This window comes from Mesocricetus auratus, unplaced genomic scaffold (assembly GCF_017639785.1).
Source record: "Mesocricetus auratus isolate SY011 unplaced genomic scaffold, BCM_Maur_2.0 Super-Scaffold_100046, whole genome shotgun sequence".
NCBI classification, from domain to species: domain Eukaryota; kingdom Metazoa; phylum Chordata; class Mammalia; order Rodentia; family Cricetidae; genus Mesocricetus; species Mesocricetus auratus.
In genome coordinates this window covers 4841679-4913767 of record NW_024429223.1, presented here as the reverse complement: position 1 = coordinate 4913767, position 72089 = coordinate 4841679, and the positions used below count along the sequence as shown (strand labels likewise).

Genomic DNA, 72089 nt, shown 5'->3' with positions numbered 1-72089 from the left:
ACATTTGTTTGAGTACCTTTTCAGATCTTTTAGATATACACGTGCGAGCAGAGTGGGCTGGGTCACGTGGGAAATGCCGTTCTTCCGGCGTAGAAAGGGCATGCGAGATGGCGTAGGGGCTGTGGAAAGGGGGAGTTCCGGCGTCCAGAATAGCCGCGGGGGAGTCTTTCCTAGCTCGAGACCTGTCCCCTTGTGGATCCTTCCGCCTGCGCCTCCTGATTAGATGGTGGCTGCCCGCTGGGTTTAGACTCTTCCGGAAAACCCCTCCCTCCTTCCATTTAGCTTTGGCACCCGAAGTTTCACAGTCACGAAATGCTGTCGTAAGCGTCTCATTTTCAACACCAACAGAAATGAGTAAGAAACGGTAAAGGATGAAGTGTGGGAAGGAAAAAACAGGAGTTATCAACGCAAACAGACATCGAGGGGGACCAGATGTTGGGCTACTGTTTCTCAGGCAGCAACTTCCAAGTGGTTGTTCTACACATGATCAGAGAGTGAATAAAAGAGCACGTCGTTAAAGGAATTAAAGGGAAATCATGCTTCGCACCATACTCAAAACTAACCCAAAGTGGATAAACCGGTTACCTTGTAGTTATAAGAGCCAAAAACCACAAAACTCTTAGAAGAAATCACAGCACTTAGTCCCAGTAATCTGGGATTTAGCAACTGACACCTAGGTGGAATACCAACAGCTTGAGCAACAAAAAGAAAGAAATAGACAAATAAGATAGACCTCATCACAATTAAAAATGCACATACGCCAAGGGAGAATGGCACACACACACACACACACACGTAAGACAGCCAGCAAAATGGGAGAAAGTGTTTGAAAATCCTTCATCTAATAAGAGCTTAGTATGTAAAGAACTCACAGCCAAAGCAAGCACCCATTTGAAAAGTAGTCAAAGTATTTGAATAGTTCCTTCCCTAAATAATACACACGAAATGGCCAGCAAACACATAATTGAAGCCAAGAAAGCTACCTCAAACTGGCAAGTCTGTGGAAACCACGAAGCCCAGTGACATACTTCCTCTAGCAAGGCCACATTTCCTGCCCCGCCCCCCGCAAAATGTCACCATCAACTGGGGACCTCATATTCAAGTGCCTCCATCAAACACCACAGGGCGTTTTGTTGTCGCTACTGATTAGTAACCTGATTAGTAACCGGGAAGGAACAGTGGCTGTTCGGAACCTATATGCTTTAGTTTGCGCATTTTACTATGGGTCTCCTACTTCAAAGCATTAGATAAGAAGTGTTCAGCAACTCAGAGGATAGCTGGCTTTTACCAATCAGACGGTCAAATGGAAAAAAAAAAAATCAGTGGGATCTGGAGAGATGGCCCCGGGTTAAAAGTGCTCATTGCTCTTGCCAACAGCCAGAGTTCAGTTCCAAGAGCTCACAACCACCTATAACTCAGCTCTAGCAGAGACCACACCCTCTTCTTATCTGTTTGGGCACTCACACGCATGTGCTTATACACACACACACACACACACACAAATAAAAATAAATTTTAAAACAGAGACAGAAACCAAAGAATTCAGCAACTAGAATCCTAAGTATTCTATAGCTACTCTTACAAATTCAACCTCAGAAATCAAAGGAAGTTTATTTAATTATGCACCACCAGAACTTTTCAACACTAAGGGATTTCCACGGAAACTGTTAACCACTCAGAGTCGCAGTAATATTTGTGGTGGGGAGTCATAGCTGTGACGTAAATGAACCACGCAGCTATAAACTGTTTGGATACTGGGGGAAAGCAAGCTCTTGATAACCGTGTTACTAAGTTAGACATAATTCATTACCCATTTTTGTTTTATCGTGTGTTGATACTGAGGTTGGAAGTCAGGACCTTACACAATGCCAGCCAAGAACTCACTGACCCAGCTACTATATCCCCAGCCCTGGCAATCCATTTCAAAAGGAAAATGATATGTGAATGTGTATATGTGAGTATGTATGTGTATATGTGTGTGTATACACACACATACAAACAAAAAAAATGTATTAGTAGCAAGATATACTTGAAAGGTTGTGTTAAGACAAGGGGGAGCTCTTGAACCCCAGACTGATGGCTGAGAGGCCAACAGGGGACTGATCCAGACTCCATGAATGTAGTGTCAGTGAGGAGGCCACAGAAATCTCTGAGGCCTTGGGTAGTAGATCAGTGTTTACCATGGCATACGAATGGACGTTGGGAGCCCATTCCCCATGGAGGGATGCTCTCTCAGCCTGGACACATAGGGAAGGGCCTAGGCCCTGCCCTGGATGAAATGACAGACTCTGGAGATCCTCCATGGAGGGCCTCACCCTCCCTGGGGAATGATGTGGGGATGGGGTGGGGGGTTGGGGTGGATGGTGGAGGGGTGGGACAAGGGAGGAGGGGTGGGAGAGGGAGCTGGGATTGACATGTGAAGCATGCATATTTCTAAGTTAAACAAAAACATATATTGAAGAAAAAGAAAAAAGAAAAGGTGTATTATTACTTTCTCTACTGAGATTCCAGGTGATTTTGCCTTTATAAACCTTCGTGAATGCTCTGAACTTTTATAGTGTTCATGTGTTAGTTAGTGGGGGAGAAGAACATTAAGAAGGAACCGAGAATCACGTAATATAGTCACGGTGGCTCACAATAGTAATCTTAGCTACTGGAAGGCCCCAGGCCAATCTGGGAGACAGAATGAGAGACACTGTCTGAAAATAAATCAATAAATAAAAACCTGACTAGTTCCTACCATGGGGAGGAATGTCTTTGTTGCTTTGAAGTGTCAAATTTGGTTTCCCTGTCAGGTTCCTGGCCTTAAGGAGACTCCATTCTGGAAACACCAGTGACTGGCCAAAGGTTTAAGTCTCTTTTTTTATTAATGTTCCATAGAGTGGGGTTTGGAAGATAAGAGATTAGCCAACAAACAGGGTACTGGTCGGTTAAGAGAAACAGGGTTCTGTCACATCCCATGGTCCTTCGGGGGTAACCTAGAGACTTACATTTGTCAAAAATGCCCATGACCACACCCCGTGGGAAAGCCCTTTTCCTAGAAAGCTGGTCCCTCCAGCCTTTTGGGTAAGCGATCATGGACCCTGGCAGCCCCGGTAGAGCACCCCCAGGCACAGCACCCCCATGTCATGGAAGCACATGTAAAAGGAAGTACTCACCTGCTGGAAGGAAGTCCCAAAGGCGGGCAGCTTTTGGTGCTGCTGTCGGTTGCCTTTTATTTTTCTAGGTGAAGGACCCAAGCTTTTACAAAGATTTATTTTTAAAAAGTATTTATATGTGGGGGCTGGGGGCTGGGCAAGTGAGCATAGGTGCCCAGGTCCGGCTCCAAGGCCTGCATTCTTCCGAGGTGGTTTTGAGCCTTTTGTTGTGGCTGCAGGGAACGGAACTCGGTGCTCTACCGGAGAAGAATGTGCCTTTCACCACCGAGCCTTCGTTCCAGCCTCCAAACCCACACGTTTTGAAAACAATTTGGGATCCATTCGTTTAATCTACGTGTATCGTATGTGCCTTAAGAGTGCCGGATGCCAGCAGAGGTCAGAAGAAGGCACTGGGTACCCAGAAACCGGTATTGCGAAACGTCGTAGGCAGCCGTGGGGATGCTGGTAACTGGATCTGGGTCCCCTGCAGGAGCAACACGCGCTCTCCCGCGCTCTTAGCCACTGAGCCATCTCTGCAAACCCCCAAACACACACTTTTAAAAAGTCTTTTTCCAGACTAAATGCTAAGACTCACTCAGTCAGAGCATGAGCCGCTAGGGGGGAAGAGGATTGGGACTCGGAAGGGGTCGCCCGGGGGAGAAGGATGCTCAGGGCTGTGACCCTGCTGTAAACGAGGCATCCGGCCATCGCCGCATCACTAAGCACATGGCCTTCCAAAGCACATGGCCTGGAGTGAGTCACAGAGATGCCTGCAGCCGGCCTCACCCAGTGTAGACACAGCCGGGGTCTGACAGTCATCCTTTTAACTCATCTGCAGTGAAGGGCGCTTGCAGCCCTGACAGTGTTCTCTTGTGAGCCAAAGGAAGTGAATAATAATTAAAGGGCCCTTTGGACAATGTCCTTCTATCTGAGGAATCATACACTTGAATAATCTAATTTGTAAAACCTCTTCACTACCTTACTGCCTGGCTTCCATTTTCTTTTGCATATATTTCCAGCACTCAACTAATGATGGATAGAGGGAATTAAGACATGGTTGATTGCATCTTATAAAGGCACTTGGAGGCATTTAAGATGGCTAGCATCTTTTTTTTTTTCCCTCCCTAGCACCTTCTAATGTAATGTGTTCTCGGAACACATGTGTGAGACACACACTGATATTAAAAGCTGCATTCTATACTGCCCCATAAAAAGCATGCCGCAGCATAAGCAAGTGCTGGCATAAAGCAGAGACGGTAATCATTTAAGAGGTGAGAATAAGGGAATGCGTGGGGTAGGTGTCACTAAAGTACCTTCTCTAGCTCCCGCCATCCATGAGGGAGAAGCTAAACGGCCACCAGGAGAGGCAGGGCTGCAGTGCCAGTGAGGATGAGCACACCTGTATCACGCACATCCTCAGCTATTTCCAAAGAACCGTGAGGTGCACGCAGGACTGAATTCCTGCAGCATCTCTTGTATGAAGCTAGAAGCAAAAAAAAAATCCCCCACCAACAGCATGCTGCAATGCATTTCCTAAGTCAGTCAATTCTATGACCCAAGCTTGGTAAACAGAATTTACATTGGGGAATTTACTATAAAATCCAGCAAGGGTCTGGGGAAATGGTTTGGCCGAAAACGTGCTTGTAATCCAAGTGTGAGGAGCAGGGGTTCAGGTCCCTAGAACCCATGTAAAATCTGGGTGGCTAGGGTGTCTGTGATGCCAGCAGCACTCAGGGCAAAGGCAAGGTGTCCCCAGAGCAAGCTGGCTCACTGGAGTAGCCAAATCAGCAAGCTCTGGACTCAAAAGAAAGATCCTGCCTCAATGTGTAAAGCAGAGAATGATCAAGGAAGACATGGATCCTCAGTCTCTGGCTTCCATACACACATATGCATGCATAACCCCACGCATGTGTACCCACAAACATGCATACTACATAGACGCACGCACATGCCTAAAAGGAAAAGTGAGCCAATACTGCCCAGCTGTTGGAAGAAGAGTTGTGGTTCCGTGTTGGGACTCTGCCATAGGTTTCCTGAGAACAAACGCTGGCTTTCTGATATTCTTACTGTGTGATCTTGAGCAACATTGCACAGCCTGTCTGAACATCGCTTTCCTCATTGTGACACAGGGATCTAAAGACACCCCCTACCTTCTAGGATTTATAGGAAGCTGGCTTATGCAAATTAGAACAATACCTGTGAAAGTAAATGGGAGGCCTAGGGATGTACATAGGTGATAAAGCTCCTGCCTAGAATCTACCAGTGTAAACAGGGGCATGGCTCACTTATAGAAAGCCTTCCTAGATAGTGGAGATATGGCTCACTGATGGAGCCCCTGCCTAGAATCCCCCAGTGAGGGTCTGGGATGTGGCTCAGTAGTAGAGTCCCTGCCTAGAATACCCCAGCGAGGGGCTGGGGGCATGGCTTAGTGGTAGAGGACTTGCAAAGCAGATACAAGGGCCTGGGTTCCATTCATAGTATCACAACAAGTAAATAACAAAAAGCAAATTATGAGCTAACACTATTAGGGCAAAGAATGACTTCTGTGCAGATTTAGCTCTCATTACCAAAACTATGTCCTACTGGGCAACCCAAATGTCAGTAGATTCCCCCCAACAATGGATAAAATATTATCTGGTGTTTTGGAGAAGGGAGGACATGGGGATAAATAAAGTGGTCCAGTCTCTTTCCTTCTCTGTGTGTTTAACAGCTTAAGGAGTTAGTGTTTTATCCCTGACTAGGGCTCATTGGAAACAATGAGCTAGAGAAACCCACAAAATAAAACCCCCAGAACCTTCTAGAAGCTTCTGAGGATGGATGTTTGCAGATATTGTAGGCCTGTAGGCCAAAGATGGATTCCCTAATGCTGCAGAGGGACCTTGGGTCACTGTTCAGGCAGCCAGGTGTCTCTGTCATTTCTACAACTTTGGAATTTCCTTACTCTGCACTTCCTGTTTACTCGGCTAATATTATCTCTTCCTCAGATCGCTGATGGAGTTGAAGACAAAAAGAAACTTACATAACAGACCCAAGGTTTATAAGGTTGAGAAACATAAAAGCCTAAATGGTTTATCTAAGAAAATGTTCTGAGGTCTAAAATGATAATTCGGGGTTGGCAATACAATTTTAGGATAGAAAGTAAATTAGATACACAACTTTGGACTCGCCAAGATAGGATGGAAAGTGGATTGCTTTCTCCAAATTTGTCAAATGCAAACAGACTGGATGTTGTAAATGTGACTCTTACTTGGTAATTGTCCTTACTGCATGTAGTCTTGCCATGCCAAAGCTAAAACACTTCTTCTTATTTAGACAAAAGGGTGGGGAGGGGATGTTCCAGAACATTTGTCTAACTATGCAAAAGTGTGCTGCATTTGTTTATCTGTGTAAAGAGGTGTTGCTGTTTTCACCTTGCCTGCCTAAGGCACCTGATTGGTCTAAGAAAAGGCTGAAAGGGCAGTAGCAAGGGAGGAGATATAAGTGGACTTCTGGGCAGGAAGAGTAAGTAAAAGGCAAAACTTAGGCTTGGAGGAAGAAAGAGTAAAAGAGACGCCGGGGAGATGCCAGGGGCCGGACAGACAGACAGCCACGGAGGAAACAGGAAAGTAGGACAGACAGAATGAAAGGAAGGCAAAAAACCCTGAGTTAAAATGTAGATGAATAGAAATAGGTTACATTAAGTTAAAAGAACTAGTGAGACAAACCTAAGATAAGGTGGAGTACTCACAATTAATAAGTCTCTGTGCCTTTGTTCAGGAGCTGGTTAGTGGCCCAAAGAAAATTCCAGCCATACACGGCTTTAATAGAAATTGTGGCTGGTAGTGTTGATTTTATTTTCTCCTAAAGTTTGCCCTTCAGGCTGTGGCTCTAAAACTAAGCCCCGCACTCTAGGTCAAGGCTCCATAACCACACTGGATGCAAAACCCATAAGCGGCGATCTCAGGGGCTGGGCGTTGAGCTCAGTGACGGGCTCGCCTCCTCCGGGGCTGCTCCATCCACAGTCAGGCTCTTCCTTTCTCTAGGAAGCAGCTTCTCATCACTAAGGACAGGATCCACTTGATATGGACTGGAACGTGGTCCACGGCAAAGCAAATTGACCACGGCACAGCCAAAGAGAGATCACCGGCCGCGTGCACCTGCTGACACTTTTCATCTTGAGGCAGGAGCTTGCTGTGTTCTCCTTAAACTGTAGCTCCTCTTGTTTAAGCCTCCCAGTTGTTGGGTTTATGAGCATATTGCCACCACATCTGGCCCAAATTGACACGTTCTTTAAAAACAAAACACTTTACTGTAAAGAACTTGGAAATTAAAAAAAAAAAAAGATACAATGAGATTAGCCAGACCCAATGTCTATACGTCTCACTGACCTTCTATATAGTTAGGGTAGCCATTCTAAACTATGGCACTTCAATATTAGATCTGACACTTTCACTATCAATTATGTTAGCGCCCAAAGTCACCCTCTTTGGGATATTGAGAGAGGGAACAGTAAAGAGTACTGGCTGTCTTGCAGAGGTCCTGGGGCCAATTCTCAGTACCCACATGGTGGCCCACGGGTGTCTGTAATCCCAGTTCCAGGGGACCCGGCCTCCATGAACACCAGGTATGCATTTGGTGCAAACACATACATTTAGGCAAAATACTCATACACATAAAACACAAAGTCTTTTAAAATGGTAGAAAGCAATGACCTTGTTTTCGTTTTCTTAAAATGTGTGTGTGCATGTGAGTGCACTTAAGTGACCGTGGGTCTTGGGAAGGGTGTTGGATTCCCTGGAGCTGAAGCTACAGGCAATTACGAACCGTCTGACGTGGGTGCTGAAGACCAAACCCAGATCCTCTGCTAAAGTCACACGTGTTCTTAACCCAGAAGTCCCCTCTCCAGCCCCAGCAAGCAGTTTGGTAATGGCAGAACCCAAGGGATCAGTCTAAAAGGCTTTGGAAGATAATAGCTTCATCTTAGTAAGTCTATAGAGGCGATGACTATTTGAGTGGGGAGAGGCAGATCCCATTGACTGGTTTCCGTGTGTTGGTCTTGTCGTGACACAACATGCAATGCACCTCGCTCTCATTAATCGTATCAAACAGCACCCATTTCCTTTAAATGTAACACTGTCACGGGTGAATCGGTGTAAAGAAGTGTCCTTCTGATGTGAGCATTCTGGGTCATTCTCTGTGCCGCCCTCCAGTTCACCCAAATTGGAGCAGAAGACACTCCGGGGGATGAGCTCATATTACACACAGCCCTTTGCCCCGTGAGAAGTTAAGACAATTGTATAACATTGGTGTTTTGAATCATGAGAACAGCAGATCCTGACAAGCAGAAACAGCCCCCCCTCTCTCTCTTTCTCTCTCTCTCACACACACACACACACACACAGGCACACCCTCCTCTATTTCCAGTGTTTCCTCAGATGAAGCTAGCAAGACTCTGTGGGGGGGGTCTTTACTTTCTAAAGAAACACATCTTCCTAAAGGAAGAATCGTGCGGCCGATTAAGACATTTCCCAAGCACTCGCTACCATCGTTGCAGGCATCATTGGTCCCTCGGGTCTTGGGACCCCTCCACCTTCCTGAATGGAGTAGCTGACTAGGTAAATGGGTTATATCAGGCCAGGAAATCAATGTGTGTACTGTTCTCAGCCACAGATGAGCATGTCGAAGGCATTTTATTATAGCTCTAGGAGCCGTATTGATCCAGCTGTAACTACTCGGAGGTGGCCGGCAATCCAATGAGGACACATCCCTCTGTCCATCCAGCTGCTGCTTCCACCCAGCTCTGCGTTTGCAGATTGGATTAATTTAATGTTTGCTTAATCAAAACTGACTACCCAGGAACTTAAGTGCTATTAATTACTACAAGAATCCAGAACTAATCCTCTGACACTCTGAGGCTGGTGAGGACCAGGGGGACGGGAGGGGGGGAATGGGGGGAGGCGCTCTTCCAGAGTGAGTCCTTCTTTCCAGATGTTCAGTTTGTTTCTGTCTCTGACTCCATCACCACCCACTTTTCCCTTCTTAAAAGAAAGCGATCCTTGCTGCTTTTGATTTTGCTCAGGAAGGCAGGGCTGTGTCCCGCATTAGAATTTTCTGACTGGATAAACAGAGCCAAAGACCCCAGCGTCCCAGCAGTCAGCACAACTCTTTCTCTCGTCCACACCGGTTGGGCTACACTGTTTATAATCTAGTTAATGGCATGGGTGGCTCTTTTCCAGGACACTATGGATTCCCAAAGACACAGCCCTCTGGGACACACCGGCACCCAGAGCAGGCCTGTCAGTCTTCACTGAATTGAATCTTAAGAGGAGACAATGGACCTTGCAGAACTGTAATGTTTAAAAAGGTCTCTACCATACTGGGCCCTTCTCCAGAGACAGAATCTCTCAGGCTTCAGTTCAATTGGCTTTTGGTGATGGTCTGGTCCATCCCTTTCTTTGTCCTTGAACAGACAACAGACCAAAAAAAAAAGAACTCAAAGTGTATCTGCCTCCAAATTTTGTCTGTTACTTTGCAAAAGGGTCACTCGAGACCTAAAATAAATAAGTCACGCAGATCAGTCAAAGAGCCACCATAAGCCGGGAGGGACAATACTAATGCCTGCATGCCACTGGCTTCCGGTCGATTTGTCAGGCATCTGCAGTCCATCTGAGGGCGTGCATAGAATCGCCTTGGACTCTTCCCTGGCTGCAGTCAAGGCCCCAGTGCCCAGCACATCTGTGAGATGTACTGCCATCAGCTCTCCACGAGGAATCCTCTGCTGGGTAGCTGGCCCCCATGACAACCCCTCCCCCCCCAAAGCAGATACAGCCTGCAGTGGTCTCAGGTCCCATTCCACACCTCCAGATGCCACTGGGGACCTAAAGCTTCTGTTGCAGGTATTCCCAACTCCAGTGCCTACAGGGACCAGGGGATGGTCAGAGTAACTAGGGTATACGTCAAGATGGAGTGGCCAGGGCCACAGCAGACTGGAGACTTGGCTCTCCCCCGCAAGGGTCTGCGCTGTGCAGCTCTTGCAGACACTCGCCTGCAGAAAACACACTCGCGATGGTAGATCTTACCTCTGTGAGACGTCACCCAAATGGGAGACACTTGCAACCAACCCATCGGTTAGAACACACTCATGGCACTCAGCTGAGCATCTGTGGCTCAGCCAACGATACTGTGCCAGTATGGATTTAGGTTTGGTTATGTGCGGGGGAAACACACAGCGCTGTCATCATTCAGGAAGAAAGAACGGGAACTCTAGGTGGTATGTGTGCAACTGTTTTGAGTCTCAAATGACTTCAGATTCATGTATGTACACACATGGACAAGTGTATGCACCACACACATACACACACACACACACACACATACACACACGGTGCGGACCAAGCTACATATCCTCAACAGGCAATGGCTTTCCTTTCCCATTGACATGCACTCATCCAATCTGGTTGGTGAATACTGTCTTCACAGGCCAACAGGGACAAAGACTTCAAGATCCAAGACCTAACCCCAAGACTCTCCACACCTGTTGACTTTTCTGTGGAAACAGTGCCCCGGAGATGAAACTCCTGCCTTCTCCAGACCTCTGCGATCAAATCACCATAGCCCCCATGCAACATTTACTAATTCAAATGTGTCTTGCACCCATAATTCTTTCTTGACGAATGGGGCACCAGCCTTACAATTCAGCCTGGGTGTGGTAAATTACTCTGGCCAGATTAACTGTATAAAGAACACGTCTCAAAACAATGATTTCGCTTCGAGCTAAGGAGGAACAAGTGCCCTCTCTTTCATTTCTAAATTGCATTTTCCATCATAAATATTGAAAATTATGTTTCTGATCACCGCTGTCACCTTATGAATAGTGGCACATGAGCCCCACAGACACGTGCTTTTTTTTTTTTTTTTTTTACAGAGGGAAAACAAGGGCCATTGGAACACCCAAACCACTTTGAGTTTTAAAGGGTCTGTTCTCCCAGCCTACAGATTATCTTAAAAAGGCAGGATCCTCTGGAGCCTAGAGAGAGACAGGGGGGTGTGGGAAGTCAAGTGTGCACACGGCTCATTAAACATAGGGAATGATTGCTTCGGGGGTGCGTTACAGTACTCTTTATGTACGGGCTGTTCCGAATGTTTACAGGTAGGCCTGGCATAGCCACAGCCCCCAAAGATGCTGTTGTGGAAACAGGGTGTTCCGGAACATGTGTGGTTGACTCTATGCAAGACAAAACGGTTCAGGTCACAAGCAGACTGGCAGTCTCCTTCCCCTCAGACAACGGCAAAAGTCAAAATGCCAAGGATGGCTCTGCAGAGGGCAGAAGAGTCAGGTGGTTCCGGTTCCGGACTCAAGCACTGCAGGAAGGAAAACCAGCCCAAAGACAAACCAAGGGAAAGAGAAGGATGGACAGAGACGCTTTCTGACACAGGAGCACCCCTGTGAAGGGATCAGACGGCGGAATCTCACATTCTTATTTACCGCGGCACTGCCCACAATAGTGGACAGGTGTACCGGGTGGGTTTTGTTGACTTGACACAAGAGAGAGAGGCCTTTGGGAAGCGGGAACCTCAGCGGAGAAAACACCTCCGTCTTATTGGCCTGTACACAAGCCCGTGGAGGGCATTTCCATGACTAATGACTGATGGTTGTGGGAGGGTTCGGGGCCATCCCTGGCTAGGCGGTTCCTGGTTGTGTGAAAAATAAATAAATAAATAAATAAATAAATAAATAAATAAATAAATAATAGTGTAGCAATCTATAAAGAACAAGCCAGCAGGCTGTGTCCATTCATGGTTACACCTTGGTTCCTGCCTTGAGTTTCCTGCACTGGTTTCCCTAAATGATACAATGTGACCTAAAAGCCAGACAAACCTTTTTCTTTACCATGTTGCCTTTGGTCAGTATTTCTTTTTTCACAGTAGCAGAAATCAAACTAAGACAGCGAGCTGAAGAGTCAGCATAGGTGCCCATTGACAGATGAGCAGATAAAGAAAATGGCCATAGGAACACACACACACACACACACACACACACACACACACACACACACACGAGACTTTGTTCAGCCACAAAGAAAAATAAAACCACCACATTTGAATGGAATTGGAACTCTGGCAAAGAAAAGCTCAGGAAGATAGGTGTGGAGTGTTTTTATAGTGTGTGACGTAAATGCTGTACACGTCTGTATGTGTGTGTATTCTGTGTATCTGTGTGTGTTTTGGTATGCATGTCTTCTCTCTGTGTTTGTGTGTGTTGTGTTTCTGTATATGTGTCTCTGTGTGTGTCTATATGCATATGTATATCTGTATCTGTGTGTCTGCATGTGTCTGTGTGTATCTTTTTGTGAATGTATATATACACATGTAGGTGTTGTGTTTCTGTATATGTATCTCTGTGTATATGTGTGCATGTGTATCTGTGTGTCTGCATGTGTCTATGTGGATCTATATACATATGTGTGTGTGCTATGTTTCTGTATATGTATCTCTGTATCTGTGTGTATATGTGCATCTGTGTGTCTCCATGTGTCTGTGTGGACCTATGCAATGCATGTCTGTATTTACACATATGCGTATTGTGCTTCTGTATTTGTATCTCTGTGTCAGTGTGTATATGTGTGCGTGCATGCATCTGCATGTCTGCATGTGTCTATGTGTATATATGTGTGTAAGTATATATACATATGTATTGAATTTCTGTACATGTATTTCTGTGTCTGTGTGTAAATGTGTGCATGCATCTGCGTGTCTACACGTGTCTATGTGTATCTATGTGTGCAAGTATATATACATATGTATTGCATTTCTGTACATGTATCTCTGTCAGTGTGTATGTATGTGCATGCATCTGTGTGTCTGCATGTGTCTATGTGTATCTATGTGTGCAAGTATTGCATACATATGTATTGCATTTCTGTACATGTATCTCTGTGTCGGTGTATATATGTATGTATGTGTGCATCTGCATGTCTGCACCTGTCTATGTGTGCAAGCATATATACATATGCATTGCGTTTCTGTACATGTATCTCTGTGTCAGTGTGTATATGTGTGTGTATCTGCATGTCTGCGTGCATCTATGTGTATATGTATATATACATACTGTGTGTCTGTGCATGTGAGAATGCACAAGCGTATGATGTGTTACATTACACAGAAGTGGATAGTTATTTGTGAGGATGAGGGAACCGGTGGGAGAGAAGACAGGCCGAGGTAACAGGTATTATGACCAAACTACACGATTTACCTGAATAAAAGCATCATTATGAAACTCGTCATTTTGCACAATGCAAGGTGCTAATAAAAGGCACTTAAATGAGGAAATATGTGATTAGAAGACAGAGTCAGTCCAAAAGACTTAGCCTCGGTCATTTTGAAATTGGAACGAAAACAAAGAGTTTGTTCGTGAAGGGGGAGGAGAGTGTCTACCTCGCCAAGCAATGAATTGCGTCCTCCAAAGCATGCATGCCTTGGAGCCTCGGGTGCCCCTCGGTTGCTTGCATTTCAGTGCATGTTGCAAAGGAATTGTCCTGCAAGCATGCACCAGAGAGTTTACAGACAGAAGCAGCCTTCTACCGTTGGCAGATGGGAGTCAGAGTCGGTGGGTATCAAAGCAACACGCTCCTTGTGTGGAATGATTCGCACTCTGCTCCCGGAGTCCCCAGCTGCCCAAGAAAGAAACTTCCATTAATTTCCTTCTCTCCCCAAGTTAGATGACACTAGGTCCTAATAACTGCCTGGATTAATCAGGGGCCAGGCTCTCCAGTGAAATAGAACCAGTATAAAATATACACTTAATACATGTCTGTGGACTGTTCCACCACAAATGGGACCTCTATATCATATCACGCACACATACACACACACACACACACAAGAGAGAGAGAGAGAGAGAGAGAGAGAGAGAGAGAGAGAGAGAGAGAGAGAGAGAGAGAGAACTCAGGAACCATTGTGGAAGAGAAGGTAGGAAGACTGCTGTAACACCCTGAGGTCTGGGAAGACAGGTCAAGAACAGTGTCTTTTGGACATGGCAGGACCACTACATGCCTGAATTCATAGAAACCATGATTGCCTACAATTGACCCGTGCAAGATTGAGTCAGCCAACATTCCCAGCATGAATCCCTAATGGATTCTGGAGGCCCCACTCTTAGATGGGGAGCTTTTGAGAACTGGTACCATCCCAGGTGTCATCATTCCAAGAAAGAACTTTCTACTATGCTCTTGTAACGATCTGTTCCTGGGTCACCTGACCTAAAGACACTGTGCTTTTGGAAAACAAGTTCAAAGATGTAATTCTCGGTCTTTTCTCAAAAACACAATGGCCCACAAAAGAGTTTCTCCCACAGTTTTGGGTCCCCTGTACTGCATGGGGGCTGGAGTTTAAGGCCTGGGACAGCCTACTTAGACAGATGTTCAAAAAGCCATCCATCGTGATTTTAGAAAGACTGAAACATTCCTAAAGTGGCATGGATACAAAGTCCATCTTGCCACAGAAATCCCTTTCCATTCCTTCTGACACCCTCCCCGTGACTTAAAGCCATCCACACCCTGGATAGACACTCCCCTAACTCCATCCTGATGCCAAAAGCATCCCTGACTCCACTTTGAAGCCATGTTTTTATCCAAGGTCCGAGGTGAGGCTCATGAGCAGAAAATAGATTTTTGACATCCTTAAAAGCACATGATCATATTCCACATAGCAAGACAGGACCGGGTGACTCATTGAAGCCACAAAGACTGCACATTGCACCACTGGTGTCTTTGAGTAGAAATCGCCAGAAGATCCAAATTCTGTTGCCCTGAGAACCCTAAGCAGTCAGTTGACATGCCATGAGATTCGAATCGCCTGAGGTTGAAGATCTCTTTGTGTTTCATTAGCTGATATCAGGTTAATAAAAAGTTTAAAAGTTGACTACCACCCCCCACCCCCCACGAGATTTATTAGACCTCCTCCGTGGGGCCGCACTGGGAATGACAGCAGACACTCTTATTTCTTCGAAGCTCGCTCTGTCATCTCCCTCTGTGGTCCCCAAAGTCTGCCAATTAAAGACCTCTGAGATGACATTCCACTGCTGAAGTTATGCACACATAAATCACTGCAATAAGAGAAGATTGTTATGTTAACCTCCGCCTCGCAACCCTCTTCTTTTTTTGTGAGAAATATGCAAAACATTCATTTGTCTGGCACCAAAGATGCAATTTCCCAGCAGATGCCTGGGAGGCCCACGGGGATGTTACCCCTTTCCTGTGGTTACGTAGGCGGTGCCTGGTGCACCAGCAGGCATTACTCAACTCCGAACGCAGAGCAATGAGGCCATAAACCAGGCAGCATTACGTCAGCGACAGGATGCTCTGAAATAAATGGGGAGCTGCTTCGATCTAGAGGAACATTTTTCCATGTTTAACCAAGCGAAACCGAAGACACTACTGAGCACATAGCTTCAAAGGTCAACGCATAAGGGGACCGGCTCCGGAGGTGGGGACAAGTGCTTTGTCCAGCCATGGAAGCAAGCCCCAAGGTAGCTGAGTTTCCCTGTCAGGAAGTGTGGCCAGTGTGGTGCAGTAAGTATGGGAGCTTTGGGGAGGTGGGTGGGCAGCGTGGTTAGAGGGGCGAGGGCCTGGGAGCTGAGAACTGGGACAGGTGTGGCCGGAGACTCAAGGTGGCCCCTTCCTCTATGAGCCTTCACCCCTTTGCGCACCATCATGGGCTGGGTTCAGAATGCTGAGGACTGGTTCTCAGCCTGTGGGTCCTCGACATTGTTTAGGTTTCCAATGACCCATTCACAGGAGTCACATTTATCAGAATCCTGCAGATCAGATATTTACAGTACAATTCATAGCAGTAGCAAAATTGCAGTCATGAAGAAGCAATGAAAATAATGTTATGGTTGGGGGGGGGGTCGCCACAACGTATGGAACTGTATTAAAGGGTCACAGCATTAGGAAGGCTCAGAACCACTCCCCAGAAGAGACTGAACTGTAACCAGGAAAAGAAAGAAGCCAGAAAGATAATTCTTCAACAACAGAACAAATACTAAGGATGTGCTAATTACTTGCATCTACATGTTCACTTCAGCAAGCCATACTAATTGAAAGACTAGTGAAGGGAAAGTCTGGAAGAGAACAAAGCTATTGTTTTTCTCTATTCAGCCATGTTAGATTAGCTAACCCAACGCTGGGGTGCTCCCTGGAAATGGGTAGAGAGGAGCTGCCACTCATATGTGACATGTTTTCTTTGCGTGTTCAAGTGAGGCCACCACTCTTGGTGACATCTGCGTCACTGTGAACAAATGTCTGACAGAGACAATGGAATGGGGAAAATCATCTTGGCTCCCAGTTTCAGACTGACTTCGGGCCAACGGAACGTCCCAGGGAAGGCCTGGCAGAGGAGTGTGTCAGAGCCTCCTCATGGAAAGGTAGACCAGAAAGCTGATGAGAAATTGGGATGGGGATGACCTTCAGAGGCCCTACTTCCCCCAGCTACATCCCACTCCTGATGGCTCCGCATCCTTCAGAACAGTATGGCCAACCAGAGACTGGACGTCCAAACCATAAACCCGAGGCAGACATCCCAGACTCAAATCATAAGAGACCCCTGAAGGCCCAACGTTCAAACCAAGTACAAGAGTCTTTGTAGGGCAAGCCACCCACCGATAAAGCAAACAAAACAAAATCTTAGGTGCTGGGAGTTCCCTCTCAAATCACGTTGATCTGAAAGAATGAAATAGTTCTAGAGAGAAAAAGTATGCCCTCTCTACCCCTCCTTATTTCTCTGTCTATGTGTGATTGTCGAAGAGGTTGGTGGGGGTAGAGACAGAATATACATTCTCCTATTGATTATTTCACAGTCAGAATGAAATCTCAACCTCAATAATGCCAGAATATTCCTTGCTATTGGCTTAGCAGCATGTGCTACAAAGAGGTTACTGCCATTACACCCGATTCTACCAAACTCTCTACATATGGTCATCCTTCAAATCCCTTCTTTCTTTCTTTGACTCCCTTTCAGAATATGAAAGTGTAATACACCATTCTCAAAGGCCCCAGGTCACCCACCACCTTGATTTGCCTGCGATTTGAGTGTTTTGAGGGGGCACAATTCCCCCATGCCAAACGTCAACAATCTCCTCTACAGTCTAGGCTAGCCTTAAACTCAGAATCCTCCAGCCGCCACCCCCAGCATTGCTGGGATTATAAGCCTTCCCTGCCAAGCCTGGTTTAGAGATGTCCTTTCAGTGACCATTTAGACCCTGGGTAGAGCGAATGAGCTAGGCACAGCTGGCAGCTTTTGTCATGCATGTTCATAGGTAGTGAAGGAAAGACCCTGCTAGGCGTTATCTACCACTGTTGAGAACAACTCACACTGCATACTGAGCAAACGGTCAGAAGGTCCCAGAAGCTACTGCAGAGAGCATAAGGTGATAAGGCCTTGGAGTTGATTATAAAAAAAATAGTGGGAGCGCAGGGGGCGCAGACCCTTCTGTGTGCGCATTGCCAAGAGTCCCGGTGCAGCAATACACACCATTCTCACCGGTTAGCCCCAGCCTCGTGAGAAATGCCTCTTCATCGGAGCATCGCCACCCTGTCGCTGGTGTGTGCCCGCCAGAGCTCTAACTCAGTTGCGGTTGGTCCCTTTTGTTTGTTTGTCTTGTTTACGGGTGCACGAGAGACACGGTGAGTGTGTATGTGTGTATGTACATGCCAGTAGCACCAGATTCCCCGGGAGCTGGAGTTATAGGTCCTATGAGCTGCCTGATTTGGGTGGTGCTGAGAACGTGAGGGCCTCTACAAGAGTGGCGCGCACCGTGTGCAATCCCCTGCCACCACCCCCACCCCCGCCCATGAGCCTTCCTGTTCTTCGTTAAAACATTGTATCCGTTTCTTTTCTAAAGTTGCTCTGGTCGATACTGTTTCCAAAAGCAACTCAAGGAAGACAGGGGTTGTTTTAGCCTGTAGTCTGGAGTGATAGATTCCTTTGCGAAGGAAAAAGCATGCCATGGCCCGCAGGAACAGGAAGTGTCCCCATGCACAAGAGGAGAGGGAGAGGGAGGGGGATAACAGGAAGTGGGGCGGGACTATCAACCCTCAAAACCCACCCCCTGTGGCATACTTCCTCCAGCAAGGCTCTACCTCCTAAAGTTTCCGTAATCTCTCCAAACACCAACTGGGGACCAAGTGTTCAAATGCACGAGTCTGTGGAGGATCCTTCTCACTCAAACCATCATGAAAACACAGGACCAATTAGTAGTATAGGGCCATTCTATCTTGAAACGGCTGTGGGCGGGCCAAACAAAGCTGCAGAAGTTCTGTCAGTCTCAAGAAGACCCCTGAGGGGCATCAGGCTTGGGATGTTCTGGACACTCTAAACTGATGAGGATTTGTACACAGTTTCCCCAAGGCTTCACTCATCCAGCCCTCGGCTTTCAGAAGTGTCATTATGTGACCTGAGCCAGGAGGTTCTTAGTTCAATCGCTAATTTTTATATCTGAATGCCCAATTTTTTAAAACTCATCTCTGGTCCAGCTTAGACTTCTCAAATCTGGAAGGGTCAGGCAGCAGCAGCATAAGGTAATAACAGTCAGGGAAACAAGGAAAACAAATGACTAACGTTGAACACCTACTATGTACGGGACTCATGGCTAAGCACTTCTGTGTCATTTTGAAGGGTTAGTTTTTATTGTAACCTGGTTCATCATCTCCTCTTACCACTCTACCTAGAGTCCCTCGTTTTATTTTACCTTGTTTTGAAACAAGGGCCCAGGATATACCCCAGGCTAGCACGGAACTTTCCATCTTCTCTTTGGCTGAGAGGCTGGGACACATTGAACATGAGTTCATGAAAACCTTCGGGACAGAAGCATTGCAGCCTCTTGGGTGACGGCTTGTCTCGTGAAGGTACCCTCCCAGTCGAGCTGAGCATGATTCCACGAAGCCTGTGTCTTCCTTTCCTGTCTTTCCATCCAGGCAGCCATGGATGACCACCCAAACATGGAGTCCTTCTCTAGGAAAACCCTGCTCATTGTCACCTTCTCGCCATAACTGGGTAGGTCACCAACCGGTTCCTCGCACTTAAATTTGTTTAACAGTGTGGGCTTTGCCTGTTTAATTTCAAAATTATCTCAGCTATGTATATACTGTGTTCTGAAAGGCTCTGTGGATACCATTTATTAGTCTCTTTGATCTAATTCATCTCACACATCAATCTCAAACAAGGACCAAGCGTCCTTCCCTAGAGGTGGGGGTAGGGAGCGTATGAAGGAAGCCCTTCAAAGCATGCCCAAGCTCCCTTCCACTCCATTCCCCATGGTGTGGTCCCCCAGGTGCCGTGGGTTCAAAAATACAATTTAAAAAAAAAAAGAAAGAAAGAAAAACAACTGGGTTTCACCGTTGTCAAAATGCCACGTCACCGCTGAAGGAGAGGCACGCTTTTGTCAATTTCCCCATCCATGCCAAAGTTTATGAGAGACCCTTCACTTTATAAATCAGCTCACAGCTTAGCACATCCTGGCAGCCCCTTCAAGGAACCGATCGACATGACAGGGAATAAGACGATAACCATCATAGCTTGACTGGATACAGGTGTTTGCGTTTACAGACGAACCGCAAACGCCTGGATCTTTGACAGGCGTTGATACTATCAGTGAATCGCAGCTATTATTGGCTCCGGTCGCCAAGGGCTGGGGGGCCTTTCCCTTAGCAACATCTCGGAGGCTGATAACATTTGGCTGAACTTTTCAGATCGTAACCTCCCTTCTGACTTTTCCGCAGTCAAACCCGCCTAAACTGATCAGAAGAGGAGACACGCAGTGGGAAGACAAGTAAAATATTATTGACTGCACTGTTTCATGTCTATTAGGAAGAAAGAGCAGAGAAGGGAGGGAGAGCTTACAGCTTGACAGGCTTCAAGATAATCAGGGGAGGAATCGGGGCTGTTCAGTAACCCTCGGTGAGCCTGGAAAGCACTGCCTTACAAGAGGTCATTGTTCTGTGCTGGGAACAAACAGGACACCAGGCAAACAAGGGCAGCAGCTGCATTCCTCCGCGCACAGAGCCTGTGCGTGCTGCAAAACAGGGGGGCGGCGGGAAACACAACCCCGGGCTTGGTGTGAGAAGAGAAAGCAGGGGGCCCGTCTGGTCTCCATCTTGGTCCTCATTCCGCCTGAAGAGTCTGTCTCTGCGCGCAGCAGCTGTGTGTGCCTGGCAATCGGTGTGTGTCATGCACCTTTGCCAAGGGCAGAGATGGGACCTGTGAGTTTGGCTCTTCTTCCCTCTTCCCTTTCTTTGATTTTGAGATGCATTCTTGCTATATAGGCCAGCCTGCTCTTGAACTGTATCTAACCCAGGCAAGCCTCCAACTCAAAATCCTCCTGCCTCGGTCTTCTTGCCCAGCTAAGCAATCTGTGCCTTCAACTTACATTTCCTTTCCCTGCTCCTTGTCTGCAGTCCCCAAACTGAGCTCAAGCATCCTACGGATAGAGGTGGGGTTCACAGGCGCAGGGATAGGTGCCCAGACTCGGGGTGTAGTGTGTGTGTGTGTGTGTGTGTGTGTGTGTGTGTGTTGGGGATCTGAAGGCTGAAAAGACTTCTGCTTACCCCAAATGACCCTGAGATCAGTCCCCTGGACTTCCTGAGTGGTGCAAACAGAACATTTGATAGAAGGCAGGCTTGTTTCCTGATGGTCTCAGTCCTACTGGGAAAGACAAATCCCCACGTTTTATCAAGTTGCAAGATCAAGTGTGTCATCCGGAGCAAAGGTTAGCGTCTCAGGCACTGACTCAGAAAACCAACACTGCCCATATGCTCACTTGTCCTCAGCTTCTGCATTCACTCTGGAAGAACACTAGCGAATAGATACTGTTCAGGGAAGGCTCAGAAAACCTACATAACATTTCCCACCACTTATCCTGCTCTGGGTGTAATCTGCCACAGAGCCTTCCATCTTTGGGCCCAGAGTTATTTCCCTCCCACATATCCCCACTCGTGTCTCAATAGCCTTGATCTGGGCAGAAGTCTATCCAAGGTTATCACCAAACACTTCCGCTTTATAAGGATTCAGGCATTTATCAGGGTTCTGCCCCGTCACCTGGCAGAATGCACTCAGGCATTACTCTGGCCACCCCAGGGTTCTATGGCTACTGGTCTGCAGCAGGTGTGAAGGGCCCCGTTTTTAAAAAAGACCCCTGCTCGCTTATGCTTTCTTTTCCTCTGTCTTTCCTGCTGTTCCCCAGGGGCAGATAGGACTTTTCCTGTCTCCCTCTTCTATCCTCTCTCTCTCTCTCTTCTCTCTCTCTCTCTCTCTCTCTCTCTCTCTCTCTCTTTCTCTCTGTGTGTGTGTGTGTGTTTACCTCTTTTCTCTTTCCTTCACCCTCCCTCCCCCTTCTTTTTTTTCTTATTTATTTTTTAAGTTTAAATTTAGATTAGAAACAAGGTTGCTTCACAAGTCAGTTACAGGTCCCTCTCCTTTCCCTCCCCTCCTCCCCTCCTCCCATGTCCTTCCCCCAATCCCCCCATTATCCCCTCATTTCCCCAGGGAAGGTGAGGTCCTCCATGGGGGTTTCCATAGTCTGTCATTTCATCCAGGGCAGAGCCTAGACCCTCCCCCAAGAGTTCAGGGTGAGAGTGCACCTCACATTGTTGGATGGGAGTCCAAAGTCTGTGTGTATACTCGGGATGAGTACTGATCTACTGCCCAAGGCTCAATAGATTACCTAGGCCTCCTCACTGACACCCCCATTCAGGGTGTCTTGATCAGTCCCATGCTGGATTCCCAGGCATCCGTCTGGGAATCAAGAGTTAACCTTTGTCAGGTCAGCTGTTTCTGGGGGTTAAACCAGCCCAGTCTAAACTCCTTTGGTCATCAGTCCTCCCTCTCTGTCACTGGGTTCCTTGAGTTCAGCTCAGTGCTTAGCCGTGGGAGTCTGCCTCTTCTTCCATCAGCCACTGAATGAAGGTTCTGTTTCCCAGACTCTCTGGCCATGGCATTGTAGGCTGGCACTCCCCCTTCTAATAAAACTTCTCACTTAAGCTCCGTCTGCCTGTCATATCTGTCCCACTGCCCACCTCGGTCACCCTCGCCCACCATGGAATCCGCCAAGGTTCCCCTCGTGCTTTATTATAACACCTTTGGCTATGGGAAACAGCCCCAGAACCACATGACTCCTACAAGCAGACCTCTCTTGTCCACCTCACTTGCCTGAGTCACCGAGCAGCTCCTTCTTAGGAAGCCAGACTTCCCAGATGCCTTCGGCCATCAGGCCCCCCATCCCTGTCACACCTGTCACCTGTGACCACTCCTGCCCTCTTGAAATAGTCTCCTCTCTGCCTCTTGTTTTGAGTTCTTTCCTCTTGACCACTTAGCTCTGCCTGTTTCTTCCTCACTTTCTACCTGCATTTTGACAATGGAAGTTTCCCGTCGTCTTCCAGTGACATCCTCCAAACATTCTTGCGTGTGTGTGTGTGTGTGTGTGTGTGTGTGTGTGTGTGTGTGTGTGCGCGCACACGCGCGTTCATACACGTGTATCCACTTGCCTATGCATGACGTATGGAGGCCAGAGGTCAGGATCACATACCCTCCTCTATCACTTTCCATCCCGTGTTTTTAGAGACACAGTCTCTCACTGATCCTGTAGCTTGCTGTTTTGCTAAGCTGCCTGGCCAGCAAGATCCTGGGATACACTTAACTTTGGCCCATCCTTTCCCAGCTCCAGAGTTACAGGCACATGCCGCCATGCCTGGCCTTGACATGGGCAGTGAGAATCAAGCTCAGGTCCTCATGCATGCATGGCAGGTACTTTTACCCAGTGAGCATCTCCTCAGACAGATGTGTGTGGTTTTCCACGGGAGTTTGATGGCGAGGGTTATTTTTATTTAATGCGCACAAGTGTTTTACCTGCATGTACATATATGCATGTACATATATGAACCACCTATTACCTAGTGTCTGTGCAATCCAGAACAGAGCATTGGATCCCTTGGAACTGGAGTTACATATGGTTGCAAGCTACCATGTAGGTGTTGGGAACTGAACCTGATTCCTCTGAAAGAGCAATTGGATCTAACCACTGAGACATCTCTCCGGGCCCAGTGGCAGGGTTTAGATCTGGATAAAGTGTGGTTAGCATGCCCATGGGTGCCGCAGGGTACATCACTGTGTCTCTTGTAGCCAATCAGTGATAATTATCTCCCCCTCACCGCAAAGCTCTAGATGATAAGAATCCACCTCTGCTGCTGGCAACCCAGGCCCAGCCGGGTGTTTGAACCAAGCCAGGCATGCCTTTCACGTGGCCTACGTGCATTTGCTAAGCTGATCCACTCTAAACCTGAGCCTTGATTTAAGGAGGAGTCAAATATGGCGGAATGGGAGCAGCCTCTAGCTCCTCGGCTCTTTCCAATCCACCCGTGCGTGCCCCTGAGCCACAGACGGTCTGATCTCTGTTGCGGAGCTCTACGCCATGCAGTCCGTTTGGGATGGGGTACTCTGCGGTTGTATGACGTCATAGTCTACCAGAGTGAGGCTCGGCGGCCAACCATCTCCCTAAACAGCTTTGAGGTTGCTCAGAGTGGCCTCCCCAAGGCTACAGCACGCGCGTGGAGACGCTGCACAGTCATCACCAACCGCGGCGGCGACCGCAGAGAAGCGGTGAGAAGGATAACTCAGACTCCGCCTCTGCAAAGTGACCGAGAATCTCAGAGTCCCTGTGCGTACAACTCTTATCAAAAAAGAAGAATCTCACCCCATGCCCTGTAGGCTGATTCAAGGGTGTCCCTCAAGGTTACAACAAGTAAGGCAGGGGGACGCAAGGATATAGCCAACGGATGGGGTCTTAGCAACTCTTATCTTGGCTGTCTTGGTGTGGCTCCTATGCTGGTCCCCTGTCTCTTTTTTTTTTTTTCTTTTCATCCTTGAGACTCATGGGTCTCCTCCTTAGAGAGGATGGTCCCAACCACCCATTCTAGGGTCACTTTCTCAGTGACTGCCCCATTGTGCTTTCTGAAGGAAACGTCAACTACAGTTGTCACCAGCTGGAAATTTTTATTGATGACTGCAGTGGTTTTGTATAGCTACAAACAAAACACCCGAGAGAACAACATAACACGGGAAAGATTTATTTGGGCTTAGTTTATGAGGGTTTAGTACATAATCCGTTATCCCCAGGTGCTTAGGGAGAATGTTATGGTGGCTGGAACTGGTGGCAGAGAAGGCAGAAAACCAGGAAGTGACTAGAGTTAGGAGATAAAACCATTAGTGGCTTGTCTTCAGTTACCCCGACTTCCTCTTAGCCAGGTCCAAACTCTTGAAGTTTCTTGAACCTCCCCCAAATAACACCATCGGCTCGGAACTAAGCCATCTATGTATAGTCTCCTGGAAAATATTTTAGATTCAAACCATTAACTACTGTATTTTGTACGTGTTTGTTATCCGGTGGACGGTGAACACAAAGTGTGTCTTAGCTGTGGAAAGTGAATACGGTTGGCTCTTATTAGATCTTCAGCACATAGCTAAAGAAGTTGACCACTGAGCTGGCTTCTCTACCAGAGCTGGGACATATTAGGGCCTTAAACAGCCCGAGTTCCATTGCTTCTGGTCTGTGTGACTGCCTTCCGAAGACACTCCACCAACCACACAAACAGCCAAAGTCTCCCGGAAATACATAATCCCGCTGAATTCAGAGAACCAAGGACAACGTCACTCCTACAGTGGCTGGGTTCTGAGCTCTTTCAGACAAAGCCAGTCCCAAAGAATATGGCACTCATGAGTGTGCCTGTTCCCTAAAGAAAGTGACAAATAATCCCGTGTTGACATGAGCAGACCTCACCCTTAAGAAAGCTGGTATTTGGCACCTCCTTGTTCCAATGTGCCCACTACCAATCAAGCTAAGACCTTTAACATCTTACCATTTCTACAGAGCAGAGACAGATGTTTGCCCCTCCCTTATTTCCTTCTCATCTTATTTTGTTCTCCCCCCTCTGCCCTGAGGATGGGGTGTGGGGGTAGGGCCAGCATAGTATCTGACCCACGCAACAAACCCTATCGATGCCTAGTGTCATCAGAACTCCAATCTCTGAACACTGTGCAGCAGTCACAGCCAAGCCTCTAGCTAGCTGGACAGAGCCCTTGACAACCCAGTCTCCAAAAACCTGTTTTCTCCGTGTCTCTCCCTCTGGGCTGCAACATCGTCAGGAGACTGAATCCTGCCAACAGAAGACTGTCCATCCGGAGGAAGATTTATTGAGAGATGTGAAACAGCCCACACAGGAGACAGCCAGTGGTGGAGGGAAACAGTGGGGGAAAGAGATTGAGAAGCTCTTTGTTAGTTACTTCTGTGCTCTTTTGACAAAATACCCAGCAGAGCAACCTAAAGGAAGAAAGGCCACCCGGAGGCTGAAGAAACTAGGGTCTGCCTGGGAGAAACTCAAACTGGTTCGGACAGCCTGTTCCATGGAGTTAAAGACCAATGAGCAGACAGAAATGAAGCTTCCTGATCCTTGACACCAGGATATGATCAACCCCATGAGGACCCAGGGACTTAAAGTCAGAGGAGAACCTTCACGGTTCATGCCTGATGAGGGACACAGAGCTCACGGACATCTGCGTGTCATATCACTCAGAAATCTGAGGGTAGAGGGAGAGCCACAAGGCTGCCAAGGCTGCGAAGGTCCACTTTCATCTCTGGACTGCATAGGCGTTCAAGTCCCAACTCCTTACACCACGGGTCCCTCGAGAGTCGTCCCCCTGTCCCTATGGCACTGAGAGCCTTCCCACTTCTGCACGTTTGGATGGAGTTTTCATAAACACAGACTCCTTCATCCCCAAGTTTGCATTCATAAACAGCGATCCTGTCCAGAAAAGCAGCTGCGAGAGCTTTTCGATAAAAGTTACATCTCCATTTAAGAAAGAATACATAATTCCATATCCCACTGTCCCTCGAACTTTATTCCCGTTTATGTAGATCTTAATACAGTTATATAGTCGTGGGGCTAACGTCCCCTCCGGATGGTAATGAGGTCCTCTAGAACCCTTTAGCTGCAATAAAGTATGCAGAAGTTAAATGCACAGATGGAAAAAAATTTGTCTCAATTTTATACTTCTGCAAAATGGTAATTTTGTACTTAAAATGTACAAGATGGATGTTCAGAAATATAGGCTGATAGCCTAAATTATATTTGGTCATAATTTATGTAGTACAGTCCCAAAGAGATACAAAAAGGCATAGCATAATTTATCTGCTAGAACCAGCGATAGCTTTGCTAAGACTCCCATTTATTCCATCCCCCATAGTTTCAAGCAGCCTCTGTCCTCAGGGCTTGCTCCATTTAAGTCCCCCATGCTGCTGTTTGATCACATATTGTAGTCTATAATTTGCCCATCGTCTGAAGCAAATTTAGGTCCCAGAAGTTATGATCTCTACACAGCAACCACTTTATTTGGTAAATGCAAAAATATTTATAGCAATATAAAAACCGGATGAAAATAAAATTTCTATAATCATTGCAACATACACGCTTTATCATGGGAGCTCGTGAGACTATTAGTGCGGGACTAGCATGTGGCCTAACACAATTACCTTCGGACACACGTTGGAATTTGCTGATGCTTAGAAAGCAAAGAAACTTTTTCTCCGGCATCTCTTCCATCTTGCCACCAAGAAGGGGAAAACATCTCCGGAGGAGATGCCCGGAGAAAATCAGGCAAAAGAAGGCAACACCCAGGTAAGCCGTTCCAGTGCCCAGTCTGCAAGGTTGGCAGTGAGGGTGACAGCCGTGGTGCGGGTTCTAGCCATCCAAGGCGAGACCACCAGAGAGGCAGACCAAAACCAAGGGCCGCTGGCCACAGTCACATCTTTAACTCAAAGCCACTGAAGGCTTACCTTAATCAGCTGTCACGGCTCCTTTAAGCAGAGTCCCTCCCCCTTCTTCCCATGCCTCCAAAGTTTCTCTTTGTGTTTGGTGTCCTATAGAGACACTTGTGGTGGTGTGAGACTCAGCCTATCAACAGCCCCCTTGGAAACCAAGTTGTGAGGCTGGAGGGAGGGTTCAGAGGATTAAGTATCTGCTGGGGAAGCGTGAGGAGCAGAGTTCAGACCCTCAGCACCCCATGTAAAGAGGGCATGGTCGTGGCAGCACACTCCTATAACCCTGTCTCTAATAATAACAACAGCAATAATAGAAATAGCAACAATAGAGTGGGAAACCAAGGCGGACATATAACTTTGACTCTGGCTTCAATGTGTCTAAGCATGTCTACACACACTCACACAGAAACATGCACAAACACATTAACAAGTGTACATATCATACATACATCCCCCACCCCCCAAAAATCCAACTCGCTCAAATTTTTTTCTCTACCCAAAATGATATAGTGGAGTCGTTTGAATTTGACCTTCAGGTCATCAGCCTTTCCATCTTTCCTCTCTCGTGAGCGTGCAGGACCGATATAGGGCTTCCCCAAAGTGTTGCCCTTTGGTCTCCTGGGGCACACTGGACACAAACAGAACTTCCACCTGGCTGTGTGTCTTATTGTTGGAAGGCATGAAAGCATTTTGCTTGTCCATGCCAATTGATGAATAAATAGGCTTTCTTTGAAAAAACAGAGAAAGAGACTAGATTGGTTATTTTTCTGCATCTGTGATAAGACACTATGTCCAAAGCAACCTAGAGAAGAAAACATTTCTTTGGTTTTAAGGTTTCAGGAGGATCAAAATCCGTTACGGCAGGAAGCAGCCGTGGAGGGCATGGGCACAGAAAGCTGGGAGCTCTCGGCCTCAATGGGAGCAGGGAGCAGAGAGAGAGAGAGAGAGAGAGAGAGAGAGAGAGAGAGAGAGAGAGAGAGAGAGAGAGAGAGAGAGAGAGCAGGAAGTGACATGAGGCTGTAAACTCTCGAAGTCTGCCTCCCGTGAGGTACTTCTTACACACACACACACACACACACACACACACACACACACACACACACAAGCTGCACCTCCCCATAACTTCTCCAAACAGTGCCACCAGCCGCGGACCAAGTGTTCAAATATCTGAGCTCATGGGGGACACTCTTCATCAAACCACTGTACAGGGGCATGCACTACAGGCAAGGAGTCCCAGACTGGCACTTAAAAACTGGAAGAGATGACTTGTGGCCAGTCTCAAGTGCTTGTGGGAAGTCTTCCCATCTAAACAACCGCACAAACAACCCCTGTGTTTCCCCGAGACACCTCTCAGGGGCCAGCTCATCTCTTCTACCGGAGACACATTCAAAAGAGAAACAGACCCAAAGAGGTCACCCAGCAGTCGCTGGTAGAGGTGAATTTCAAATATGCAGGCCCAGGGTCCTTCAAGCCAGCAGCCTCCCTGCTGTCCTCTGCCACAAGCCCAGGCAGGAATGGGAAAGAGTTTCTCCAGGAACCTGCCCAGGAGTATTAGTTCTCTGCCTTGAGCCCTCTCCCCGCCCACCCCAGCCCCCTTCCATCCAGCCCTCAAGGTTGCCTTCGGCTGAGCAAAGATGAAATAATACCTCAGATACATCTCTACGATAAAAACTTCAACAGGAGCCTCATATATTTCGTGGATACTAAAGATCCCATGGCTTTTTGAAGACGGGTGTTAGGATTAATCATGGCGGGTGCTCGGACTATTTCCTCAGCATCCAGGTCCTCCCCACCCAGGAGTCACCATTTCTGAGAGCTAAGCGGCCAGGCTTCAGCCAGGGTCCTGGCTTTCAGTATATATGGGCTTTTCTTCTTCAAGACCTTTCACTCCCTTGGGCGAAGGGAGCTCCCCTCTTCACATCCTTCCACCCAAATATGCTGGAGCAAAACACTCTCGAGTGAACATGTGTTTGAGGAGACTTCTGTGGAAATCCAAATACTATTCAGCAAGGCCTGTTTTAAACAACGTTGTTTCTATCATGCACTATTCAGGAAAAATGGAGGAAGGGAAGGTAAAACGGGAGAGGGAGAGAGAGAGAGGGAGGGAGGGAGGGAGGGAGGGAGAGAGGGAGGGAGAGAGGGAGGGGAGGGAGAGAGGAAGGGGAGGGAAAGAGAGAGGGAGGGAGGGAGGGAGGGAGAGGGAGGGAGAGAGGGAGGGAGGGAGGGAGGGAGAATGGGGGAATCACAAGGATGAATTATGACCCAAAATCAATGTACACAAAAATCAGGGATAAAATGACAGGAAAAACACACAAGTCTTGTTGATGTCCCAATTTTATAATTGTTTAAGACCAAAGTCAGTCCTGGTGGCATAGGGCCAGGGCCATCACACCAGTTACTCAGGAGGCTGAGGCAGGAAAAATCTGAAGTTCAAGAACGGTCTGAGCTACAGAGTGACTTCGAGGCCAGGCTGAGTTTACGAAGACCCCCGCCCCATTTTGAAAGGGGTACATTGGCAAGATGGCTCAGCAGACAAGAACATTTGCTATGCAAAGCTGGGGACCTCAGACTGGTCCCTGGATCTCCTGACGCAAGGAGAGAGTCCGTGTGAGCGGCCTCAGGAGCCGCCACACTGGGCATTGGGAGAGACACTCACTCTCTTTACTCAAAGACAATCTTTCAAGTAGTCCAAGCGCACCGTCGAAGCTCAGCTATGCCGTCCTCCGTTCTCCACAGGTGCAAGGGGGGGTTATGCATGTGGCCGAGTTAACACAAACATTTCTCTCTCACACACATAACACTAACAATCGATGATTATAATAATAATATAAAAGAAGCACTGTGTGTAGAGCTTAATGTTAGAGTGCTTGCCTAGCATTGGGGAAACCCTAGGTTCAATCTCCAATGCAGTAAAAACAAGTGTGTGTGTGTGTGTGTGTGTGTGTGTGTGTGTGTGTGTGTGTGTGTTCATTCATAAGCTTTCATATACAAGACCCATTCGGTTTGCAACTAGAGAAACTGAGGCTCAGAACAGGGAAACCATCAGTGAAGCAAACAGAGGCCTCCATGTGAGTCCCCACAGGAAACATGGAGACAATGGCTGTGTCCCCTTCAAAAGACCGCAGCTACTGCCGCCAGCCGGGACTCCAAGGACTCAGGACATGAAGAACCATGTGTGATTAGGTTCCTGGGGTCCACTAGCCTGAGAGAGGAAGCTAGGAAGGTAAGCCTGCAGGGAGGGAGAAGGGTCGCGTCACCTGCCTGTCTGCGGGCTAGCACGGGCTAGCAGTGACCATCCCTTGCTGTGCAGGGATGGGAGGAGCCAGGCAGTGCGTGCTGATCTGGCTCAGTAGCCTCTAGACCAGGCATGGAGGGAGTTTTGCCACTTTAACCACAGACGGTCTTACAAACGGCCCCCTTTGCACAGATGAGGCTCAGTAAAAAGCAGGGTCCCAGTCCCCACGGGGATTATGTTAAATGAAGTAAACTACTAACTCACCCCTTGGGGAACCTGGGCTGGCATCTCAAGTGGATGGTATGAGATGGTATCTATATGAGGAGCTCTTAGGACCCCAATAAATATCTGCCCCGTGATCCCAGTCCAAGGAGAAGATGCAAGTTCCTGAGGAGAGAGGCCAGACAATCCACCTCCGTTCCCCCAAGAGGTTAGGCGCAGAGCCCCTCCCCGGAAGTCACCCCAACCCAAGGGGCACCCAGCTGCCCTGCAGTCAGCCTGGAGCTCAGCTCATCTGGATTCGGAATGTTACAGACGTGCCAAGATGTGAAAGGCACCACCACGTAAAACCAAAGTCTCTCCTGTTTTAAGTTGAGCTTTGAAACTTGATTTCTTAAAAGTTTTTGAGAGGGGGGAAAAAATATGTTCCTTTGCAGTTGGTATGGAGTCCCTAAAAGGCCTTAGCAAACACAAGCTGGGGATGAAGGCGGACTGAATGCAACACACACACACACACACACACACACACACACACACACACACCTCGCCAAGGGGACAACTTTAAAAGCCATCTCCCCGCCAATCACCCACAGCTCCAACAGAGGCCATCTCCTCCAGCAGAGGCTCCCATTGCTGCCCAAGGGAGAGCAGGAGAGCCACAGCTGGTCCAGAGACAGACTTCTAGTCACCCTAAGCAAGTGATGGGATCCGCCGAGGGGGTCCATTCTCGCGAATGGACAAAGAGAGTGAAATGCGCATGCCCAGCGGAGTGTTGCTGAGCCAGGAAGAACAAAAATGATGTCACTTGCAGAAAGCCAATGGGGATGGGGATTGTCCTATTAAGCAAAATAAACCAGACTCAGCAAAGGCAAGTGCTGTCAGATTTTCTCGTGTGCGAAATCTAGATTCAAAAGGTGTGGGTGAGGGGGTTTAAAAGTATGTTACAGGAGAGGTGGAACCATTTAAGGAGAAAGTCTGTACAGGGGGAGCAGCGGGGAGGGGGTGTGAAGATGACCGAGGGGTACATTATATAAGCATGAACAATGTCATAACGAAACCCATTGTCTTGTATCATGCAGCACCCTTGCATGGTTTGGGGTCCCGGGATCCCGATTAGGTCCAGTGAGAGAATGGAGAAACGACAGAGACATTGAAAAGATGGGACCAGGTGGTCTGGGGGTCTCCGAAAGAGAAGCTGCAGCCCCCACCCCTCCCCACCAAGCCCCTAAGCTTTATCATATAGAGCTGGACAGGGGCAGGGTAATTGCATTCAGACCAGCAAGTGAGCAGGGTTACTGTATGTGGACGAACAAGGGTTAGCTAATCCTGGTGGGAGCACTCTCTGTAGGGGCCACAAACGTCCAGGAGAAGGCTGTGGTGGCATTTCCCCACACGCACTATCAAACAGCTGCACACAGACCCAAGGAAGCCTTCGCCATCCCTCAGAGCCTCGACCCAGGAAGACCTCACGCCACTCCCACGGGGCTGAGGCACTGGTCCTTGGCACGGCTGTACCCAAGTCAAAGGAAGCACATTCACTCAGGACTTCGCTCACCCCCTACAATATAATGCTGTATGGTAATAAAAAAATAAAAAACTAAACTGTGCCGTCTACAACCCTAGCATTCTAGAGGCTGTGAGGCAGACACCAGTCCGAGAGACACCGGGAATCTGAGGCCGGGCTTGGCTGTATAGAAAGACCCAGTATTTAAGAAAATGGTAACGCTTGTTTGACTCCAAGGAGCCATCCAATTCCCTGCGCCTCTGATGTTTCGGGGTAGCTTGCTATCTGTTGCTACGTCTGTCTCCTAGTCAAAGAGGCCAACTCTACCAACCGCTGCTGCACCCCCAGACACACAAGACTGGAGAGGGGGTACGCACGGGTACCAAGTAAAGAATGCAAAGAATACTTCTGAGTGACTAAAAGACAAAAGAAAAAATTCTGGTCCGTTAGTCAGCAGGAATCCTCGAGCAAGAGCACACCAAGCCCAGAGGTCAGGGGGGTGGAGGGGTCCCTGAGACTTTGAAAAGCACCCCTCAGTTAATGATGTGACCACCAAGATGAAGTTCATAGCAATATAGTCCCCAGGATCTCAGTGGCCTTGCCCCTGGAACGTCAGCACCATGTAAACAAGCCGTCACCATGATGATCACCAGTTTCCGGGGTTGGTCAGACCGAAGCCTTCGCGGTGACAGCCCATCTTTAGAAAGAACAGAAGTTGTCAAAAGGAAAAAAAAAAAGAGGTGGGGGTGTGGGGGGCTGGGGGATGGGGGGAGCAGAGCACCAACTGCCCGTTTCAAAATGCCTAACATGTTTCATTTGGCTTATAATGTAGTCGCGTTCTGTCTGTTACCCCCAAAGTGTTAAGTAGCGCCGATTCCTTTGGGGATGTAAAGATCTGGGGTTAACAACTTCTCCGTGTGAAAAATTCATAAGGTACAAACACACAGCATTCCACAGCCGGTGCCTGGGAGGAGCCAGGGAAGAGAGAACTAAACAACAACAACATCACCCCCACACTGGATACTTGGCAATTAACTCCAGCTTTGTCAGCAATTTTTTTTTTTTGAAAAATTTGCTAAACACGGGGAAGACTCGTCCTCGCCATATGAGAAACAAAAGCCTCTGCGGTGACTCTCCCATGCATTACAATGTGTGTGTCTTACTTCTTAACCAAGCCGCTAATCACGCAAATTATTGCAACTAATTACATCTGAAGGTCTAATTAATTCTTTCAGTACCACATCATTTAGTACGCATTCACGACACAGCACCTGTTTTGAAAATCCTTGCAGTTAATTTGTTTATAAACAAACACAATTTGCATAAAATGTTTAATGAATGGTTTAACAGTTACTACAATACTCCGGGTTTTGTCTTAGTAGATTGGAGGTCATCAAAGGCCACCAGAAATTAATTTCAAACTATACAAATTAATTTAAGTAGAATGTGTGAATTTCTCATTAATAAAGAAAACATTTCCAACATGTTAATTAATATCTTGGTAACAGGCTAATTACTCACAGCACAAGTACATCTCAAAAGCAAGCCTTAAAGATTTAGAGGGCAGAAGGAGCAAGGCGATTTTAAAGGTGTGGGGGGGGCGGGGATAACATGCAACTCACAAAAAACACACACACACACACACACACACACACACACACACACAGCGTCCAATGGTAGTGGAGAATCCCCTGCACAGGACCAGGAGGAGAAGCCAGCTCGTCACACACTTAGTTATCAAGAATAGGAAAACAGAGCCATCCCCTTCCCGGGCGCAAAGTCTCTCCCAAGATGGCTAGATGGATGCTTGCCTTCTGGTAGAGGCACGCGATTAACGTCAGTTGGTATAGTCAGGATCCTGCCTATGAATTTAGGCTGTCTTTGCTGTTCTGGTGCCCTGTCCTAAAAATGGCTTTCATCTGGCGAATCTGCATTTACCCCACCTTCCACCTTTCTCCGGGTAGAACCACAGCCAAGACGCGCGCACCTCAAGAAGACAGGCTGCCCAGCAGCTAGCCAGCGCAGCCCTCTCGAAAGCTGTCTCTGAAATACCCGACTGGCCTCAAAGTTTGTTTCTGACTTGCCAATGTTTCCATGCCCGATGAACACCTGCTGCGAATTTACTGCCCCTCGGGACGGGGTCTGAGGACAGGAGCTCGGCAGTGTGAAGCGTGGTTAGGTGCCCGCCCACGCTTGGCATTGCCCCTTCATGCAAAGGCTGGCTAGTTACACTGAGCTCAGAAGAATGTGCCCTGTTTCCCCTGGGCATCGGTCCCCCAAGGAGTCATACTAGACCGAAGACCCTTCCCTCAGGAAAGCATTGATGTCAGAGGGCCTGAAGGAACGTGCTTGGTTTTACTTGCTTAAGCCTGCTAATGGGGGTGAGGGGAGAGACAGAGGCAGGGAGTGGCCAGGTGTCTTCATGTACAGCTTTATGTGGGACAAAACAACAGAGAGAGAGAGAGAAAAAGAGAGAGAAGCATAAATACAGGGCTCACACCCATTTCTGGGACCGCCCAATGTGTGTCCAAGAAAACAAAGGTAAAGGAAAAGTGGGAGTCCTATTAACAGCTCCAGGGAAAAACACAACTTTCTTGACCTTTGATTAGACCCAGATTGGCAGAGACAGGCTGGGCGCTATGAGGGAGCCCACTGGCCCCTCCTACCCCTTGCTCATAACATCCCTTTGTAGGTCCATAAAGAGCTGAAGCTGTCCCTGGTGGGCCACCTCCAACCAGCATCCTTGTCTCCTAGAAGAGAGCAAAGGCCTTCTCTGCCCACCTGGGCGTCACCACCCACCCCCTTCCACAAAGAGGCGTGGCGGCAGGCCGTTTCCTGTAACCCTTGGGCTGCAGAATGACCCAGCAGAATGATGGATTTCAGAAAAGGCAAGTCGAGCTCCCCACTCTTTTCAAATTCCTTTCCTTCCTTCCAAGTTTCCCACCAACAGCACGGCTGTAAAAAAAAAAAAAAGAGAGAGAGAGAGAGAGAGAGAGAGAGAGAGAGAGAGAGAGAGAGAGAGAGAGAGAGAGAGAGAAACTCAGTCCTTGAGAGACAAACATCTCATGGGAACAGGCTGTGGTAAGGGAGGAAAATAAAAGCCCTGTTTCACCTCTCTCTTTCAGGACACAGATGTAAAGCTGCTTCATCCCCAAAATGCAGGGGTGGGGGAGGAAGAGCCACTGCTGGCACAGTGCTGGAGACCACAGGCCTTGCAGGGGTGGGGGAGGAGACCCGAGGGCCCATTTGCACATTGGTTTCTTCTGCTTTCTTCTTCTTCTTCTTCTTCTTCTTCTTCTTCTTCTTCTTCTTCTTCTTCTTCTTCTTCTTCTTCTTCTTCTTCTTCTTCTTCTTCTTCTTCTTTTTTCAGATAGTACTAAGAAAGCCTTGCAAGGAATCACCCCAGATCTCAGCACCAGAGCCAAGCAGAGCTGAGGGTGCCAGAAAGGGCAACCATGAGGGAGAGGTGGAAAGGATTGGGATAGCTGGCAGAGAAAACACTTCCATCCCAGAATAAGCAAGACCAAGATGAGGCACTCAATCCTGAAAGCCAGAGAGCCCTGGAGCGTGGAAAGAACTCCAGTTAGCTCTCGGAGACGCACAGAAAACACACACGCACACGCACACGCACACACACCCCAGTCAGTTGCCGGAGCAGTTTCTCTCAAAGCAACACTGCTGCTGCGTGTTGGCCCAACGCTCCCCAGCTTCTGCTCTAAGGCGATCCCAGCTGCCCCACCCAAAGTGTGCGGCTCTCAAATCTCCCTCTGCAAGGAAAGCATCCCCAGATCTGGACCAGGTTTTTCCTCTCCCTATTAAAGAAGCACCAGTGTTTCACAAATAAAGGCGCTCGCCACGTGAAAAATTATCTTTTAAAATGGAGTTTAATTTGCATATAAGGAACGGGAGATTTATGGCGAGCAGCGCCGTCCAGTACCACATCTGCCTAGTATCAGCCGTAATTTAGATTGTTTGTGACTGATCTTAAATTCTAAAGCTGAGGGAAGATGAAGTGCTCTGCCGCTGTATTATTGTCAGGAGTCTAAGACTTACCAGAGATTTATTATTAATCTTATCACAAACACGTCTCAACTTTTTACTTTTAATATGTACCAAGCTCCTTGGAGGAATTTTCCTCACTGCAATTACGGGCCTCGGTGCCAGAGCTCTGAAGCTGGGTTGATTTCCTTCCCAAAATAAGGCGACCTATCACTAGGCCACGGCAACCCTTGTGCATTTTTCCTCTGCTACTTAATAATCAATGTATTCATCATTAAAATCTGAGCCCTGAAGCGATGGTTTTTAGCATATTCTAATGACTAGCGACTTGCAAATTGCCGTGACCTTTCATGTATATTCTGTAAGCACCTTGTTCTAATGTGTACTGTATTTATAGTTTGCCAATACAAACTAGCCAAAGATTGGATAATTACTGTAATCTATTAGCTTGATTGCTTTTTCCCTGCTCATTTATAGCAGGTGCCACGCAGGCCATTTTCAAAAGCTGGCCTATCTTTCATCTCCGGAGAGCTCAGAATCTGGGGTCTACTCCGTCTTCTGTGTGTGTGTGTGTGTGTGCGTGTGTGCGTGTGTGTGTGTGTGTGTGTGTGTGTGTGTGCGCGCGAGCTCGCGTCTCTTTCTCTGTGTCTCCCGCTCATGCAAGCATGCACATGTGTGAGTTCCTGCACACACACACACACACACACACAGGCTCCCCTTGAGGGATATCCAGACACCAACCCATCTCAGCTCAAAGAGGTTTTGAAAGTAAGGCATCTTCCTTCCTGTGAGTGTCAAAACGCTATTTGTGACTGATAAAAACCACCGCTCCGAGAATGTAAACTTTCACTGAAGAATGTCAAAGTGAGTCCCATTTTCTGCCCACACCTCTGACCTCCTGATACCATTTAATAAGATCTGCTTGGTTCTTCACTCGGAGAGAGGAAAATGTCCAGGCACTTCCCTTAAATGACAAATTACACACACACACACACACACACACACACACACACACACACACACAGGCACGTCCGTATATACATATATACATGTATACGTGGACGTAAGTAAACGTTGAAAGCAAAATATTAAGTTTTAAACTTCTTCTGCCCTTTCCCGTTATTTTAAAGCACGTGGCTGTGACCGGGAACTGATAAGACCCAAGCGTGAAAGCCTTCGGCTCAGGTGGCCTCTGACCCTGGGCGACGGTCTATTTCAGGCAGTTATGGATAGATAACATTACAGACACTGGTAATTAAAACAACACTAATTTTGTCTCCGTGGCCACGCTCTGTGGTGAGGGACCATCCGTCACGGCCGTAGGCATCACACAGGAGAGGACATTTGTCTGCGGATATCGTGCCTGGTCAGTGGTTTTACAAACCCTACCCCCACCCCCACGCCACCCCGAGCACCTGAATGAGGAGGCACTTCTAAAGAGGGCCTCTTCATGTCTACTCTGATTCAGGTAAGGCATTTATTTTGCATGCTTAGTAAAAACATAACTGCAGTGTGTTTCCAACACACGCAGCCACAGGATGGGGAAGAAAAACCCCGTGTCGATTCCTTCCCTCTTAGACAAACAAAACAGCAGCAAAGACACTCTGGTTCAGGCTGGGAAAGTCATGAGTGGAAATCCTTGCTCTCACCGGCCAAATAGAAAAGTGCAGCATTTAAGACAGGCATCACGCTGCGGCTTCGCCTTTAAGAAGGCACGTATACTGGACGGTGCTAGCGGCTGGCTCTTTTGCGTGCATCCATTTGTTCGATTTATGGACATTTGATTTCACTCCACCTTTTATTGCAAGACCTACGGTTACCTTAAGAGCGATAGTGAGCCTGATGGCTTTGTGTTCGGTTAATGAAAAGAGAAAACACGGAGAGCCAGTCCACAGGCCCTTGCAGGAAATTAGGGGCAGCCGAGACACAAGCTACCTGGCTCCGTTCTGTTGTAATAAAGTCAAAGGAAATTGTAACGGTACTTTTCAAGGGATCTTTAACAGCTGACACAAACAAGGGAGGGGGGGGGAAGGCAGACAGGAACGTTTAACTTCAAACTGCTGAGGACAGCCGAACTCGAGGCTTCCTTCTCGCTACTGTGTGGCCGTCATTATTTTCTCTGTGGAAGCGTGGTCCCCTGAGGCCCTCCGGGCGCCCCCCCCAGCTGCATTTTTTTTTTTTATCAAGTGTCTCAAAGATGGGAGCTGGTGGTGATCACAGCTCTCTCTCCCCTTTCCCGGCAGACACGCTGGGAGTCTCAACTATTAGCTGGAGCAGCCCCTAATTGCTCTCTCAGGGAAAGTACGGAGCGTACAGGTATGACACCGGTGTGACTTCAACTATATGCAGGCAAGAGCACTACATCAAAGCTATTTGCAAAGTGACATAACTAGTTATTAAAAAGTACATTTTTATTATAGTCCCTGGAATTTGCATTCTTCCTCAAGCCAGATGTATGCGTTCTCTCTCTCTCTCTTTTTTTAAATGAAGCCACGGAGTGTTAGGATAACAGCATCCCTGACGTTTGTGAAGAAATCACACCTAAATATTTTCCTAGCTGTTTTAACAATTCCCGTCACTGCAAGTAGCCCCTGATTCTTTTTTTTCTGTAAGTTAATATTGGCTCATCTTTTCTGTGGGATGCTGCAAGCGGGAAAACAGACCCAGACGGGCGTGAGTTTATCTGGTCCTGACTATGATCCCGCTCCTTATTCTACTGAAACAAATGGGGAAGGAAAACTTGCCGACTTTTGGCAGACTACAAAGGTTAACTCTACTCGTGTTGAAGGAGCGGATGCTAAGTGCTGTCTGTCCATATATTTTAAAGATTTAGAAGCACCTGTTAGCACTCTGAGGCGAGGGAAAGCAGGTCTGAGAGACAGCGTGTGCAGAGAGGCCTATCTCGTCGTCCCTTCTGTCTCTGCTACCGTGGAGCCTTCTATTAATCAGTTTGGGAAACAAGGTAATTATTCAATGAGATTGGGAAAAAAAAAACCAAAGCTTTTCTTTGATGTCGTCTTTCCTGAGTCCTTTAGCAGCATATGTGGGCACTCTGAGTACTGAGTTTTAATGGCAGGACCAAAACTGCCACCATCTCACGGACAAGGAACCCGGGGAGCCTGGGTTTTTCTAAGCGCCAGCCGCTGCTGCTGCGTTGAGAGCCCCTGCCCCTGCCACCCACTTCCCCGCCCCCAGCCCCGAATTGCTCTGGACTTCTCAGGCGGACAGGGGAAGGAAGGGCCGAGAAAGTTGGAGGCCTGACTACCGCCAAAGCAAAGCAATCAAGAGGGTCTCTTCCCCGGCCCTGGGGACCCACAGGATGGCACCCGCTCTCATCCCGTCCTTTTAAACTTTCTGTTAACTCATCGGCGTGAATTCACTTTTTGCCTTAAGAGGTTTGTTGTAATGCGTGTTAAAACACACAGAGCGATTTTATCTCCATAACATCGCGAAAGAAATATTATGTTAGTATAAAAGTTGGGAGGGGTGGGGGGGGTGAGTGGAGGAAAGAGAAAGAAAAAAAAGATGAAGTCGGCTCTGCGGCGGCTGGTAGCCGCAGAGCATTGCTCAAAAGCGCCACCCAAAGGCGGGAGCATGTAAATGCAAGCTGCGAGCCACGGGATGGCTGGCTTGCTTGTTTCTTTCTTTCTTCTTCGTCGTCTTTTTTTTTTTAATTTCAGAATGTAAAAAAAAAAATGACAGCGCCACGCAACTTGACGGAGGCCTTTGATTGAGTTGACTGATTGCCCCAGCTGCACCTGCGGAAAATTGATGACAATGCTGTCTAAACCATTCATTAGGGTTTGGGACTTAGCGCAGATGAATGCCGGATTCATATATTTGCTAGACATGTGCTGGGGATAATATGACGAAGCACTGTTTTCAAATGAACATTTCTTTGACCTAATTTCATCGAAATCATGCAAAGGAATGAAAGCTCGTTCATGCCCGAACTCGGTCAAAGCAGCTGCAACTGGGGCTCTCTCTCTCTCTCTCTCTCTCTCTCTCTCTCTCTCTCTCTCTCTCTCTCTCTCTCTCTCTCTCTCTCTCTCTCTCTCTCTCTCTCTTCCTCCCTCCCTCTCTCCCTCTTTCCCTCTCTCTCTCTCCTTCCCTCCCTCGCTCCTTTTCTCCTTTTTGTCTTTTCAATACATTTAAGTGGAATCTTTTCTTTGAAATGTCTCTGCTGGTCTGTCTTGAAATATTTGTTATGAGACCGCTTTTATTATTATTATTTTTTAGTCATCCCAAATGCTACTCTCCACCAAATAAAGGAAAAGTATTTCATGTTTTTTCTTTTTCAAGCCCCAAATTTTCTAAATTGTATACAAGTGGAAAATAGATATTTTTAGGAAAAAAAGACTAATAATAACATCCTCCTCTCGGACATCTTGGGAGGAATCATTTCGGAAGCGACTGGCCATGCTTTCCTTTCTGGGAGAATTAGGCTGCCTGCAGGCTTTGAAGGGAAATGAAATCCCTTTAAAATATTGACTGCTCTGGTCAAAACGGTGCAATTGCTATCTATACACCTTTTATGTAAGAGCCCTGATTCACTCTTGATTTTAATGTATCAAAGCACAATCAATATTGAATGAAGCTTTTGCTGCATGTCCAGAAATAAGGGGGCGGGATGGAGAAAGGGGGCAGGATGGAGAGAGAGAACGTAGCAGAGGCTTTTACACCTGGCTTGGTTTGCTACACCCCAGAGGAGGCTGTATTTGAATCCATCTTCTGAGCAGGCAGCCTGGGAGGTGTGAATTGTTAGGAAGGAGTCAGGTTTAAAAAAAAAAAAAGAAAACCTGGTCCTGAAGAACCCAAAACGCTGTACAAATAGATGCTACTTCTCCAACAAGGGCTCTATGCCTAGAACTTGTCCCCCCCCAAAAAAAACCCCACAAAATGAATATTTATTAACGTAAGAACCTGGCGCAGGTCTGTCCACAGATCCTACTCTGCCAAAGCTCTTCTAGCTCTCTTCCCTGGCATTTAAGAAGAAATCTATTTTTATACCTCCTCGTGCGTTTGGGTTTTCTGCAGTAAGGTAATTTCTGATGAGGCATCTTGGATTGTCATACCCCTCCCACCCCAATCTCTTTCTTCCTAAATCAACCCTGCCAATTCTTCAGGCACTTGGCGTTTACCCCAAACCTGGATGGAGAGAAACCACAGGTGTGAGCACGAAACAGCCATTATGGCGTTCTCCTACCGCTTTCTCGGTTATGTGGGGCAGGGAGATACACTCCACACAGAGCCAAAGCAGGCTCTTTGAGGATACTGCGGCCAGCCATACAGACAGACGATGACCAAGTGAATGCGTGGGAACACTTAGGTGCAGGACCAACTGGGGTCTCGTCTCTCATTGTCGCGCTCTGTCTTCTAGCGAGAACGACGGGCAAACCCAGTCAAGTGTTGGGAGCTGAGCAGTGAGAGAACATTCCGGCCTCTCTGTAAATGACCTGACTCTGTGGCTCGCCTGAGGAAAACCCCAAGCCCCACCCACCCGCAGCCATTTAGAATGCAGTGTTTGCTTTTAAATCGGTGGCGATGTGTTGGAAGCCAGGCCATGGTTTGAACGTTGGTCGTTGCTCTTGTTTGTTTATTACAGTGCTGGGCATGGGACCCAGGACCTCGTGTGTGTGTGTGTGTGTGTGTGTGTGTGTGTGCGCGCGCGGGGTAAGCGCTCTATCTCTGAGCAGCCCTAAAGCAAGTCTCTGGTTCATTTTAGATGGCTCGTAAAAGCGCTGATGTCAAATAACCACCCGTACAGTGACAAGTAGCCTCTCCCCGAAAGACGTTATAACACAGCCAGGGTATCCGTGTAAGTGAGTTGGGGAGGGTAGAGGTGTAATATGTAAATACAAATGCGTTTCTGTTAATATGGGACAAGAAAACCTGGGTGGCCTAAATAATTCCCTGGCTGCAGAATAACTGGTAGTTTAGGTGCAGGAACTTGGGCACAGTTAGGAAGCCAGTGTGCGTTAAGAGAAGCAGAGGTTATGCATGGCGGAGGCACATACAAACATGAACCTCCAATGGCATGCCTTGTCTGTCTTCTGCCTGGCTCTCCGTGCTGATTTAGGCCCCTCTGCTAGCTGCTCTGATGTGATCTGGGGGAAACACAGGGAGGGTGGCCAGAGTGTACCCCACCTCCAACTGGCCTGCCTGCGCTGCGCATGCACAGCCTGGCCCGTGGAGACACAGTCTTCAACAAGGATAGACCCTCCAGCAGATCTCCGACGGCTTTACAATAAAAGGGACCTCCTCCACGAAGAATCCATCCCCTCTGCTCATCCTGCAAATCTGCCATTGCCTTTTTTCCCCCCCCCGGGAAGGGCACGCGTTCAGCTCTATACTGGGATCGCCGTTAAAGATCCCACGCTTCTTCCACATAAAGTTTCAGAGAATCTTTTCATTCCCTGGTCCTGTTCACCCATCAGTGGGTCATCAGAGCTGACCCTCCTCCAAACCGTCTCCTTTTTGAGGTGTAGACGGAGGTGGGTTCTGCTATGAGACAGGCAGCCTTTGTCTCAACCAGGGTCTCCAGTGTCCAATCGGTATTTATCCCCCCCCCCCCCCCCCCCCGAACTCAATGAACGGACACTGGAGCTCAGTCCTGCGGATTCCCCAGCCACACCCAGGCCAGCTTGGATTGGATGACGCTTTTCTGAAGCCACTAACATCCCGGCAAACGCCTGCCTGCTGTGGGCTTCCAGTCCAGGGCATCGTGCCATTCAGCGCCTTGCTAAGAACCCAAGTTCCGGCACACCTGCCTTCTGCTCCAGGGAGGGGCTGAGGAAGAGGCGCGCATGCGTCCCTTCATCCCTCCTCCCCGGCTGGCCCACCACTCACAGTGACCTCACAATGCTCACTCAGCCCCAGGGGAGGAAACAACCAAGAGGTAGCCATGTCAAGGCTCGAATGAGGGCTTCCTGGGTTTGATTATCACATCCCCTCCTCCAGCTTTGGCTTCTCTCCGGGCTACCCAAGAGATACGTTACTTTTGGCACCCATGATGGTCATGGGCCCCCACCCTATATGTGTGAGAAAGACCAAGCCACTTTGCCATGAATATATCAGAGCAGTTAGTCAGCACCAGCAACGGGGTACAATGGAGACAGTGATAATGACCCCAGAAAGGAAAGGGACAGCAAACAGGACCTCTCTGAGCCAGATGCCGGCATCAGGGACAGCCTCGCACACTTTTGGACTCTTTTTGTTTATTTGGTTTTTGGTGGGTTTTTTTTTGTTTGTTTGTTTGTTTTGGTTTTGGTTTTTCGAGACAGGGTTTCTCTGTATTTTTTTGAAGCCTGTCCTGGAACTTGCTCTGTAGACCAGGCTGGCCTCGAACTCACAGAGATCCTCCTCCCAAGCGCTGGGATTAAAGGCGTGCACCACCAATGCCCGGCTCATTTTTGGAGTCTTTAAGAGAGACTCCCGCCCGGCCTTTTTTTGGGAGGGTCTAGGGCTCTAGATTTACTCTCTCCTGTTAAAATGCCCCCACACACACCACGGACACGCCCGCAAAACACACAACAGACACACTCACAAAGACAGATGCGTGCACCTGTACCACTGTGGAGAGAGAAACCAACAAGACAGTGAACCACGGCCTGGGAGTAGCCAACCGTTTGTTCACCCAGCGTGCACAGGGCCACAGATTCAACCGCCAGCGGCGCTTAAGCCAGGCGTGGTGGCGCACACCTGTAACCCCAACGCTCACGAGTGGAAGGTCACCCTCCCTCAGCTCAGCTGTCTCCAAGAGCTACAGGAACACACTTCTAGCTGAAACAGGTGTGTGGCTCTAGCTTGCCATGCCGGTCGCCTTTCTGCTGTGGACCAAGGAGCTCCGCAGGAAACCGTCACGTTTCAACCTCTGAGGTCAGGATTTTCCTCTGAAAGACGGCGAGGGTGCTGTTCTTAGGAGCCCAGAGATCTCCCAGATGAAAGAGCAAAGCCCTGTGGGAGACGCAAACCCCGTTGTCACTTGTAACTAACTACAGATCCCGTTATCACCATAGGTGTGTCTACTCTGTCCGAGGCCAGTACCAAGCCGCTACAGGAAACAGGGAGCTGACCCCAGTGTTTCGTCAACACCAAAAACTCAGGAGCCAGATGTCAACCAGGGCCAGACCGATAGACAGGCCATTCTTCTGTCTGTGCTGGCAACCCAGTGCTCTAGGAACTTGAGAGGCCATCCAAGCCAGAAATTCAGATAATGGCAAGAACACTCCAAATATTAAACCTTGGGGACAACCTCATACTCTCAGATTTTTATGTAATCTGAGAACTAAGTAAGTCGCATCTCATAGGTAAAAAGAACATTATAGTTCTGGAAGTGTAGTTCTATGGTAGAGCACCAATCTAGAACACACAAAGTCCCCAGTTCCATGCCCAGATATAAGCATAAATAAAATGCATATATTTTACAGGGTAAATTGTCTCCCTCAGAAATTCACTTTGTTATTCACAGAAGCCTTTCACCACAAACACTTTTGGTTTTCTCCTTTATTCTGAGGTAGACACCACCTTAGTAAACAAGCCAAGTTGTCATGACAAGGACAAGGTCACCAGGGTCCCAGGCAGGGTTTCCTTGGGTGACTTTGTAAGTGAAGCTTGCCCGTGAGCCAAGGGTTGTGTCTGCAGGCCCAGCTTTGACCAGCACACAGTGGCTTTCCGATGGATGTGACCCTAAGGCAGGTGACTTTGGAGCCTTGCTTCTAGGCAGAGTCCCCAGGGACCGGCCGTGGTCCCCAGGGAGGGTGGACTGACCCTACTCTATATGACTTTACACCAGCTCGTGGGACACACGGGTGGGACACAGGGGTGGGACACAGGGGTGTTTATGGGAGATCCACCTCGACAGAGCATTTCTGCTCACAGTTACTGTGGCAGGAGGGTGGCCTGAAGCAGCCATGTGGCTACGTGAGGCTCTGATCACCGTTTCTGTCACCCTATGCTATCCTCAGACTGGCCTGTTCCCTGATCCATTTATATAAATACAAGTGTACTACAGTGTACGCTGTCCTCCTTATGTCCAATGTGGTTGCATTAATATGCGGATATTGATTAGCTAGGAATACATGTATAACTTATATTCATATATAAGTTATACATGTCCTTTGGGGGTATATTATGTATCTGTGTATATCATGATATTTTTTTTTGTTTTATTTTTACGAGACAGGGTTTCTCTGTATTGTTTTGGAGGCTGTCGGTCCAGCCCGGCCTCGAACTCACAGAGATCCACCTGCCTCGAACTCACAGAGATCCGCCTGCCTCTGCCTCCCGAGTGCTGGGATTAAAGGCGTGCGCCACCACCACCCGGCTATATCATGATATTTAACAAATACAAATAGACTGAAGTACATCTAAGTCCTAATGTCTTTAATATGTACTTATTTACATATACAATATAGCATATATCAAATAGATATAACTATGAATATATTTAAATATATGTGCTTAAGTATATATTGTTCTTTCCTCTAGTATACATTTATTTTTATTTGTATATGGATATTAAACAGATACAAACATAGGTATGTCTAAGTATGTATAATTATCATGTACATTTTATATATCATATACTCATATTTACATAGAGATATTAAATAGATATAAATATATTTAAGATTGCTTATTGTTCTTTTATATATTATGTCCATATACATAGAAAATCAAATGTATTTTTAATATATAGAAATATTAAATAGATATCTTTAAATATATACATTCAAGTATGTGCTTTCTTATATATTAAATGATCATATTTATGTAAACCTATTAAAGATATATAATATGCTTAAATATGTTTAAGTATGTATATTGTTCTTTTATGTTATAAATTCACATGTATATAGATATTATATAGTTATAAATATATTTAAGTATGTATGCTATCCTTTTGTATATTTTATATTACTTGTACATGGATATTAAATATAATAAATATCATAATTAAATACATATTTAAGTACATATATTGTTTTATCTATTATTTTTTATCTATGTTTTATATAGATATATTAAACAAATATAAATATGTTAAATACATATTGAAATGTGTTTGCATACATTAGTTTTTTGTTTATATTTTGTGCATAAACATTAACTAGGTATAAACAGATTTGAGTGCATGCATTTATATTTCCTACAGCGTATATATACTTTTTGATCTCTCATGTCTCCTCCTAACATCTGCAGACTGAGTTTGATGCAACAGTTAAAATATCACATTTCTCCAAATGGCCTTTCATCTATTGAAATGAGACCGCTGAGGCCCAGCAGGGATCGATTTGCCCCGGAGCCCCCCCCGATTCAGCACCCTCTAGTCTCAATAGGGAAGGCCAGAGGCTGCAGACACCCCCTCAGGGGCCTCCATGAAAACCCTTCACAAAAGCAGGGACCCACACAGCCCTGGTTCCTTTTATTCTCAGCCCGCGTGCACATCCGCAGCACCTATTGCAAGCCCTGCTTAAAGATGCAGAGGTCCACCCTGTGTCATTAAAACAAATGAGTACAGCCCCTCTGGTCATCTAGGTGAACACGATTTTTTGTCGGGGGGTGGTTTTCTTTTTCAGAGTTGTCATCGCTATATATAAGTGTAACATATAAGCAATAACCGTAGGAAGATACTGTACCCTTGTGTGTGGATAATTAAAATAGGAACATCTCTGGACTAAATTAAAATGTGTAAAAACCAGATCCTTATAGCAGCCATGAAATTACAGACACTACAAGTGAATCACCAGCCCAGGGACTAGGCGTTTCTCTCATTACTCCATGAACCTCTTTTCATGATCACAGGGTTCCATTTTCACAAATCTGCGAGGTCCTTTTTATGTCACTAAATATTTCAGCTCACTTCAACTGCCCTCCTCGCTCGGGAGGTTTGCTGTGCAAGAACAGCCCGCGAACAGTCTCCAGTCACCGAGAGAAGCAACCTTTATGGTGCTTTTTGATAACGCTGACCACTACAAATTACAGTCTTAAAAATCTGAAGGGGGGAGAAGGATGGATATGTATGTATGTATGTTATGTATGTATGTACATAACATTATAATACATTTAAAGAAAAATTACTGCTCCAAGGTGGTGGCTTCTATGTATGACAGGGAAGCTGTGCCCATGAAATGTCAGCAATATGGCGGCTTAAATAAAATCTGCCCGGTGATAGCACCCACTGATGGACCAGCATGGATGGGGGAGATCTCAAAGGCTCACCCTAGATGAAGAATTCTAGGCCAATAAGAGAGCCAGTGTTGGTCTTCTCCAGAGAAGAGCCTCCTGATAGGTCACCCCAAGCAGTCGGCTCTAAATACATATATAGATGAGCAAAACTAAATGAACTTAGCAGGTTACACACACATACTATATATATATATATATATATATATATATATATATATATATATATGTACACACATATATATTATACACACATACACACACATATATACACACATATATATGTATATATATATATAAAACAGTAATTAAAGAATCAAGGATCATGAGTTTGAGAAGGAGTTGGGGGGAGAAAGGAGAAGGATGGAAGGGAAATAATGCAGATGCGATACTCACATGTAAAATTCTCAAAAAAAATTACAAAAAAGAAACATATTTTTCCACTTCCATAAAGTCACAACCCACAGGTTATAATCTGTGAATTCAGAAGGCCCAAGTACCGGAGGACCCACTCCCGGAATTTTGCCTTCACCCGTGACCCGCACAATCTGTGCAATTCCCCCTCAGAGGACAGCTCCGACATGCCCTTCTCTCCTCCGTACTCTGAGCGTAAGAGGTGTTATTACCCATAACTTTTTATTTAAAGGAATTGTGCAGCTGGGAAAATGAATGAATTTAATTATCAATGCAGTGTGAAAAAAATCATTAGAGCAGGGGCCTGGAACGCCACATATTAAAAATAAACAAAGGCTATTAAAAAAATCAGTTCCCAAAAAGGGTGTCAGTTTTTCTTCAATTCCTAAAATGTAAATACCAAAAAGAATGCCGTATGTAAACACCCACAGTTACAGAGGGAATTACTCTTTAAGAAAATGCTAAATGGCTTCGCTGGATCATTTAACTTTAAATCTATACTTTATATGTGGCAGTATGGGAAGGTCATTTGATCGCTATGCATCGAAAAATGAGGGTTCCATAATGTGGCCTCGAAGTTTCACCTTCACGAGACAAAATTTTCATTATGAAATTTTTATGTAATGGGGAACATGCAGAACTCCTTCCTCGATTCGTTCAAGAAAGAGGGCGCTTTGCGTAATCTGAGAGGCAGCTCTGCCGTTGACTTTCAAAGCAGAGTCCGACTCTGTTTTGGGGGCTGGGGTGGGGGGAGGACTGGAGACGTGAGTCAATAAACGCTGTATGAACGGTCCCGAGACCCAGCTTGGTTAAAACACAAGAATTAGCTGGAACACTGGAGATACTCAGTGAGCAAAATGCGTCTTTGCAGCGCCTCCCTAGGCCAGGGGAGGTGGTGCAGGCTTATGGCAGCAACACTGGAGAGGCAGCCGGGTGCTGAACTTAGGAGGAGCCTGGACTGTGCAGGCTGGCGTGGGTAAACAAATAGGAAGGGAAGAAAGAAGCGGCAGGAGGCTCTTGGTGGGTGTTGGAGCTGAGATGCGTGCCTTGTGGACTACGTGGGAACACTGAATGCATTATCTGAGGCTTAGAAATTCTCGATTGGGACCAAACCAAACTGGTAGCTGGGATACCCCCCAAAGAGGGCCACGTTCAAGCTCCAGCGTGGAGGAATCCAGGCAGGATGGATGGGGCTAACTGTCTGACGCCAAGGGAAGCCGCGGGTGGCAAGACAGTATGGCTCAGGAAGGGTCTGTCTCCAGCAACATCGGGAACCAGCCGCCCTGCGACGGGAGGAGCAGGGCGTCCTCTTTCCCCAGTAGCTCAAGGGAACTGGATCTGTGACTGTGGTCCCAAGGGCTAGGATGCAGAAATGATGCAAACCTGTTTGCGAGTGCACCAAGACGCTTGCTGACACACACACACACACACACACACACACAAATCTCTTTCTGCATACTGAGGGATCTCGCCCACAGCCGGAAGGAAATTGGACCAGGAGATGCAGGGCATCCTCAGCCATGTTCTATCCCCGGCCCACCTCCCATCCCCTGTGAGCCAGAGTTGTTGGCAGCTAGGAAGCCGATACTCAGACTCAGCCCCATGTCAGAAAGCGGTCCTCAGCCAGTGCCGCACAGCTGTTCATGTCTCTGCTCTCTCCTTGGCTTCCCTCTGGCAGGGAAGGTTCCAAGATAGAATCCGATGGGACTTTGGCTGGTCCCCCACCCCCGTCTCCTTACATCGGGGGTCCCTTCACGGATCAGTCTCAGTGGGCACCGTCAGCGTCGCAATGACCACCTGCTGCCGCCTCCTCTGAACTCCGGTCTCCCCATCCGTGGAGTGGATAACAGAAGTCACTCCTGACAGTGGGGGTGGGGGAGCGCCTGGCTCCCACCAAATGTCCTATCGCAGCGCTGAGCGCCCTTTGGATGTATCAGCTGTGGGTTTTCGCCCCTGGAGCGGGGATGAGCAACCACATTTCTTGCCACTTTAAAAGGTGGCCGTGAGCCACCCCAAAGCCCGTGGGTGTGTTCTTTCCCAAGTCGAAGGGCTCTGAGAAAAAAGACCACACTCGTGGGGTTCCCAGGTCGGTGCCCGCGCGGCTCCACCTCCCAGCAAGACCCTCACATTCCATACCCTGCTACCCTCTACTTTCATGCACTTTACAGAAAATGGTTCCCCAGTTATTCCCCCGGGGGAAGCCCCCCCATGGGTCCTGCTTCTCTCAAAGTCATGTCCCAGCAATGGCAAAGGAATGCATGAAGGAGGTGGAACCCAGAGAGGGGAATAAAAAAAAGAAGCAAAGATCCCGACGGCAGATGGTGATTCCCTGGGAAAGGTGAGCAGGTGGGAGCTGACAGGCAGAAAGGGGTTACCCGCCCCCCCCCCACCAGTAGCAGCAGAATAAGTGGATCTAAGCTATTGTTGCAAAATATGCACTCTCTGTATTTAAAACATAGATATGTGGAGGAGGAGTCTGGGGGGCGGTGGTTGGGGGACACTCCAGCTAGATAAATTCAGAGCGATCTGAATAGATTACCGCAGTTAAGTTTAGTACACGAAGAATCCAGGACGGCTCTGCTGCGCATTTCAATGAAGCCCGTTTCAGAGGAGACTCTGGGTGGGCTGTTGCAGCTCCATCGCGGCAATGGCTGCCCTTAATGAGTAGGAAGGAGGTACCCATGGCTCCCTGCCCGGGAATCGTCCCCATGGGATTGGACTCAACCTCCAAGGGGTGGCAAGGCAAGCTCAAAGAGGAGAGACGCCTGGCAGCTGGTTTGAGAGGTGGGACACGGGCCTGGAGGGACGGACGGGCTATGTAGGTCACGCCCAGGCTCGAGCTAGCCAAGGCGTCCCTCGTGGCACAGCCAAGGCCTGTCCTCCGCATCTTCCGAGTTTCCCCAAGGGGACCCGGGGGATGTAAACACGGGGGTCTGGGGATCAGACGGCAGCCTCTCACCCAAGATCTCCCCTCTCCGCTTCCTTAGACTGCCCTTGTCCAGGAAAAATTTAAAAAATGGGACAGTGGTACCAATAAAGGGACTCCCAGGCTCTGGTCATCCTTCCCAGGGCCTTTGAGTGGGAGGACTTTGAGGAGAGAGGGAAGGGAGAAGAAAGGGGTGAGGAGAAGAGAAGACACGAAGCCCCGGCTGGAGCCTCCAGAATCCATAAATGGAGAGAGGAAGCATAGCTCTTTGCCCAGCCTTTCTCGGACCCAAACGCGGTGGCACTTGCTAGAACTGGGAGAGAGACAATGGGCTACATGTGTCCGAGAGTCATCCCCGGAGCCAACACGCAGGTTGCGAGGACAAGGAGACACAGGCATACCTCAGAAGAGATAGATAGATAGATAGATAGATAGATAGATAGATAGATAGATAAGATAGATAGATGATAGATGGATGGATGGATGGATGGATGGATAGATAGATAGGTAGATAAGATAGATAGATGATAGATAGATAGATAGATAGATAGATAGATAGATAGATAGATAGATAGATGATAGATAGATAGATAAGATAGATAGATGATAGATGGATGGATGGATAGATAGATAGATAGATAGATAGATAGATAGATGATAGATAGATAAGATAGATAGAACTGTAACCATCTGTGGGTATGGTTCCCGAGAACCTGATCTGACTCCGCGTACAGATAATTCGATGCCCACAGGCAGGCCCGGAGCACTTGGGGAGCTACAAGAGTTCCCAGCCAGTGCCTAGGGCAAGGGTCTCCCCCGTCAAGGGAGCCCAGAGCTTCTCCCAGGTGAGCATCGGAGATGCCAATGTCTGGCCAGTGGGACATGGAGCACACCACCCAGACTCTCTGTAAAAAAAAAAAACAGGGGGGGGCACCGCAGAGACCCGGGGCCAGTCAGACTGACAAAGGAAACAAGAGACAGCTAAACTCATGGAATCCGCCGCCGCCGCAGTCTCTGCTCTCTGGATGGAGTTTGCTCCTGGACTTCCGTGAATAGCTGAAGAGCTGTCAGAGTGGACATCTGTTGTTTTTTGCCTGCCCAGCCGCTTTCCTCCTTTTGCTGGAAATAGCATTCTGATTTTTTTTTCTTGAAGAGCCGCCCCTCCCCTCCCCTCTCCCCCCCCGGCAGGCAGGCATCCATTTGGTCTCTTAAGAGGAGCTGAACCCACCCCCCCAAGCTCCAAGGGATAGGCAAGTGACCCGGGCCAGGACAGCAACGAGGACATCACATCCCACACGCTGGGGATTAGAGACTAAATCAAGAACAGCTTCACTCAGTCACAGGTCTTTGTATAAAAAGAGAAATCTCCCTCCCTCCCCAACCGCCCCCCCCTGGTGTTCCTGGGAGGAAACACCCATAAGCCTCGAGCTGCTGGCAGCCATCTTGCCACCACGATGAGTATGATAAAAGGAGACCAGGCTTATCCTGACCCTTAGATCCAGCCCTTCCCGAAGCTCTACCCACCAAGACTTCCGGTGTCAGATAACAATGTAAAACCTGGTTTGGCGAGCCCATAAGAGGTGGCATTTCCATATTTTAAAAAAAAACACCTCGGCTGAGCTTGCACACCGACGGACTGACACAGGCGGATGGGTTCATTTGTGCTGACGCAGAAAAAATAAATAAAAATATACATAAAGGATATAAATTTTTTTTTCTCTTCACGGTTCTGGGTCCCAGGGAGCTCAAGATTGACGTCTTGTCAGAAGGTCGGAGTGGCGAGTGCCCCTCGCTCTCTGCTTCCCAAAGGCCTCCCGGTTGCTGTGTTTTCTGGGACAAAAGCACCGGCATCTCCACGAGGTTGGAGACAGAAGAGCAGTTGAGCCAGCTGTGGCGAAGTATTTGCTATGAAACCCTCCGACTATTTATAAAGGAAGCGCTCCAGGCTTAATCACCACGACCCCCACCCCTTAAAGGTCTCACGGTCATCTCATTAGCTATCACATCGTAACGCCTGAACTTGAGAAGGGACCCACTCAAGCCAGTGGGACCTGTGACGTCCCAGGACTGATAAGGTCCCCCAAGTGCCTAGCAAAACTCCTTGAGTCTCCAAGGAGATGCATCGGCTATCTCGGTTGCATCTGGGGATGGCTTCGATGGAGAGGCTTCCTCCTGGATAGACAGCAGACTGTGAAGTCTTCACAGCTTACAACTTACTCATCAGGAGCTTGAATGGCTTTTTGGTTGGTGTTTTTCTTCTTCTTCTTCTTCTTCTTCCTCTGCTGCCTTAGTTACTGATTATTTCCAGACCCATCAGACACACAAACTCATTTTTTAAAATGCAATCAGGACACCCTCGGATTCATCTATAGATAGTTAAGAACAGTTAGCTGAAGTCCCTGGAATGTATTACTGTCACACAGGCAGAGGTGCAGAGCATCATAGAGATGCCCACCACCGCAGGAAAATACTATTTAGTTGGTAATTCAAGCCCCGGGCGGGCAGGGGTTGGTGAATAATCACCTTATTTTGAATAATGAACCCGGAAAGTAATAGCACTTAGAAAACTTAGGGTCTGTTCTTGTCTTTGAAAGCCTGGTGTGTGTGTCTGTGTGTGTCTGTGTGTGTGTGTCTCAAATGCACAAGGTCACCACCTCTTCCAGAGAGCCCATGCCACTGTCTCCAGCCAGCCAGGTGCAGTCAGTTGGAGACTGTGCAGGCCAGCTTCTCTGGCTCCAGTGTCTCATCGGGCCATGACCTCAAGACCTCCATTTCTCTGCACCCTGCCTCCGCAGAAGGGCAGAGACAGTGTGAAGCCGTGCCTGCAGTCTCTGCCCTGGGTTTAGCATCACATCAGGCCCCATGACTCGACTGCTCACCACCAACAACTATAAGATGCCTGGAAGAAAGAAACTTCCAGTTCGTCCTGGAGTAGTCCAGTAAGTACTTTGACCAACTCCGTTGTGACTCGTGGGGCTTGGAAAGATGGCTCAGCGTTTGCTGTGCAAGTGTGAGAACCTGAGTTTAGATTCATCCCCCAAGTGTGGTGGTGCATGCCTTTACTCTCAGTGCTGGGAGATTGGAGACAGGAGGATTCCTGCAGCTCACTGGCCAGCCGCCTTAACCTGACCAGTGCGTCCTAGGTTCAGGAAGAAACTCGGTCTCAAAGCACACAGTCAAGCAATGATGTGTGTCAACCTCTGACGCACATGGGTACCCACACACACATGCATAGTCACACACAGGTGCGGGACTTCACACATGTACCCGCACACACACATGCATAGTCACACACAGGTGCGGGACTTCACACATGTACCCGCACACACACATGCATAGTCACACACAGGTGCGGGACTTCACACATGTACCCGCACACACATGCATAGTCACACACAGGTGCGGGACTTCACACATGTACCCGCACACACATGCATAGTCACACACAGGTGCGGGACTTCACACATGTACCCGCACACACATGCATAGTCACACACAGGTGCGGGACTTCACACATGTACCCGCACACACACATGCATAGTCACACACAGGTGCGGGACTTCACACATGTACCCGCACACACACATGCATAGTCACACACAGGTGCGGGACTTCACACATGTACCCGCACACACACATGCATAGTCACACACAGGTGCGGGACTTCACACATGTACCCGCACACACACATGCATAGTCACACACAGGTGCGGGACTTCACACATGTACCCGCACACACATGCATAGTCACACACAGGTGCGGGACTTCACACATGTACCCGCACACACATGCATAGTCACACACAGGTGCGGGACTACACACATGTACCCGCACACACATGCATAGTCACACACAGGTGCGGGACTTCACACATGTACCCGCACACACACATGCATAGTCACACACAGGTGCGGGACTTCACACATGTACCCGCACACACATGCATAGTCACACACAGGTGCGGGACTTCACACATGTACCCGCACACACATGCATAGTCACACACAGGTGTGGTATTCACACATGTACCTGCATTCATGTACATAGTCACACACAGGTGTGGGACTTCACACATGTAACCCAGCTTCTTCCAGCTTTCCATCTCTCTGTCTCCTGTCAGCCATGAAGTGAAGAAGATCCCCGGCCATGTGCGAGGTCATGGGACCATAGGGTGAATCTCCAAAGCTGTGTGTGAGTCAAACTACATCCTTGCTCCTTTAAAGCTGTCACAGTCATGTATTTTGGTCACAGAGACACAAAACTGATACATTGTTGAGCACACTGGGTACCATCCTCATCCTCCTGCCTCAGTGGCTGAGCCCTGGGCTCAGACACATGGCTGAGAACCTCCCTATGGGCATCCCAAATCCCTGAGACAAGAAGCTTCAGGCCCTACTCCCAGACTGAGCACCTGCCGGACCGAGCTGTCCCAAGACGCCACTCACGGTGGACAGCGGCCCTGAGCTAGAGCCTGCCCGTCCACCGGCGGGCCAGAATTTGAGCCGCCCAAGGGAAACTTGGAAGTTTTCCTCCCATATAACACTGACCTAATCTTTGCGTGGAGACTGCTATTTACATTAAAATTGGTCACATAATGAAAAAAAAAGAGAAAAAAACACATAGTTCATTAATATGCTAAGAAGTGCTAATTTGAACATTGCTGAAAAGCAATTGCGAATTCCATCTTGCAACCCGCAAATTTGATGCAGTGCAAATGAGGGCTGATGGCCCTGTCTGCAGACACTCAGATGATTCCTGTGCTCTCCAGCTCCCCTCCTCAGAGGCAGAGGCGGGCTTCAGGACCCATGCAGCTGACCGTGCCCTTGCGGGAAGAAACTGTAAGAGTCTGGAGTGACCAGCATATGCAGCGTGTGTGTGTGTGTGTGTGTGTGTGTGTGTGTGTGTGTGTGTGTGTGTGTTGCTGTAAGGGAAAGGCTTGGACCACATAGGGATGCTGAAAAGACTCCAGATGTGTTAGAAGATACAACCGGGCCAGAACCACACCTGCACCCACCGGCCACAGCCATTCCTCTCAACCTTGGCTTAGATGGTGACCCTAGTGACTGGAAGTGCAGTCCAGGATGCCCGGTCAGCAGAAGCCTGTGGCAGTCAAGGACAGTTCTGGCTAGAGTCAGCCGTGACCCTCCCGGGGTACGCCAGAGGCGGCTCAGTGGGTGGGATTTAAGGCCCAGGGACCAACCTTGCCTGGCTGAGCTTACCCCATCCATTGTCCTACCTGCACAGGAAGTGGAGTGTGACAGGAAGTCAGGATGGGGGTAGAGTGCCCTTTAAAGTCCCCGAGTACAGCATGGCACTGGAGACCGCCCTCCCCGCTCTAGGAAAGAGACACACTGGCTGCCACTCTAGGGACATGATGTCAATCTCCGCAGAGCACTCAGAGATGTCGCAATATCATGTGACACGCAGTAAGGCAGCCTGAGGCTACCTACGTCCTGGCCCCATGCTAGCCCTCCAAAGCATCTTTCTAGCTTGGCCCATTTCTTCTAGAAAATAACAAAAGAAGAAACACTTGCCTCCCAGACGACATGTGGTGTGGTGGTGGGGGGCTGTTTATGTCCTTCTGGGTCCTGCTTTGGCATGTAAAGGGTGCGTTCTTTCAAATCCCTCAGGTTTCTCCTCCTGGCCTCTGGGAAAGATGGTTTCAGAGAGAGAGAGAGAGAGGGAGAGAGAGAGACAGGGAGAGAGAGTTTCAGAGAGAGACAGAGAGAGGGGGGAGACAGAGAGGGGGGAGAGAGAGTTTCAGAGAGAGACAGAGAGAGAAAGAGAGAGAGAGAGAGAGAGAGAGAGAGAGAGAAGGACACACGCACACACACACACACACAGAGAGAGAGAGAGAGAGAGAGAGAGAGAGAGAGAGAGAGAGAGAGAGAGAGAGCAATTTCATGTAACACAGAAGCTTCCTTCTAGCAAGCACTAAAAAGTTTGCCTGGCACATTTTGGACAAGTTTTCTGCAGAGCAGGAGAGTTGGCAGCCAACCCCTCCTACAGCACATCTGGTATCTCAACCACTTCTTAACTGATTTGATAATATTAGACCTCACCCAAACTCTGTAGCAAGTTCAGGTACAGGTTCTACCATCAACCCATTTCGCTGATTAAAGAAACTAAGGTACGGTGAAGCAAAGTAATTGTCCTGAGGCCACACAGCTAGCAGGTGTGTATTGGTTATTTCTCTCTCTCTCTCTCTCTCTCTCTCTCTCTCTCTCTCTCTCTCTCTCCCTCTCTAAGAATTGTTTATTTTTCTTTATCTTATGTGTATACGTGTGTGTGCCAACGCATGCGAAACATGTGTTTGAAGGTGCCCGCTGAGACGAGAAGAAGGTATTGGATTCTCTGAACCCAGCTGTAAACTGTCCAATGTGGGTGCTGGAAACTGAACCCAAATCTTCTGCCACAACAGAAGGAGCTGGGGCTGGAGAGACGGCTCAGTGGCTAAGAACACTTTTACCTCTTGCGAAGGACCTAGATTCAGCGCCCAGTACCCACAACGAGGCTCACAACTCTCTGTGATTCCAGTTCCGGGGTCTCTAGTGCCCTCTTCTGGCCTCCCTGGGCACTGCACACAAGAGGTGTGTATACACTACAGCAGACGCACATACACATAAAATAAAAGTAATGTGTACAGGAACAACAGCAAGTGACCTTGAACACCAAGCCGTGTCTACGGGCTGTATTAATCACTTCCCTCCTGGCTAAGACAAGACTTCTCCTCATGGAAGCGACTTAAGGGACAAAGGCTTCACTTTGGTGCACAGCTCCAGGAGCCCGTCACAACAGAGAGGCGTGGGGTCTCCATCTGTGACAGCTACAGCTTCTCACATCTCGGAGGGCCAGAAAACGGGGAACCAGGCAGACCCTAAAAGTGGGCACCACCTTAAAGACCTGCTCCCGGTGAGCCTCTCCTTCCAGGTGCGCTCTATGATTTCCCCCAAGCAGCGCCGCTGCTAATTAAGAAGAGAGACTCCTCCTTGGCCTGTGAGGGACAGCTCAGGTTCAAACCACAGCAGACCAGAACAGACAACAGTGAGCCCTTTTGTTGGGGACTAGCCCCCACAGGGTCTCTGAGTTGTTTGTCAGCTAATAGCCACAGGTGCATCCTGTTTTCTAGTCCTGGCTTACTGCTCCTGCATTACCCCACTGACATCAACATCTAGCAGGAGGAAAGCACGCTCTCTTCCACCTGGGGTTTTTCTACTTTGTTGTAAGACTATATATAAGACTGCTACCACCTACAAGAGAGAGACCTCTTAGCACTTGCAAAATAAAGACACCTCTTAGTACAAACAGCTGGACATCTGGTCTTTCTTTTCCTGATACCTCAGAGTTGCTTGTGGCGTGGGCGCCGCACCCTTTGACCTCCGCAGCGGATGTCTGGATTGGCCAGGTAGTCAATGTGTGGGAAACTACGCTTGAACCGTTTTCCCTGGGCCCAGGAATAAACACACTCCTCGGCCCTCCCTTGCGGCAGAGAACTGTTCCTGATTGCTGGAGACAGACAGGCCAGTCCCCTTCAGTTCCTGGTTCCTTGTTGATCTTCTCTGAAATACACCGTTCACTACAAAGGGCCCCCACTGGCATCCACTGGAGAGTCTGGGCTCGGTTCATTGATAGGATTGGCAGCTGCCCATCGGGTAACACAGCGGAGGGCTCCAAGGAGCTGGATGGTGCCTCCAGCCGCACATGCTCAGAGCCAGCCCTGGGCCCCCGCCCCCACGAGAGAGGGCAGCACTAACCAGCCAGCACTCCTACCCCACCCACCGTTGCTCTGCAAACAGATGTTTGTGGGCATCTCATGAAGTCCATACCTGGCCCAGCACCGCCCAAGCAGGCATGACTTGAGACCTTTGCAGCCTTGCCAAGAACCCCTGAAAACCAAAGGAAGATTCGGAGAAAGAATCCCCCCGTCTCCCGAGGGAGGTCCTGGGTGGAGCACCCCACTTTTCCTCGAGACCCATGTTGCATGAGACTCTGTCATGATAATGGTGACTGTACTCCTCGGAAGGACGCAAAGGACAATGATGGCCACACCTCTTTCAACAAAGCCACGCCTCTTCCATCAAGGCCACACCTCCTCCAACAATGCCACGCCTCATTCAACCTGTGCACAGCCCTCAACGTCCTCTCTCTTCCACGCCCCCCTGCCTGCTGGCTGCCGGGCTGCCCAGCATCCTGTGGCTCGCCAGATGTGGACCCCCTGAAGCGTATTTGATACTTCCAGCTTCAAAGTCTACTTCAGGATTCCCTTAAAAGAGAGACAAAGCAACGCAGGGGAGAATACAGAAATAAAGAAGCTTCCCTTCCTTCTTTCTCTTCCCTTCTGCTAGACTTCATCTTGGTTTGGATTTAGGGTTGTTGTTTGGAGACAGGATCTCATGCTGCATCCTGGGCTGGCCTGCAACTAACAGCAGTCCTCCTGCCTCCGTCTCCTGAGTGGTAGGAGCACGGGCATACACTGCCTCTCCTACCTCCTTTCTCTGCCTCTTGTTTCCAGAGATATCTACAAGAGTGGTGATCCCCCTTCCCCCCTCCCCCTTCCCCCCTTCCCCCCCACCGCCCAATCCCAGCTCCCTGCCCCTCCACTCCTGCGAACTGCAGCATTCCGGCTTGAATGGCCCTCTTCCTCATATCTAGTAGTTTCTCCACCACTACCCAAGTCAGTTCTGGAAATCAACGCTAGTAGGGCCCTCCCTGAACACCCTATTAACCGTTAGCACCGCCTGGCAGAACTAGACCTCCTACCGGTCCTGATGCAAAGCCTAGCCAGGAAAGAAGTTCCGTCTCTCACTGTCTCTACTGAGAACCTTCTCGGGTGTACAGCAAAATAAGCCTGTCCTCACAGACAAGCCACCCCCTCATCTTTCTTTCTTTTATTTCTTCTTACGCGTGAGACATGAAGTCTCGCCAGGTCCAGCATGGTAGAGGAAGCCAGTAGGGTTAATTTTCCCCAGCTTTTAGTTTATCAGGCTTGTACAAAGTCAGAGGTGCGCATAAATGAATCTGCTATTCTCCTGGCCATGCCTGGAGGAAAGCGTCGTTTTGGAAAGATGGGCTTGTCCATTTCAGCCACACTGCAAGGACATGGGGTGTTACAAAGACTTGGAGTAGCTGGAGAGGCCGTTCTATGCCAGTGTAAGAAGCCTAGCTCTCCTGCCTTCCCTCTCCCTATTAAATAACATGCTGGGCTTCTGGGTTTCTGCATCAGTCTCATAACTTTGATGAATGTGAGTTCATGTCAGGTTGCTACTAACAAATGCCCCCTTGCAGAGAGATGGCTCAGGTAAGTTCCTTCTGTCTTCACAGTGCTTGGGAAGCCCCATCCGCAAGAGAACAGGACAGGCATAGATGTACCTCTACCCAACCTAGAGCAGGGAAACTAAAGACTCCAATGGGGGGAAAGGCTTGGGGGGGGGGTGCGGTTAGCAGCAGTGTGGAGACCAGAGAATGACTTGTCACCACTATCACCAATCACTCCCTGAGTTCTCCCAGGACGACACCTCCGTAAGTCAGGCACCCATGTCAGCTACCAAGAATAACTGCTAACCCTTCCTTGCTGAGGTCCCTAAGTGCTTTGAGTGCCAGTTGGAGCCAATAATTAGGATTCACTGCAACTCCAAGGACACGCAGCCAGTCCAAAGTCTGGGCCTCCTGTGACCTCAGCTTTGAGTCCAGTGATTTAAAACCTCTGTAGGCATAGTCACCACACCTGACTTCCTTCTGGGGGGTGGGCTGATTCCCCCTGACATCCAACGATGTCAGACAGACAGACAGAAGAGAGAGAGAGAAGTTGCAGGAATATGTCCCAGTTAAGCACTGTTCCTGAATGGGTAATTTGAGGTAAGATGGAGTGAAGAAGATAAACTGTCCCCTATTTATCTTTCAAGTGCCCTTCCAGGAAAGCATCCCATACCCACCGCCAACCTGTGAGTTTCCTGCATCAAGCAAAATTAGGCTGAGATGGGGCTGGGTGTGCCTTTCCATGAAACTCTCAGGATGCCAGAACACAGAATATAGATTAGTCTTCACTTCCCCAGGTAATAAAAACACTCAGATTAAAAAATACGTTAGTCCCATGCATGTTACCCCACACAGATCCTTCAGTTTTTGCTAATTATTTTACATTGTCATCTCAGGGTGGTCAAAAGGACACACGGCCATCTCCCCACATGTCTCAATGCCACTAATACTCTTTCAACACTGATAGGTTCCTGTTGGAAACCCAAAGCGACGGTGGCTGCTGGCCACAGCAGTGGTAACAACAAGAAACCCTACCTGCAAATCTTGGGCCTGATTTGAGTCTCTCTGCTGGGCTGTTTGAGAAAGCCTTCCTGCCGCCGGCAACCAAAACTCTTCTGGTGAGTTGAACCCTTCCATGAGAAGGCTGAGGGTGAAACACCAAATAGGAAGTCTGAAGACTTGGGTTGGAGTCCCAGCTCTTACGCCAAGCTGTCCCTGTGACTCAAGTTCATCGCACGGGAGAGTCTGCCAACTTGACAAGCAAACGCCGCAGTCACCCGGAGAAAGAGATCTTCAGCTGAGAAGATGCCTCCGTCAGCCTGGTTTGTGGGCAAGTCTGCGGGCTGTTTTCTTGATTAATGATTGACGTGGGAGGGTGGGGCTGGGTGGTATAAGGAAGCAGGATGGGTGAGCCGTGGAGAGTGAGCTGCACTCCTCCATGGCCTCTGCTTCAGGTCCCGTCCTGACCCCCCTCTATGATGGACCTCTAAGGCAAATGGCCCCTTTCCTCCCCAAGCTGCCTTTGGCCAGAGTGGCTTATTACATCAGCAGAGAAGCCAAACTAGCATTTTAGTTTCTCTTGTGAACTACTGGGAACCTCCTTCCTTCCCTTATTCCGACCTCAAGGGTGGTAGCAGATATCTACCCCGGGGGTGGGGGAGTGGCTTTGGGAGGGGGAGGGAGGGGAGGGGCAAGAAAGAAAAGTTATTTGGAGGGAGTTGCACGGGTGAGTGTGGTTTGGTGAAGGGAGCAAGTGACACTAGTGATCCTAAGAGCCTCAAAAGAATGGCACGCCCACCACCCACCCATTCACCCCCACCCTACCCACCCCCCAACCCCCCCACCCCACCCCTGCCAAGGCATTTACGGGTAGTGCACACCTGTAAACCCAACACACAACACAAAGGATGAATCAGGGTGAAAGCTGGCCCTAGGAAAGCTTTCATGCTTATACCCATCTCGATAAAATGAGAGGAAGAAGAAGAAGAAGAAGAAGAAGAAGAAGAAGAAGAAGAAGAAGAAGAAGAAGAAGAAGAAGAAGAAGAAGAAGAAGAAGAAGAAGAAGAGAAAGGGGAAGAGGAAAACGAGAAGAAGAAAGAGGAGGAGGAGGAGAGGGAAAAACGGGAAGAAGCATCGCTGATAAATGCCACAGCTGGGCGGGGTGCAGGTGCTGTGGGTAGGAGTGCTGGCAGACACAGGACCCCCAAAACAGTATGTCAGCTTGGAAGGGGGGTACCAACTGTTTTCTCTGGGGCCCTATGGGGTTCACCAGCGGCCAAACCAGCCGAAGTTGTCCACCCGAGGCAGCCCGCTATGGAGGGCACAGCTGTGAGGATTTTTGCTTACTTTGAAGTGGGAAGATCCCGTTGTAATCCCCATCTCTGAGACAGGAAGACATGCCTTTAATAGAGAGCTTCTGAGCTGGGTGAAGACACATTTGTAATCCGGGTCTTTAGCGCAGATCTAACCTGGGCGACTCCCTCTGCTGGAAGCCTGCATGAGGACATGGGAGAAGGAAGCTTTTGCTTTGCCCGATTGCCCCTCTCGCCTTGGTAGCATGTCCATTCCTTCGCTGGTATTACAGGCTACTTTTCCAGGACTCCAGCCTCTACCGAAGACCAGCTGAGACATCCAGCCTCACCCACAGAGCAATTAATGGGTCCTTGAACCTTCTGCTCACAGCCAGTCGTTGTAGTGTTAGCTGGGCCACAGTCAGTAAGCCATCCTAATAAATCTTTCCGTAAATAGAGAAAGATTCATTCTGTAAATCCTGCTAATCTAGAGAAGCCTGACTAACACAGGAGGTGTGGCCTTGTTGGAGAAAGAGTAGCCTGGTTGGAAGAGGTGTGGCTTTGTTGTAGGAGGTGCGGCATTGTTGGAAGAGGTGTGGTTCTGTGGAGGAAGGTGTGGCCTTGTTGGAAGAGGTATGATTTTGTTGGAAGAGGTGTGGCTTCTTTGGAAGAGGTGTGGTTTTTCTTGGCGGAGGCCTGGCTCTGTTGGAGGAGGTGTGGGCTTGTTGGAGGAGGTGTGGCCTTGTTGGAGGAGGTGTGGCTTTGTTGAAAGAGGCGTGGCATTGTTGCAGGAGGCGTGGCTTTGTTGAATGAGGCGTGGCCTTGTTGGAGGAGGTGTGGCTTTGTTGAAAGAGGTGTGGCCTTGTTGGAGGAGGTGTGGCTTTGTTGAAGGAGGTGTGGCTTTGTTGAAAGAGGTGTGGCTTTCTTGGAGGAGGTGTGGCCTTGTTGGAGGAGGTGTGGCTTTGTTGAAAGAGGTGTGGCTTTTTTACAGCGAATGGGGTAAACAGAGGAGGAGAGAGGCGTGTGACTCCGCACCGTGTAGTACCTCCTCGGAGGTTGCACACATGTCCGTCAAGTTCCCCTCCCAGATCTACACTCTGCATCCCCAGGGCAACCCTGATTTTACACAGACAACGACAAGAACTAGGCACGTTTGCAGCGTGCACAGGGATGTTTTCAGTCAGTGAAATCAGAACAGGATGCTCCCACCCGCTGTTCTTCTAAAGCAGTGTCTTTCAGCTACGGAGGCAAGCGGAGTGAAGGTTGAGGGCAGAGTACATAGGAGCAGCGCTAAAACAAAGGACTTTTCTCTCAACAAGCGCTGAGACGTGCAAAGGTGAAGGCACCTCAAGCTGCCTTGGTTGTGATACCTAGTGTCAGCAACAGAACAGTAGCTAAGACAATGGTGACCTTGTTGCCCACAAGCCCAGCCTTTGGTGCTCCACGTCCAGGGAGGCAAAGCTCTCCATCAGATGAGTGGAGTCATCTGCCCCTCAGTGATCTCCCAGGCCCTCAAGAGACCCGCCTCACCTCAGGCACCCTGAGGTTAAGGTTGCCATGGACCGGGGAGAGAACAGCCACAGAAAACCAAGGTTCATCACTGCCTACCGCAAGCCACCTGACCCCCAGCACCCACAGCACGGACCTGATAGTTTGATCTCCTAACAGCTCAATGTCAGTGAAGAAATGTGGTATCTGAGGCCATCTGCAACAGTGTGAGCCATCAGAGTATGCCTCGGTGTTGACCAGTCTTGGATGGCCTCAGCAAAGATTCCCTGGGGTTCTGTCCTAGCTGCTGTTCTATTGCTGTGAAGAGACACCATGACCACAGCATTTACAAAAGAAAACATTTAATTGGGGGCTTGATTACAGTTTCGGAAGCTCAGTCCATTATCACCATGGTGGCGAGCATTGCGGCAGGCATGGAAGGCGTGGTACTGGAGACATAGTTAACAGCTACATCCTGATCCATAGGGAATCGACAGAGAGAGACAGAGACAGAGACAGAGACAGAGAGACAGCCTGAGCCTGAGCCTGACTTGGACTTTTGAAACCTCAAAACCCACACCACTAGTGACACACTTCCTCCAAAAAGACCATACCACCCAATCCTCCTAAGCCCTTCAGTGAGTCCCACTTCCGGGTGACTAAGCATCAAATGCATGAGCCTATGGGGGCCACTCTTACTGAAGCCACCGCAGGCTCCAAGCCTTATTTTAGGAGTACACTCTTGACCCGAGAGGATCTTGAAGGTTCCCTCAGTCCAAGCCTCTGTTTGATAGATAAGGAAACCAACCGAGACCCAAGGAGGGAGTTGCGACTTACTCAAGACCAGACCTTGGTCAGTTCTCCGAGCCGAACATCAGCAAGATACACGTGAGACCCCGCGCCCACCCCCCAACCCCCCGTAGGGATGAAGTCCTTTGTCATGACATGTGTAGGCAAATGGCGACAGCCTTGGAGTTACACTTCATCCTGGTTACCTCAGCCTAAAATCATCTGGACGGAGACCCTCAACTGAGGAATTGCCTAAAAACAGACTGGCCGGCGGGCATGTCCAGTGTCTTCCACTGTTAACTGATGTAGGAAGACCAAGCCCATTGTGAGTGGCACCGTCCCTAAGTAAGTGGCCCTCAACTGTACGAGAAAACTTAGCTGAGTATAAGTTGGCCTGAAAACCAGCTAGGTAGATAGCAATCAATACCCTCCACGGTTCCTGGTGTGTGTGTGTGTGTGTGTGTGTGTGTGTGTGTGTGTGTGTGTGTGTGTGTGTGTGTCTTTGGCTGTGATGCGAATCCCTTGGTCAGAGGCAAGGCCATGTGGATTAGCAAGCCGGCGGCCTCCAAGATCTTGCTTAGTTCCCCAGCCTCGATTTCTCAAGGCTATGACCTGGAACCGTAAGCCAAATAAAGCCTTCCCTCCCATGCTGTGGTCAGCGTTTCATCCCGCCAACAGAAAGCAAGCTACCAAGCATAGCCTGGGTTCAACCCCTGCCCCACCGGTTATGTGAGTTTGGGAAAGATGTTTCACTTTTCCAGCCTCCATTTCTCCGTCTGCTAACCGGATCCCTAAAACTTGACCTATCTCAGAGAATCATTGAAAGAGCAAGAAAAGAGATATAAAGAAATTGATATAGACCAAAATACACAAAAATTCTTCCCCCCCCCCCCACTGGACTATCACCACGAACGAACAAACCCTTTTCTCCACAAGATGGGCCGTTTTCTGCCTTTTCTCAGGACACAGGACCCACCCAAGTGGGAGGACTTACTGAGTCAGCCTGGAGCCTGGCAAGAACTCTTGCCAGCCTTCCATGGAAAATGAGAGTGTGTCTGGTGCCACCTGAAGATGAAGAGGCACATAGTCACAGAGAAGCCACCTGAAGGCGAATAGACTCAGGCTCACAAAGGTGGAGAGACACATGCTCACAGAGAAGCCGCCTGAAGTTTAAGAGACTCAAGCTCACAGAGAAACCACCTGAAGGTGAAGAGACTCAGGCTCACAAAGGTGAAGAGACTCAAGCTCACAGAGAAGCCGCCTGAAGTTTAAGAGACTCACGCTCACAGAGAAGCCGCCTGAAGATGAAGAAGCCACCTGAAGGTGAAGAGACTCAGGCTCACAAAGGTGAAGAGACTCACGCTCACAGAGAAGCCACCTGAAGGTGAAGAGACACACGCTCACAGAGAAGCATGAATGGGCTCCTAGTCTGAACTTGAGCTATCCTGGGACACCAGCAAGCCCACAAAGCACCAGCATCCTCAAAGGTAAAGTGGGGTCATATTTGTTTTAAGTACCAGCTACAGTGAGCTAAACCCCGTCGTGTCGGTTTTGGGGGTTCAGCAAGGCAGTCCTCTGCTGGAGCTCTTTAAACACAAGGACCCACCATGGACTGCAGCCATCACATTGATTCCCTCTTCCTCTCCCCTGGACCAGGAGTTTCTATGGTAACTGCAGGTGGTACCCTACACTTGGAAGCTGCCTCCTCACTTCTGGGGGGGGGGGACAACACCAAAGCAGAACCTCGCACCCGAGCTCGGCTACCCAGAGGTGACAAATCATCACGAGTCAGACACCTCATTATCCACGGAGTTCACGGCTTAGGGGGCCCCACTGACCAAGGGATGCAGGCTTAAAAAAAAGAATAATTAAAGAAAAACAAAACAAAATGCTTCTGGGTGAAAGGTCCTGGTAATCACAGGAAGGGAGACCCTAACCATGATCTTGGACTTGGCTCCTGCCAACCTGGCCTAGGGCTTTGATGTAAACCGGTGTGACTCTGAAAGTTCATTTCCCAGCAAAACTGCCACCCAAGACAGGCAGATAATTTAACTAGGGACATTGCTTCCCCATTAGGCATATGTTAAAAAAAATTCCCCCCTTAATCACAACCCAAAGAAAGCCAGGGTGAGACAGAAGGAAGAAACAAGCTTTTGCTTTCTTTGATTTGCTCTGTACAAAGCTGCACACAGAGCCCTGGGAGTGGGCTTTCTCTGCACCTCTGAGAGAGGAAGCAAGAGGTTGGCACCCGCCAAGGGGGAGCATTCCTTGGAGGAGCGGAGGTGGGAATTTAGGCAGAGAGACTGTTGTGAGTTCACAGAGAGATCTCAGCAGATCCACGACAGGTCATTTGCTGTGTGAGCAATGCCTGTCCTCTGAAAAAGTTACTAGACGGCCCTTGCTGGGTAGGGCACTGCTGCTCAGTGCTGGAGTGCTTGCTTAGCATGAGCAAGGCCCAGGGTAGGATGCCCAGCTTTATAAAAACATATAAAGTGTGTGTGTGTGTGTGTGTGTGTGTGTGTGTGTGGGTGTGTGTGTGTATTGGTGCCAGAGAGTCTTAGGTATTGCCCCTCAGTCTACCTTGTCGTAGTTTTAATGAAACAAGTCCCTGACTGGGGCATGGGGACACACCAACTAGGGTAGGCTAGCTCACACCCGGGAATCCTCCTGACTCTGCCCGCCCAGCACCAAGGCCACAAAAGGCATGGCATCGTACCTGGCTTCTTTAGTTTTATGGGTGCATTCTGGAGATAAAACTTGGGGTCCTCATGCTTCCGTGGCAGGCATTTTCTGGAAGGAGTCAGCTCACCAGCCCCGAAAACTTTTTAAAAATAGTTAGACCCTGTAGATGAAGTCCAACCTTGGCATTTTCCTAGGATCGCATTATACGTCCTGAGTGTTTCGTGAGCCCGCCTCCCCCTACCTCTACCAGGATCAACGTGTAGGTGACAGCTTATTGAGCATGCAGGGCCTAGGCTACAGCTAGCCTCTTGTTCAATGCCAGCATGAGAGCCATTGTTCTCCATCCTGACTCTTAAAACACGGTGACTCACTGTCTGTTTGTATGCACGTCTGCAGACACAGCCACTATCCTCCACAAACTCATGCCATCCACGTTTAACCACAATGGAAACTGGAAATCGATACCTGTGCCCTTCCTGGGAACAACATTGGAGATACCCAAAGTCAGGAAGATATCACTGGTCCCACGGAAAGAACTCACAGCCTCCACTGACGGATCCATCCCCAATGGCCAGCGGTTTCCAGGAGACTCACACGGCCACTCGTGGGCCCTAAAGGCAGTTAGAAGTTGCCCCCGCCCAGCCGTTGTGTGTTTCGGGGGGGGGGGGGACAGATCCAGAATGGCGCTGCTCTCCAGTGTTCCGCGGAGCATGCCACGCTACAGACAGAAGTGTTTCAAGTCAACACAATATGAAAAAATTCAAAATAAAATGAGAAGTGTCTGAAAACAAACCAACATAAATATACAGCAGTCCTGTTCATTATGATTATTTATGATCCTAAGAACTGGCACCACTACCGTGGTTTCCCTTCCAAAATCTCAAAAACTTGTTGCGACACAGCAGTCTCTCGGGCCCCATAGGCTCCAAAAGGTGGCTTGCTCCATTGCACGGTTATTTCCCCCATTGGGATGTCACCGACTCCAGCTGCCTCTACAAGCATGCTTGTGAGCAGTGACAACGAGGAAGCCAGCCCAGACTTGCCAAGGCCCCGGATTAAACCGGAGATAGGCAATTGTAGATGTCTGATGGGCATCGCCAATCAAATCGCACCAGGCACCCGTGACGGGGGCCTGAAGAATGCTCTAGAAATCCCTCCTTCCCCAGGGGTGGGGGGGCGGGGTGGAACAGTGAGAATGTCATCCAGGGATGACAGGACCTTTTTCTTACAGCCCCCCCTTCCTCTCTCCCATCTTGCTACACACCCCGCTCACCTCCCCCGCTCTCCAACTTTCCTCCCGCTCTCCTGACAAGTAGTCATGGCCACATCACCACACCAGGCTGCTGCTGCTTGTCCTCGCCAGCTGACCCGCGGCCTTGCGCGCGGGGCCCAGGCGGTCATGCTGTCCTGTCTCTCACCAACCACATCTGACAGGAGGCACAGGGCTCGCAGCACCTGAGGCGCGCTGGGACTACACAGGTAAACCAGGGGAGCCCTTGTTGTCTCCCGACTTAACAACAGACGAGAAGACGTGACATCTGCAGCCCGGGGAGCCCACGCCGGAATATTCAAAGGTCCATCATGCGGGTGATGAGGGCCAGCAGGGCGTGAGGAGGAAGGCGGGAGGGGGAGGCTAGGAAGGGGAACCCGACTCTGTCCTCAATCGGGGGAGAAAAGGAGCAGGGATGTAACTGGGCCGTGAGGGCAATTCAAGGGCAATGGGCAGAGAGGAGTGACGTCATCCCCCTCCTAGCACCTGGAGCTCGCTGGTGGCTGTAGACCCTCCTACCTCCTTTGAGAGTCTTTTCTCTGTTCCCTAGGGCCCACCCTGCTTCCAGAAGTCCCTCTCATCTCTGCAGCCCCTCCCTACAGCTTAAGATACCCCCACACCTCCACCCCACCCCGATCCTCTGAGCCTCCCTCTCCTTGGAGGCCCTCCTACCTCCATAAGGCTCCTCTATCCATCTCTTTAAAGCCCTACACAACCCTTTGGAGCCCCACCCAGCTCCCTGATAGTATCCCCTCCCCCATCTCCTAGAGCCCCACATAGCTCCTTGAAGCCTTGCCTAGCTTTCCCGGGGCTCCATTGCCTCTTTGGAGCCCTACCCACCTCCTAGAGCACCATCCCCAGGCAAGACCAGATCCTCCAGACATGGGTAGCCCCCGGGGCTGTTGAGAAGTCAATTCTTTCCCTTGAGGCTTCTGACGAGACCCGAGAAGACAGCTCTTCTCCTGGAGTGAGGAACGCATCGTGTTAGCGTTAGAGCTGGCGTGGTAGCTTCAAGTTGCTATATCGTCTTGCCACTCCTTTTTGGGGGGAAGTGTCGGAATGGAGGGGAAAACATGAAGTATTTTGACTGAAGTAAATGCTCTCATGGAAAACAGAGAGCCCTAGAGAGTATTCTCAGGCTTGAAGAACTTCATACTATTTTAAGCAGGTGACAGTAATGTCACTGTCTGAGAGGTTAGGATTTTTTTTCCCGTAGACTTACAAGAAGGGAAAAACACATAAGTTTGCTTCGAATAGAGAAAGTTAAGAAACACTCTTCCCAGTCACATGGATAATTCATACACTACAGTGACATATCTCCCTGGGAGAAGACTTCAACACAACCAAACAGTGCTATCAGAGGCTGTGTGTTGGCTCCTAGCAGAATCAGAATGGAGCACAAGCATGCCCTTCATTCTGAATTTTCCCAGTACCACCCACATCAACGGGACTGCTATGTGCTGGTTCAAACACCCACCCCGGCTTAGGGCAAACCTGGACAATGTGCTCTAGCCAGCCTTGAGCTGGAAGCTTATTCTAGATGTTTTAGAAAGAAGCGTTGCCCCTCCTCTTTATTTTCCTCTGGTTCCCATGCAGTACTGAATGGCCACGAAAGGGCAGACAGCCCATGAAGCAACCCACAGATGTGGTTGGAATTTTGTAAGAGTCCTGCTGGGATACATTGCCCACCGAGGTCATGCCTGCTCCCTGGCTTCCTCTTTTCCCTGGGTGGGGGGCTTTCCATACTGTTTTACAGTTATTGACGAAGGCATCCTATGGCAACCCTGCTTCTTGAATTCGATGGGAGTCTCCAGCTTTAGGGCTGGAACAGACAAAGACCGCTTGGAATCTCCCCTAGAGGAGTCTCCACCCCTGTGGTCCCATGAACCATTGCTACCCCGCTCAGGAAGTAGAGGTAGACTGCCCACCGTCAGACTTCTGCCACCAGACCAGGAGTCACCAAAAGAGAGACAAGAAGATGGAAGTTCAGGCTCGACAGACAGTTCAGGAGTTAAGAGTACTTGCTGCTGTTCTCGCAGAAGCCAGGGGGTCAGTTCCAGGCACCCACATGGCAGATCACAACTGTCTATAACTCCACTTCCAGAGGGTCCAATACCCTCTTCCAGTTGTCTTTGGGCACCAGGCACACACATAGTACGCATACATATACATGTAGGCAGACTCACACAAAAAATAAAAATAAAATGTCACTCTGAGATCAGGAGAGCATACAGAATATGATGGGGACACATGAAAGTAGGAGAGTTGCCTAGGGACAGACACTTTCCCCAGCCACACTGATGCTGTATGATTGTATTTATTTATTTATTTTAAAGACAGGGTATCTCTGTGTAGTCTCAGCTAGACTCAAACTCATTGTATTATACGGCCTAGGTTGGCACCAAACTCATGATTCCTCCCTCTGCCTCCTCACAGCTGTACTACGCTTGGCTTAGGAGGTGAAATTCTTGAGCCAAGTCATCCTTAGTTGAGGCTGACCTTCCTCAACCAAGACCTACTGTGACTAATGTCACAGCAAGCCAAGCTTCCGGAATCCGTTCTCCCCTAAGCCAGCCCACCCTCTCTTGACTGTAAGCCCTGAAGAAGACCCTCAAGAAGCCATTGCTAAACTAGAAGCACATGTGCTTACACACACACACACACACACACACACACACACACACCTCTTCCAGCCTGAAGTCACTCGATAGACAAGAGTCCCCAACCACACGAATGGGTTTTTCCTTTAAGGGAGCCCCACCACCCAACAAAGAGTGATGGACTAAGGCAAGTGCTTTGACTGCCCTCCTGTTGTCTTTAGATCAGGATCCTAGGATGGCATGGCTTCAGTAGCATTGGGAGTTCAGGGTCTGTGACATTCTGCTACAATAAACTCATGTCTTCCATTAACTCGGGATGCAGGGGTCTGCCCAGATCACCAACTGGGATCTAGCAAGACGCATTGCTGAACTCGGGGGAAACCTGTGGTTCCAGCAAGGCAGAATAGGAGCCGGGACATAATTCCCTGAGACTATCGGTCTTCGTTTTCAACTGGATCCTATCTGCAATCACCTGGGAAGGCAGTCTCAGCGAGGGAGTATCTAGATCAGGGTGTCCCATTGGACACGTCTGTGAGCAATTTCCTTGAGTATGCTAGTGAATCGAGGTGGGGAAAACCCACTTCATTGTTAGCAGGACCCAGAGCCGCGAGCTGAGACCTGGCGTGCACCTGCGAGCCCATCGCTCTCTGCTCTTGGCTGTGGGAAGCGGTGCGAGCAGCTGCCTCACCTTCCGGCAGCCTGAGCTTCTCCAGGGTGGTGATGGACTGGGACCCGAAACAAAGCCTCATTGTGGGGGAGGCGGTGGAAGGTGCGAGTTGGAGACTTTGATTGAAGGAAGTTAGGTTACTTGGGAATACGCCCCGTAGGAGGAAGCATCTTGTCCCCAAGCCCCTCTCTGCTCCCCGCCCACTATTAAATGAGCTGCTTTGCTACATGGGATGCTTCCTGCCTCGATGCTCTGTCTAACCACACCCCCTCACGGAGCCACGTGACAAGACACCACGCCCTGAGAACATGGGGCCCGACACCCTCACACTGTTAGGACAGCTATCTTACCGCAACAGAAAGCCAAGGCCTGGGAAGAGATGCCTTTGATTCACACGAGGCTGATCAAGAGAGGGATGCATTAGGGTCCTCGGGAGTTAGGATTTTATTTTGGCTTAGGGCAAAGTCGGGCTTCAACGCCAGCCCCTAGGAAGCTTCCCTGTGATTCACAGGGAATTCCTTTCTTTTTTTTTTTTTTTTTTTTTTTTTTTTTTGGTTTTTCGAGACTGGGTTTCTCTGTATTGTTT

At 48.7% G+C, this 72089-nt stretch overlaps 1 long non-coding RNA gene across 2 annotated transcripts; it reads right to left on the bottom strand.

The window, feature by feature from the left end:
* Positions 1-55749: 55749 nt before the first annotated feature.
* LOC121136009 lies at positions 55750-67597 on the bottom strand. Of its 2 annotated transcripts, none has more exons than XR_005873131.1 (4): positions 67432-67597; positions 62063-62209; positions 60752-60860; positions 55750-56101 (listed from the first exon to the last, which is right to left on the bottom strand). It is a non-coding gene; the product is annotated as an uncharacterized LOC121136009 (long non-coding RNA). The 2 variants fall into 2 exon arrangements; XR_005873132.1 differs by having other exon boundaries at positions 67508-67597.
* Positions 67598-72089: the final 4492 nt, after the last annotated feature.